The sequence below is a fragment of the Mobula hypostoma genome, chromosome 10, assembly GCF_963921235.1.
Source record: "Mobula hypostoma chromosome 10, sMobHyp1.1, whole genome shotgun sequence".
NCBI classification, from domain to species: Eukaryota; Metazoa; Chordata; class Chondrichthyes; order Myliobatiformes; family Myliobatidae; genus Mobula; species Mobula hypostoma.
In genome coordinates, this window is record NC_086106.1 from 83,058,845 (window position 1) to 83,130,933 (window position 72,089).

General features: G+C 41.4%; 1 protein-coding gene across 1 annotated transcript; it reads left to right on the forward strand.

The window, feature by feature from the left end:
- Nucleotides 1-1,056: 1,056 nt before the first annotated feature.
- Nucleotides 1,057-38,439, forward strand: glod5 (glyoxalase domain containing 5). Its single transcript, XM_063061390.1, has 6 exons — nt 1,057-1,162; nt 15,461-15,604; nt 26,762-26,917; nt 27,403-29,770; nt 30,662-30,725; nt 37,935-38,439. Exons 1-4 carry the CDS (start codon nt 1,103-1,105, stop codon nt 27,529-27,531), a joined length of 489 nt encoding a protein of 162 aa, XP_062917460.1. The 5' UTR covers nt 1,057-1,102; the 3' UTR covers nt 27,532-29,770; nt 30,662-30,725; nt 37,935-38,439.
- Nucleotides 38,440-72,089: the final 33,650 nt, after the last annotated feature.

Genomic DNA, 72,089 nt, shown 5'->3' on the forward strand with positions numbered 1-72,089 from the left:
AAAGATAGATGGCTGGAGAAGAATGAATCTAATAGGAGAGGATAGTAGACCATAGGAGAAAGGGAAGGAGGAGGGTCCCAAGAGAGGTGATAGTTAGGTGAGATGTTGGAGGCCAAAGGTAATAGAAGAAGATGGGAGAGGGGAGAAATTTACCAGAAGGAGAAATCAATATTCATGCCATCAGGTTCGAGGCTACCCAGACAGAGGATAAGGCGTTGCTCCTCCACTTTGAGGATGGCTTCATTTTGGCACAAGAGGAGGCCATGGACCAACATGATGGAACGGGAAAGAGATTGGGAATTAAAATGTTTGGCTGCTGGGAAGTTCTGCTTTTGGTGTATGGAGCTGAGGAGCTTGACAAAGTGGTCGCCCAACTTATTTTGGGTCTCACCAAAGTTGAGGAGGGAGCAACAGGCACAATAGACAGCCCCAGCAGATTCACATTGCCTCACTTGGATGGACTGTTTGGGGCCCTGAATGGAAGTGAGAGAGGTGGTGAATGGACAGGTATAACAATTAGGCTACTTGCAGGGTTAAGGACCAGGAAGGAGATTAGTGGGGGAGGACTAATGGACAAAGGAATCACAGGAAGAACAATCCCTACAGAAAGCAGAGAGAGGGGGCAGGTAAAGATATGTTCAGCATCCCTCCAAAGATGCCGCACGACCTGCTGTGTTCCTCCAGCATTTTGCCTCGAATTGTTTATTAGCTGTTTTTCTAGAATATACTTTCTTTGTTTAAATTATTTTCTTGTTTATATTAATAATATAATATATAACAAATAAATAAATAAATAATTTAAATGCCTTAAGCGCGAAGTCGTGAATATTAATTACTGATTAATAAAAGTGCTTGTTATGAAAGATCAACTGTTTCCCTATACGACTGACGAAACAAAGAGTTTTTTGTAAGTGTAATCAAAATACTACAGAGACTTTATTGCTAATGCTATTTAACCTGGAGCTTATTGAAATTTGGGGCAAAAGTATACCCCCAGACACGGGCCCCACTGCACTCTTTCGGGTTGTTATAGTACAGAGAATACGGTGGTACAAATCCAATCCAGGAAGTAGCGGCGATCTCCAGTTCTTCAGCAATCAACATGGCGCTTTTAAAAGGGCTGCTTCCTACAGCTTTGCGTTATTGTGGCGTTTATCCCCAGGTAATCTTATTTAAACATTATATGGAAAAGTATTCAAGCTGTGAAAGTCGTGAATCGAGTGGTTTCACGGAACTTTTCGTGGAGGTGCGGCGCAGCGAGGCTCCGAACACGGTGAGAGTGGTTCGGTTTGAAACCATTCTCAGTTCTGAGCCTGAGTACGGGACTGCTCTGCGCGGAGAGCGGTCTCATTCCCGGTGTGTATCGTTCTGTCGTCTCATTCGTGAAGTTCAAGGCTCTACTGAGTACCTTGGGCGATTCCAGACCACGCTCTCCAGAATCATGCTATGAAAAGCACTTGAATGGGGTTGTGCTGGTTATAACTCGGGAAAGAACTCGTCATTCCATATCCTTCTACATACAGTAGCTCACAGCCTTGAACCTTTTAACCTTGGTACCCATTGAAAAAAAAATGGAGGCCCATCGAGAATGCGTCGGCTCCCGTTCCCTGTTACTGATTCCCTCTGGCATGCCCATCACATCCACTGCCCATTTTCTTCTCACCTGTCCTCACGATGGGGTGATTAAAGCAGCACATCCGTAGGATGTGAAAGAAATACGGAGCACCGGGGGGAACCGGCGTGGTAGTAAGGAGATCATGTAAGTTGTGCGCACAGCAGCAAAGTAAGATCAAACGGGGCCTTTGAAACAGTGAGGCAGCTGCACTACCCACTGCACTCCTTCCCCATACCAAACTAAGTATATCTTCAACTTCATAGGTAGGGCAATCCTGTCCTCAACAGCACAGAGAGAAGTAAACACATACATTATGACCACGATTTTAATAACGTCTGGTGTTTGAGGCAAATAGCATTTCTCTTTTTATTTTCTCAACACCTCTAATTATTTTGGACACATCTATTGTCAACTTACATCAAAGTTGCTGGTGAACGCAGCAGGTCAAGCAGCATCTATAGGAAGAGGCGCAGTCGACGTTTCAGGCCGAGACCCTTGTGCAGGAATTCCTAATGTATGCATTAGATGCATCTCCCCCTCCCCCTCCAGCTTTCAAATCCCTTACTCACTCTTCCTTCAGTTAGTCCTGACGAAGGGTCTCGGCCTGAAACGTCGACTGTACCTCTTCCTAGAGATGCTGCCTGGCCTGCTGCGTTCACCAGCAACTTTGATGTATGTTGCTTGAATTTCCAGCATCTGCAGAATTCCTGTTGTTTTCTATTGTCAACTCTTGGTTTTCTCTATTTGTAACTAATCTACCCTGACTTTCTGTCCCCTTTTTAAGTCAATTTTTGTGTATCAAGAATGATAAGTTAGGCATGAGATGGGGATCAATTGTGAAATTCCTGATGCTCTTGCTTCAATTCTCCATAACTAAATTGAGCAAACCAGGATCAAAGGGCAGGATGCCTTATTTCTGCTTTCAATTTTCATGTATAGAGTTCTTTTTAACTACCTAATCAGCTTAAGACCCTAAGACATAGGAGTAGAATTAGGCCCTTTTATCATGTCTGATTTATTGCCCCTCTCCCCATAACCTTTGACACCCTGACTGATCAAGAAGCTATCACCCTCCACTTTAAATATACTCAATGACTTGGCCTCTACAGCCGTGTGTAGCAATAAATCCAACAGATTCATTAGCATCTGGCTAAAGAAATTCCTCCCCACCTCTGTTCTAAATGGACGTACCTCTATCCTAATGCTGTGTCTACTGGCCCTAGACACACTCAATAGGGAACATCCTCTCCATATCCACTCTATCTAGGCCATTCAATTTTGATAGCTTTCAATGATCCCCCACCTTCCCCCATTCTTTTAAACTCCAGCGAGCGCAGGGCCAGAGCCATCAAATGCTCCTCTCACATTAACCCTTTCATTCTCTGAATTATTCCTGTGAACCTCCTCCAATGCCAGCACATCTTTTCATACATAACAGGACCATGGCTGCCCACAATTCTCCAAGTGCGCTCTGACCAATACCTTATAAAGCCTCAGCATTACAACCTTGCTCTTGTATTCTGGTCCTTGCAAAATGAATGCTATTATTTCATTTGCTTTCTTTACCACCAGTTCAACCTGCATGTTAAACATTAGGAATTCCTGCACAAGGACTCTCAAGTCCCTTTGCACCAATGATTTTTGAGTTTTCTTCCCATTTAAAAAATAGTCTACACCTTTATTCCTTCTAGCAAAGTGCATGACCATACTACACTACATTCCATCCGCCACTTCTTTACCTACTCTCCCAATCTAAGTTCTGCAGTCTCTCTGCTTCTTCAACACTCTGCGCCCCTCCACCTATCTTCGTGTCGTCCACAAACTTGACCTCAAAGCCATCAATTCTGTCATCGAAACCATTCACCTAAAACGTGAAAAGAATCAGTCCCATCACCAACCCCTGCAGAACACCACTAGTCATGATAGCCAACCGGAAAAGTCCCCTTTTATTCTCACTCTTTGCCTCCTGCCAACCAGCTAGTGCTCGCTCCGTGCTAGTATCTTTCCTGTAATATCCTGGGCGCTTATCTTGTTAGGCAGCCACATGTATGGCACCTTGTCAAAGCCCTTTTGAAAATCCAGGTAAAAAATATCTACTGGCTCTCCTTTGTCTATCCTGCCTCAAAGAATTTCATCAGATTTGTTGGGCAAGATTTCCCCATAAGGAAACCATGCTGACTTTGGCCTATGTTATCATGTGCCTCCAAGTACTGAAACTTCATCCTCATTAATGTACTCCAATTTCTTCCCAGTCACTGAAATGAGGTTAACTGGCCCATAAGTTCCTTTTGGATGACTTGGTTGATGGCTAACCTCTTTTGCCACTGTGAAGATCTTCAGATGAGCGGACCTACGTGCGGAGTAAACTCAGGATTTGATAGTAGAAATTAACGGTGAGGATTAATTGGGGGAATACTACAAGGAGTCATCAAACTAGGAGCTTACTTACTCGGGATTTGAGCGCACAGAACACTAGGTCACACAGAACCTGAATCCAGGACTCAGCAATGAGCACAGGTCCAGAATAACCTCAAACAGAACACAAAACCCAGGAAACCCGTGCGGGTCAAAATCAAAAACTGATCACTTAAGAAGGAAAAGCTTAAGGAAACTGTATTCACATAATGAAAAACACGGTGACAGCTTAATGATAAAAGTGGTCATTAAGCAACTGTAATAAACTAAAAATATGACATTCAGTTGCATCAAGATGCCCCTCATTGGTCTGAATGGTTCATGACAGCCTTCCTCCCTTCGTGAAGAGTGGAGTGACATTTGCAATTTTCCAGTCTTCTGGAACCATTCCAGAATCAAGTGATTGTTGAATGACCACTACTAATGCCTCCACAATCTCCTCAGCTACATCCTTTAGAACCCTGGTGTGTAATCCATCTGGACCAGGTGACTTATCTACCTTCAGACCTTTTAATTTCCCACCAAGCACCTTCCTCTTAGTAATAGCAATGACACTCACTTTTTCTCTTGACACTCTTGAATTTCTGGCATACTGCTGGTGTCTTCCACAGTGAAGACTGTTGCAAAATACTTATTAAGTTCATCTACCATTTCTTTGTCTCCCCTTTACTTTCTCTCCAACATCATTTTCCAGCAGTCCTCTACCTACTCTTGGCTCTCTTTATTTATCTGAAAAAATGTTTGGTATCTTCCTTTATATCATTTATCTAGCTTCCATTTAGATTTCATCTATTCTTTCCTTATGCTTTTTAGTTGCCTTCTGTTGGTTTTTAAAAGCTTCCTAATCCTTACTTTCCCACCAATTGTTGCTATAATGTCTGCCAGAAAATGAAGGATCTTCCATTGGCTACCCATTTTAATACCACTTCCGATTCCCATTCCAATACAGCTATCCATGGCCTTCTCCACTGTCATGATGAGGCCACACTTAGGCTGGAGGACCAACACCTTATATTCTGTCTGGGTAGCCTCCAACCTGATGACACGGACATCGATTTCTCAAACTTATGGTAATCCCCTTTTTCCCCTCTCGCCTTATCTCTTTGCCTGCCCATCGCTTCCCTCCGGTGCTCCTCCCCACCTTTGCTTTTTCCCATGGCCTTCTGTCCTCTTCTATCAGACTCCCCCTTCTCCAGCCATGTATCACTTTCACCAATCAACTTCCCAGCTTTTTACTTCATCCCTCCCCCTTCAGGTTTCACCTATCATCTTGTGTTTCTCTCTCCCCTCACCCCCACCTTTTAAATCTACACCTCAGCTTTTCTTTCTGCAGTGCTGCTGAAGAATCTCAGCTCGAAGTGTCGACTGGTCTTTTTTCAGCAGGCGCTGGCTGGCCTGCTGAATCCTTCAGCATTTTATGTGTGTTAATTTTCCCCTAGTGGGTTCAACAATAAGCTACTCCGAAAAGCTATCACATAGGCATTCTACAAATTCCCTCTCCTGGGATCCAGCACCAACCTCATTTTCCCAATCTACCTGCAAATTGAAATCCCCCATGACTATCAATACATTGCCTTTTTGCATGCCTTTTCTATCTCCCATTGTAATTTGTAGCCCACATTCTGGCTACTGTATATAGCTCCCAGTAGGTATTTTACCCTTGTACCCATATCTGCATCTATATTCTACATCTTCCAATCCTACGTCACTTCTTTCAAAGGATTTGATTTCATTTTTTACCAGCAGAACCACAGTACCCGCTCTGCCTACCTGCCTGTCCTTTCAATACAATGTGTATCCTTGGATGTTAAGCTCCCAACTATGATCTGCTTTCAGCCATGACTTAGTGATGACCACAACATCATACCTGACAATTTCTAGCTGCACTACATGATCATCTACTTTATTCCATATTCTGTGTGCTTAAAAATATTAACAATGTTCAGTCTAATTTTTGTCACCCTATTTGATTTCTCCCCCATTTTGCACTTAAACTCACCCCACTGACTGCAATTTTGCCCTATCATCTGCCTGTCCTTCCTCACAATCTGACTACACATGCATGCATCTACTTGTAAACCAACTGCCCATTCACTCTGGTTCCCATTCCCCTGGCAAATTAGTTTAAACCATCTCCAGCAGCTCCAGCAATCCTGCCCACAAGGATATTGTTAATCTTGCATTCAGATGTAACCATCCTCTTTCTGCAAGCTTCAAAACATTAAATTAATTCAAAGGAACCCGCATGAGTACAAAGTGCAGGTCTAGCTTCATCTTTACTCCCAGCAAGGCACGTATGTATCCTGTGGTAGAGGGATGATGCATATTTTTAGATATAACTCGTAATGAATTATGTAAATGAACAAGAATGATTCATCAAACAATATATATGCAATATTACTCACGTATTATTTAAATATTAAATACACAACAATATCTTCCGCAGGAGAGATCCCAGTGATCCATAAATGTAATACCCCTCCCTCCGCACGTATTTCTCAGATATGCATTCATTTGCCAAATTATCCTTCTCTTACTTTCACTGGCATGTGCACAGGCAGCAATCCAGGGGTTACTACCTTGGAAGTTCTGTTTTTCAGTTTTCCACCTCATTTTCTAAATTCTCTTTTTAGGACCTCCTCTCGTTCTTACCTATATTGTGGGTAGCAATATGTACCATGCCTTCGAGCTGCTCACTCTCCCCTTTAGAGTGCCGTTGACCTGATCCAAGACATCCCTGACCCTGGCACCTGCGAGGCAAAATACCAACCAGGTGTCTCTTTCACATCCACAGAATCTCCTGTCTGCACCTCTAACTATGGAATCCCCTATCATTACTGCGCTCGTCTTCTCCCCTCTTCCCTTCTGAGCCGTAGAGCCAGACTCAGTGCTGGAGACCCTGTTGCTGCAACTTCTTCCGGTAAATTGCCCCCTCCAACATTATCCAAAGTGGTATACTTATTATTGAGGGGAACTTCCACAGTGGTACCTTCACTGGCTGCCTAATCACTTTCTCTCTTCTGTAAGTCACTCAGATACCTGCTTCCTGTAACTTAAGGGTGACTGCTTCCCTGTAGCCCCTATCTATAACCGCTTCATTTTCCTAATGAGCTGAAGGACATCGACCTGCAGCTCCAGTTCCTTAACATGGTCTCTAAGAGCTGCAGCTGGGCTGCATTTTGTGCAGGTGTAGTTATTGGAGACTGGAGGTCTCCCAGGGTACCCACAGCTCACACAAAGAACATACCACTAAATCTGACCCATTTCAAGTGCACTAGCTATGTACTAATACAGTGGTCCCGGGAACCGGTACTGGGCCACAAAGCATGTGCTACCGGGCTGCGAGAAAACGATATGATTTGGCGATATGAAACGATATGAGTCAGCTGCACCTTTCCTCATTCCCTGTCATGCCCACTGTTGAACTTTAATGCACATGAGGTCATTACGCACGCGAGGTCAACAGTGACCCAAGACGCAAATGACCCGAGACGTGCAAAAGAATGGGTCCGTGACCCATTTGTGAATGTTTCCGGTGATCATCCATGTCAGCGTGGGAAAAAGATCAACTCCTCGAGCTTGCAAATGACGGTGGGCTGAAAAGTATGTTTGACATAACATCTCTGCCGGCATTCTGGATCACAGTCAAGGCTGAATATCTGAGATAGCCACAAAAGCACTGAAAACGTTGCTTCCATTTCCAACATCATATAGCTGCGAAGCGGAGTTTTCTGCAATGAATGCAACGAAAACTAAATTGTGGAATAGACTGGACATAAGGAACCCCCTTCGAGTATCGCTGTCTCCCATCACCCCTTGATGGGACCGTCTTGTTGCAGGGAAACAAGCCCAGGGCTCCCACTGATTCAGCAATATTGGTGTGTTGCAATGATTTTATATGTGCATACGAGGAAAATACGCACTGTGTGTTTAATATCCAAACGTTACTTAAAATGTTATGATGCTATTGACTTATAATTCAGTGGTCCCCAACCTCCGGGCCGCGAAGAATGCAGCGATACAGCAGTGGCCGGAACGCACCCAGCACATCTTTAAGAAAAAAGCTGATATAAACAAGCTGATTGATCAGGTGCTGCCCGGCACATAAATGTTGGCCCAGATCAGAGGCGGCGCAATCGGCAATCGCCTCTGATCTGGGCCGACATTTACGTGCCGGGCAGCACCTAATTAATTAGCTTGTTTATTTCGGCTTTTTTCTTAAAGATGTGCTGGGTGCATTCTGGCCACCGCTGCACCACTGCATTCTTCGCGGCAATGTATCAGCCGGTGGCCCGGAGGTTTGGGACCACTGTTATAATTGACTTATCACTATATTCATGCTAGGAAAATATGCGCTGTGTGTTTAATATTAAATTTGTCAGATAAACTCCTTTAGCAACGAAATTGAGTGTATTAGACACTTATAAGTGACTTATAATTGACTTATCAGCTATATTCTGGTTGTGATTAACAGCCCCAATGGGTCGGCTGATCTGCAAGAATATTGTCAATATTAAACCGGTCCGCGGTGCAAAAAAGGTTAGGGACCCCTGTACTAATAGACACAAAAAAGAGAAAAAAAATTACTAGAAACTTACTTAGAAACTCAGCCCGTGCTTGCTCATTCCCATTTAAGCCCGTTGAGCCATAGGCTCCCACTTTAATCCTGGCCCACTCCAAAAGTGGCTATTCCAATAATGACGATAATACATAGGAGCAGAATTAGGCCATTTCGCCCATCAAGTCTGCCCTGCCATTAAATCATGGCTGATTTATTATCCCTCTCAACCCCATTCTTCTGTCTTCATCTTGGAACCTCAGAACCTATCAACCTCCACTTTAAATATACCACCCAATAACTTGACCTCCATTGCACCCTGTGGTAAAGAATTCCACAGATTCACCACCCTCTGACTAAAGCAATTCCTGCTACAGCTTGCATCTGTAGCTCTCAGACTGAATAATTATCTACTGCTTTCTGAATATGAGAAAGAGAAGAATGATAGGCCATTCACCCTCCGGGTGAAGACATTTATTTTCTCATCTCTACCCTGGATGTCCACTCCCATTTTTCCTTTGGTTCAAGAAATCCTTGTCATGGGAATCTTCATCCCCACATCTACACAGTTAGATTTTGTACATTACTGTGCAAAAGTCTCAGGTGTGTGTATATATAAAGGGTAGAATACCACAGGAGGGGTGTGAGACTCGCGGCAGCGAAGGAGTGCCAGGGCAGGGCGGGGTGTTGGTGCAGGAACACTCAGTCCTGAGACACCAGGCAAGATCATTTGATTCCAAAAATTGGTTTATTGATCATTACAGAATGATTCTTTTGTGCTTTCCGCTCCTTCCCCTCTCCCTTCCCCCTTTCCTAACCATGTGCCTAAGACTTTTGCACAGTACTGTATGTGCTAATTCCTCATTATTCACAAAGGCCGGGGGCTTCCTGTCATTAGCAGAGAAGTATAGATAACATAATGGGTATTGGCAATAGCACTAAGGGTGCATTGACATGGAGCAGTCAAGCCCGTTGTGGATATAAGGAGACACAAGAAACTGTTGATCTCCATTTAAGGTAGGAATGGAAAGAACAGAAGGGAATCCATGTACACAGGAGCCAGCCCTTGTGAGTTCATTGTCTCCTCATGGGAAAAAGAGGCACAATCCATCTCTTAAGCAGAGGTCACACTTCCTGCCATGTGTGTTCAATGGCAATGTTTTGATGTGACTACATGAATGCACAGGAGACAGCAAAAACCTGGATGCAGCAAACAATCTGCTGGAAGAACTCAGTGGGTCGAACAGCATCTGTAGGGGGTTGAGTGGGAGAAAAGGAATTGACTGCGTTGTGAGTCAAAAGTCCCAGGGTTTCAACCAGAAACACAGACAATTTCCTTCCCCCAGCCACTCCCCACAGATGCTGCTCAACACACTGAGTTCTTTCAGCAGGTTGTTTTTGTAACTCCTATTTAAGTTGCAGCAAACTAGGTTCTGGCTTCAGTCACAGATCTCCTGCATTGCTGACTTCTTCGTGCCCCCTACCCCAGCTCCAGCTCCAGAGACACTTGCTTCAGACTTCAGCTGTTCTGACTCACCTGTGGCCATGCTCCTAACACCCTGAGCTTCCCCCAGTACCAGCTCCAGCCCTGTTTGATATTTCACTATCTGCCAGCACAAAGCACCTTATAGGAGAGACACCACAGCAGAGGGTTCTGGAGGAACAACCTGTGTTTTCCATCACTTCCAGTAATACAAGGCTGGTCTTGTCAATATGCAGATCTATGACTGGTCTGTCTGTTACTAGCAAGGACCTAATTATATTTCACTAACAAAGCCTTTTGCTCGGAGAGTAAAAGCCTAGTTTGCTCAATATCTCGTCATAGTACCACCAGCTCCCCCATTCCAGGATTCAAACTGGTGAATGTTTGTTTTCTTCCTTCCCAAGTGTACCTTCCTTTGGTGGGATGACTAGACCTGTACACAACATTCCAATTGCATAAGGTGTTTCTACTCCTGTGTTCAAACCCTCTTCAAATAAAGGCCAACGTGCTGTTTACTTTCCTAAATGCTTGAATGTTATGTTTCAGTGACCCAAGAATGAGGACATCCAATTCCCTCTGAATGTCAACACTTTAAATCTCTCATCTTTAAATAAAAATCTTCACCTTTCTCCTTTCTATTCTACCAAATTTGACAGACTCATGTTTTTCCACTAAACATTCCATCTGCCACATCCTCACGTTCACTTACCCTGACCCAATGGCCCAACAGTAGTTCTGATTTCTCCTCTAAATTCACACAATCAACCAGCTTTGTATCATCAACACATGGGCATGTGACATCTGAATCACTATAAATTGTGAACAGCTATCAATTCCTTCAGTAGCCACTCATTCCCATTTATTCTTACTTCTGTATTCCTTGATCCGTGCCAGTTTGCAATATCCAAGCCTTGTGTTCTACTTTTGTTTAATAATTTCATGTGTAACACTGTATCAAATGCTTTCTGAAAATCAAAATACACTAAATCCATTGATTTGCTTTTTTTTATTCTGCTGGCTACACTCTCAAAAACACAATGTTTTAGTAGAATATTATTTTCCATACATAGTTCCAACCTTTAGTAATTTTTTAATGCCAGATACCCATTTCATCAATGATGAATTTGCGCAAGTTCACTACTTCGAATCTCAGGTTCTCTGGACTAGTTTCTTGTTTTCTTTTTCTTGCCACTCTTAGATCATGGCCTTATATTTACTACCTACTAATCTATGGGCCCATTCTGGTCATAATCATATTTATTATCATATGCACAAGTACATGTATGCACAGTGCAGTGAAAAGCTTACTTACAGCAGCATCACAGTCACATTGTATCATATAAGCAGCATTCACAAGGAACACATAAATTAGACATCAATTACAGTGTACACAATTTTTACAATTAACCATAATTAGGGCAAAAAACAACCATTCTAGTGCAAGATCATCAAAGGTGGTCATAGTGTTGCTAAACTATAATGATTAAGGTTTTTCTGGTTGGTTTAAGAACCAAATAGTTGAAAGGAAGTAGCTATTCCTTAAACTGAGGCTGTGGGATTTCAAGCTTTTGTACCTCCTCCCATATGGAAATACTGTAGAAACCTCTTTCTACATTCTAGGTTATAAATTAGAAAGGCTAACATTACTTTCATCTTTATCATTATATTTTGTGCCAGGCCTGGCAAGTACATTCTGGTGATGTTTATTATACCTGGACACTTACAGGTTTCCCCCGCCATCCGAAGGTAGAGCATTCCTATGAAACGGTTCGTAAGCCAAAATGTCGTAAAGCGAAGAAGCAATTACCATTTATTTATATGAGAAAATTTTGTGAGCGTTCGCAGACCCAAAAATAACCTACCAAATCATGCCAAATAACACATAAAACCTAAAATAACAGTAACATAGTAAAAGCAGGAATGATATGATAAATACACAGCCTATATAAAGTAGAAATACTTTTCCACAATCATTACTGAACTGTTCTCTGGAGCGAAAATCTCACATGAGCGCTGTTAGCAAAAACACGCGCAAGCGCTCTTCAGTAACCTTTAAGCTATGAAGCTGCCAAATCATACCAAATAACACGTAAAAATACACAGCCGATATAAAGTAGAAATAATGTATGTACAGTGTAGTATCACTTACGGGAATCGGGACAGCGCCGAGCACACTGATGATGGTGTGTTAGACTGAGTCGTCATAGTTTGGGTGGTGCAGTGGCCCCCCACCCTCCAGGCCGCTGAGCGATACATTGCCGCGAAGAAGGCAGGGGTCCAGCGGTAGCTGGGAGGTACACAGCACATCTTTAAGAAAAAAGCCGAAACAAACATGCTAAGTAATTAGGTGCCGCCCGTAATTGTCGGCCCAGATCAGTGCCGATTTCCCATTGCGTCGTCTCTGATCTGGGCCGACAATTATGTGTCGGCAGCACCTAATTAGCATGTTTATTCCGGCTTTTTTCTTAAAGATGTGCTGTGTGCCTCCTGGCTACTGCTGCATTCTCCGCGAATCAGTATCTGTCCGTGGCCTGGGGGTTGGGGTGGTGGGACACTGGGGTGCCATCTCGTCGCCTGTTTCCATTAGAGCAGGCAGCTCATCTTCTTCTATGTCTGCCCGCCTCGATGTCGAAGGTCGAGGTTTGTCGTTTGCTGTGGCTGATGTGGAAGGCTTGCTTGACTGCTGAGCCTCGCGTATTTTTCTATCACATAGTTCTTTAATAAGGACTCAAACCATCCTGAAAATATCCCCTAAACCGACGTACCCTTTCAAAATTAAAGTCATACTTTATCATTACTCATTCGATTTCGATTGTTATCCTTTTTTCTTCCAATTGCATCAGCTCTTCATCTGTCAGTTCTTGTTGATGGGATGCCAAAACCTCTTCAACATCATCTTCGTCAACTTCCACAAGCCAAACTCACGTTGTCCTTACTTCGTTCACCACGATCAAAACGCTTAATTATGTCTAGTTTTACCGTAAGTGTAGCACCCTTACGAGCTCTTTCAGGCTTTTCCGATGCCATAGAACTCATCTTGCAAATGGCTGCTCACAGGCTCGTGTTTAAGCAATGCCGGCGAGAATCCGGGGGAGAGCGGCTGCTTGGGGCGCGCTGCCTTTAATCGCGCGCTGATTTTTTATCACGTGCTGAATTTTTTTCCGTAACAGTGAAAACACCTTCTGAAAGCGAAAATAGGGTACTAATGTAGGTCTTTCGTAAAAGTGAGGTTTCGTAAAGCGAAGGTTCGAAAAGCGGGGGACACCTGTATGTCTCTTTGGATTTCCACTTAACCTACTGTCATTTCTTTCTAATTTTTTTTCTCCCATGTTCTTTGCCTATTTTACTAGCAGCATTGTGTCAATATCAACTTAGACTTACAGATCTGGTTTGTACTCATTGTTGAATATGATTGTGTATACTGTACTTTGTCTGTTGTTGACTAACAATTCTACCAACCAGGTTAGCAATTTGTGTCCAATTCCATGAAGGTTCATTTTAGCTAATAAGCTGAATTGCTCTCTCATGGGACATCCAAAGCCATCTCAAACTTGAGAAGCAATGTGGATCCCATTGACTTGCCAGCCTGTGCTACGTTTCAGTTCCATGAAGTAGCTGTGGTGCTATCAGAAGGCCTTGTCCATTCTTTCTAACTGCCCCTGATTTTTGCAGATGTTTAGAAATAGATGAAACAAAAATTCATTCCTCCAGAAACATGTGAGTTGATTAAAATCACTAATATCAATTAATGAAGATTATTGATAAAAACGCCTAGATTCTATTAACTTTTAATTGGAGATTATTAGCTCACTCAAATGAATGTGATTACACTAGATGTGCCAACTATGTTCAGAGGGCCAAATATGGTATACCAACACCTTGGCTCGGGTTAGTTTGGAGCTGCCACTGGATAAAACAACAACTTTTAAAAGCTATTTGGATAGGTACGTACATGGATTGGAAAGGTTATGGGCCAAACATTGGCATATAGGACAAGCTTGGATTTGAGTATCTTGGTCAGAATAGACCAGTAGGGCCAAAGGAACTGTTTCTATACTGTGTAACTCTATGACCATGGAATAAGATTGCTGTGCACCTTTGTCCTGCAGCACAGACAACTAAAGTGTGAGACGCCAAGTCTTTGTTCTCTGAGGAACCTACAACTAGCCATTAACCCGATCCAGCTCATAGGTTTTTAAAACAGTTTTGGATGGATCAATTCTTTACAAATTCACACTGGCACATTAATCAGCTCAAATCCATCTACATGCTCATGTACACCATTGGTGTGGTGTTTAAAGACTTGGTGTTTTCCATAAACACAAATAAATAAAACTTAAAGCTCTCTCATTTTTAAACAATTTCTTTAAGTATGATAAGTTATTTTTTTATTGTGGTTGGAAATCCCTAAATGTGTTTGGACAACTTATTTTTTGACAAGGTAAGTGTATCCTTGACAAAGATCAGAGTTGTAGTAAATGAAAGTATGGTGATGGTTATAAAGTTCTGGAGGTTGTAGAGATATGATTCAGAGCAGTCCAGTATCAGAGTCAAAGATCCGCCACGTCCATGTAATCTCTTTGGCCCTCTGCCCACATTAGGTCCCGTTCCAGTAGCCCATCTTCATTCCTGATCTCTAGTGCTGACCATGTGGAGTTTGTACATTTTCCCTGTGATTATGTGCTCTGGTTTTCTCCCACTTCCAAAAGATAAGCTTGTTGATAGATTTGTTGGCCAATTGTAAATTTCCCCTAGTGTATGAGCATCTGGGAGAATCTGGGAGGAGTTGATGTGAATGTGGGGAGGAGAGGTTACAGGAAGTGGTTGGTTCTGTGAACCAACATAGACATGGTGAGCCAAAATAACCTCCTTCTACCTCATAAGGAAACATGGCGATATAGAGCAGTACTGAGCAAATTGGTAAGTTGGTTTATTATTTGTCACATGTACCGAAATACAGTGGGAAAGTTTGCTTTGCATGCTATCCATACAGATAATTTCATCACATCAGTGCATTAAGATCATACAAGGGAAAATAATAACAAAAGAAAGTGTTACAGTTACAGAGAAAGTGTAGTGCAGGCAATAAGGTGCAAGGGTATAACAAGGTAGATTTTGAGGTCACGAGTCCATCTTATTGTACTAGAGGACTATTCATTCGTCTTATGACAAAGGGATAGAAGCTGTCTTTAAGCTTGGTGGTAGGTAACTGCATTTTCAGGCTTTTAAATCTACTGCCTCATGGAAGTGGGGAGAATACAAAATGTCCACGGAGCTTGGGGTCTTTGATTATGTTGGCTACTTTACCAAGACAGCACGAAATGTAGACAGATGTACCAAGTTAGTAAATTTTGTTTTATATTACCTGTATGTATATTTTATACTGCAGATGTTAATCCAGCTAAGTCAGAGAAACATTACTTCGCCAGTCCAGATCAAAAGAATGGATCACCTTGTTTTGACAGTAAAGAGCATTGAAAATACTGTCACCTTCTACTCTCAAACACTGGGAATGCAAGTTGTCACTTTCAAGGTAAATTTTCTTTTTTATCAGTTTTTCTTGATTGCCATTTGTGCACTTCTTGATTTCATCGACACTATTTGTCCCTCTACATTTAAATACATTCATAACCAAAAAAGTCTTTCCAAATTTGGAAAAAATGTTCCAACAGTTTTCTGTCATATTCTTATAAATTTATCAAATAGTTCACAGTCTTACTTAAAATTTCAGGTAAAGCCTGTTTTTTTCCCTCTTAAACATGCATATTTCCTCCCTTTTGCAATCTGTCTTCCTTATCAATCAGATCAGGGTTTCTTTTATTACTCTAGAAGGTCATAGTGAGCTGTTTTCTTAGAATGCAGCATTATAACTATAACTTTGAATTTTGACTCAGTAATGATGATGGACCAATGATTTGTTTTCAACTTCAGTGCCAGTTTACAATAATTCTAAGTGTCATGATAGAACATAGAACATAGAATAGTACAGCACAGTACAGGCCCTTTGGCCCACAATGTTGTGCCGACCCTTAAACCCTGCCTCCCATATAACCCCCCACCTTAAGTTCCTCCATATACCTGTCCAGTAGTCTCTTAAATTTCACTAGTGTATCTGCCTCCACCACTGACTCAGGCAGTGCATTCCACACACCAAAAAACCTTCCTCTAATACCCCCTTGATCTTCCCACCCCTTACCTTAAAGCCATGTCCTCTCGTATTGAGCAGTGGTGCCCTGGGGAAGAGGCGCTGGCTGTCCACTCTTATCTATTCCTCTTAATATCATGTATACCTCTATCATGTCTCCTCTCATCCTTCTTCTCTCCAGAGAGTAAAGCCCTAGCTGCCTTAGTCTCTGATCATAATGTATACTCTCTAAACCAGGCAGCATCCTGGTAAATCTCCTCTGTACCTTTTCCAATGCTTCCACATCCTTCCTATAGTGAGGTAACCAGAACTGGACACAGTACTCCAAGTGTGGCCTAACCAGAGTTTTATAGAGCTGCACATTACATTGCGACTCTTAAACTCTAGCCCTCGACTTATGAAAGCTAACACTCCATAAGCTTTCTTAACTACCCTATCTACCTCTGAGGCAACTTTCAGGGATCTGTGGACATGTACCCCCAGATCCCTCTGCTCCTCCACACTTCCAAGTATCCTGCCATTTACTTTGTACTCTGACTTGGAGTTTGCCCTTCCAAAGTGTACCACCTCACACTTCTCCAGGTTGAACTCCATCTGCCAATTCTCAGCCCACTTCTGCATCTTATCAATGTCTCTCTGCAATCTTCGACAATCCTCTACACTATCCACAACACCACCAACCTTTGTGTCATCTGTAAACTTTCCAACCCACCCTTCTATGCCCACACCTAGGTCGTTAATAAAAATCACGAAAAGTAGATGTCACAGAACCGAACCTTGTGGGACACCACTAATCACAACTGTCCAATCTGAATGTACTCCCTCCACCACGACCATCTGCTTTCTGCAGGCAAGCCAATTCTGAATCCATCTGGACAAACTTCCCTGGATCCCATGCCTTTTGACTTTCTGAATAAGCCTACCGTGTGGAACCTTGTCAAATGCCTTACTAAAATCCATGTAGATCACATCCTCTGCACTACCCTCATCTATATGCCTGGTCACCTCCTCAAAGAACTCTGTCAGGCTTGTTAGACACGATCTGCCCTTCACAAAGCCATGCTGACTGTCCCTGATCAGACCATGATTCTCTAAATGCCCATAGATCCTATCTCTAAGAATCTTTTCTTAGAGATTTCCCACCACAGACGTAAGGCTCATAAATCTATAATTACCCGGACCATCCCTACTACCTTTTTTGAACAAAGGGACAACATTTGCCTCCCTCCAATCCTCTGGTACCATTCCCATGGACAATGAGGGCATAAAGATCCTAGCGAGAGGCTCAGCAATCTCTTCCCTCGCCTCGTGGAGCAGCCTGGGGAATATTCCGTCAGTCCCTGGGGATTTATCCGTCCTAATGTATTTTCACAACTCCAACACCTCCTCTCCCTTAATATCAACATGCTCCAGAACATCAACATCACTCATATTGTCCTCACCATCATAAAGTTCCCTCTCATTGGTGAATACCGAAGAGAAATATTCATTGAGGGTCTCGATCACCTCCACAGCCTCCAGGCACATCTTCCCATCTTTATCTCTAATGGGTCCTATCTTCACTCCTGTCATCCTTTAGTTCTTCACATAATTGAAGAATGCCTTGGGATTTTCCTTTACCCTACTCACCAAGGCCTTCTCATGCCACCTTCTTGCTCTCCTCAGCCCCTTCTTAAGCTTTCTTGCTACCCTATATTCCTTAATAGACCCATCTGATCCTTGCTTCCCAAACCTCATGTATGCTGCCTTCTTCCAGCTGACAAGATTCTCCACCTCACTTGTCACCCATGGTTCCTTCACCCTACCATTCTTTATCTTCCTCACTGGGACAAATTTTTCCCTAACATCCTGCAAGAGATCCCTAAACATCGACCACATGTCCATAGTACATTTCCCTGCAAAAACATCATCCCAATTCACACCCGCAAGTTCTAGCCTTATAGTCTCATAATTTGCCCTTCCTCAATTAAAAATTTTCCTATCCTGTCTGATTCTATCCTTTACCATGATAATGGTAAAGGCCAGGGAGCAGTGGTCACTGTCCCCCAGATGCTCACCCACTGAGAGATCTGTGACCTGACCCGGTTCATTACCTAATACTAGATCTAGCATGGCATTCCCCCTAGTCGGCCTGTCAACATACTGTGACAGGAGTCCGTCCTGGCACACTTAACAAATTCTGCCCTGTCTGAACCATTGGAACTAATCAGGTGCCAATCAATATTAGGGAAGTTAAAGTCACCCAAGATAACAATCCTGTTATTTTTGCACCTTTCCATAATCTGCTCCTTGGTATCTCTGCTGCTAGCAGGGGGCCTATAGAATACTCCCAATAGAGTAACTGCTCCATTCCTGTTCCTGACTTCCACCCATACTGACTCAAAAGAGGATCCTGCTACATTACCCACCCTTTCTGTAGCTGTAATAGTATCACTGACCATGATGATATTTCAAATATTTATCTATCCCTACCTTAATTTTTTTTTTAATGATCAAGCATCCACCACCCTTGGAGGCGGAAAATTCATGATTCACTACGGTCTGAGAGAAGAATTTTCATATACAGTAGTTGAGTTTGAGATGACCAGCCCCTGATTTTGCAGCTATGTGCCCTTGTTTGTGGCTCTCCTTCTTGGTGAAAACAGCTCAACATCGACCCTGTTAGGCTCCTTTTAAGATTTTGTACTTGCGAATTATCATTATTCATTATTCTAATCCCCAAAAAGTACAAATCCAAACTGTCTGGCTCTTCTTCCATGACACAATCCTCTCAACCTAGATATTAGCTTGGTGAAGCTCCTTAAGGCTATTTCCAATATTACTCTATCTGTTTCTTGTTAAGGGAACCATAACTGTGCACAGATTTCCAGATGTGGCCTCACCAATACCGTAAAAAAACCTCTCTATTCTTAAACTCAAACCTTTTTGCAGTAGAGGCTAACCACCATTTGTCTGTCAGGCCTGCACAGGCAGGCACATTCCAGTCTCCATTCAACCAACAGGAGTTACCTGCCACTCATTTCCCACGCATCACCTGCAGCCTATTTAAACCCAGCACTCATTCACAGTCTTTGTTCACCCATTGAACCAACCGGCCTTAACCAATTGCTCCCAGACTTCATTTACCTTTTTGCCCATGATGTTTCATATCTGTTCTCTCTTGCTTTATGGCCCCTCGTGGCTTGTTATTTTTAGAGTCTATTATTAAAGTAATAGCTCATCCCTGAATCATCTGTGCTGCACTGCTTTTGGGCCAAGCCTTCTCTACATTTCCTGACAGGATGGGTGAACAAGCGATTGACCCAGCAGAGTTTGCTCACCTAAATGAAGATTAAATTGACATGAGCACATGATCCAGAAGCATCAGGAAACCATTGAACATCTGCTCTTCTCTCTCTTCCAACTCTCCATCTTGATACAGTGACCTCACCCCAGATGGTGGTTCCCTCTGAGCCCTGGATTCCAGCGCCCGAATGCTTCAATGGATCCCCAACCCAATGCCGCAATTTCCTGTCCCAGTGCGCCTTGCACTTCGAGTTCCACCCATATCTGCATTCTACAGACAGAACCAAGATTGCCTTCGTCATCTCTCTCTTGACTGGGTGAGCTCTGACCTGGGCCGCCGCTATTGAGACAATAAGACCACCATTTGCAATAAATATGAGGAAATCAGCGCTGAGGTGTGCTGATTTTCAACCATCCAGAATGTGGAAGGGAGGCAGCAGATTTGGATACTTCCTCTGTGTCAAGTCCCATGCTCAGTGCTGGATTACATCGTGAAATTTAGGACCATCGCGGCAAAGTGTGACTAGAATGCAAACGTTCTGCCGGTCCATTACCACCACAGCTTGTCAGAGTCCTTGAAAGGTGAGCCATCTACCTGGGAGATGCCCACCGACATCAAAAGCCTCATCACTCTGGCCCTCCAAATTGACAAGTTGACATTCAGATCACCAGTTCCAATGCCAGAACCATTTCAAGCTGCAGGACCTTCGTCAGCAATGCTTTCAAATCCCATGCAATTAGGGAGAGCTCCCCTAACCACCCCCCCCCCACTCCCACCTTGGGTGAACATTGGTGGAGAAACAACTTTGTGCTTACTGCAGAGCAGCCAATCACCCATGTATCAGATGCCTACTGCATCAGGGAAGCAGCTCCACCAGGTAGAGGCAGAGGGCTTTCAATCTGCTAAATTTACCACACACCGACTTCTCTCGTTTTGTGGCCCCTTGTGTCTTTCTGTTACTCTGCTTTTGGTTCAAGCCTTCTCTGTATTTCCTGACATTGTCTTCTTAGCTACCTGTTGGACCTGCCGGTCAGCATTTTTTATGATACACTTGCTTGAACAGCTCGATCCCTCACTCGCAGCCCCTCTCCATTTGCATAATAATCCGATTTTTGATTTCTCTTACCTTATATTTGTCCTTGCTGAACTCTGCCAGTTTTTGCCCAAATACTCAATAATTTATTATTCATTATTTATATAACTAATTAGGTGACGAATGCACAAGGCTTGGTCAGTTGGTTTGCAGATGACACAAAATTCAATCTTCAAATATTACTGGGATAACTCGGGGATTAAAGTCCCATAAATTATCACTCTATGCTGATGATTTACTTTTATATATTTCTAATCCTGAGAGATCCATTCCTGCTGTTTTAGAGTTATTAGCACAATTTGGTCTTTTCTCAGGTTATAAATTTAATCTTAGTAAGAGTGAACTTTTTCCGATTAATAAACATCTTCCCTTATATTATAAATTTCCATTTAAATTGATTAATAATTACTTTTCATATCTTGGGATTAAAATTACTTGTAAACATAAAGATTTATTTAAGACTAACTTTTTACCATTAATAGACCATATTACTCAACTTTCATCTAAATGGTTTCCCTTATATTTAACTTTGATTGGTCGTATTAATGCAGTTAAGATGTTTTTTTTGCCAAAATTTTTATATGTGTTTCAGGCATTACCAATCTTCGTTCCTAAATCTTTTTTTGATAAAGTTGACTCTAAAATTTCTTCATTTATTTGGCAGAATAAGAATCCGAGACTGGGTAAAATACATTTACAGAAAGCTAAGAGAGATGGAGGTTTAGCATTACCTAACTTTAGATTTTATTATTGGGCTATTAATATTCGACATATGAAATTTTGGTTACTTGACCGGGACATACTATCTATTCCTAAATGGGTAGCATTGGAATTACAATCTGTTCAGGGTTATACACTTGGTTCTATTTTAGGTTCCTCTCTTCCTTTTGATTCGAAACGTCTTAAGCAGGTCTCTAACCCGATAGTTAAATATGCTTTGCGCATTTGGTTTCAATTCAGAAAATTTTTTGATCTTAATCAATTCGGGTTAGCGATTCCTATTTTAGGTAACATATTTTTTCCTCCCTCTTTTACGGATCGCGCTTTTCAAACTTGGAAGACTAAGGGTATTTTACGGTTTTTGGATTTATTTTTAGATGGTTCCCTTATGTCTTTTGAACAATTATCTAATAAATATAACTTATCAAGAATACATTTTTTTAGATATTTACAAGTTAGAAATTTCCTAAGTACTATACTTTCTTCCTTTCCAATGCTTCCTCCTATATATATTTTAGATTCGATAATTAACCTTAATCCATGTCAGAAAGGTGCATCGGCTATGATTTATAATATTATTATGAAACTTAGGAAAGCTCCATTTGATAAGATTAGGGTAGATTGGGAACAGGAATTGGGGCTTACCATTTCTGTGGATGATTGGGGGCAGATTTTACAATTAGTTTATACTTCCTCTATTTGTGCTAAACATTCCCTAATTCAATTTAAAGTGGTTCATAGAGCACATATGTCCAAAGATAAGTTAGCGCGTTTTTACTCGCATATTAATCCTTTCTGTGATAGATGTTCGGGGCAGATAGCCTCTTTAACTCATATGTTTTGGTCTTGCCCTACTTTGGAAACTTTTTGGAGAGATATTTTCAATATTATTTCTAAGGTATTAAATATAGATATCTCTCCTCACCCTATTACTGCTATCTTTGGACTACCTAAAATTTCTAGTAATCTTTCCCCTTCAGCCCGTAGAATGATTGCATTTCTTACTTTAATGGCGAAAAGATGTATTTTACAACATTGGAAAGAGCTTAATGCTCCAACTACCTTTTTTTGGTTTTCTCAGACGATTTTATGTTTGAATTTGGAGAAAATTAGAAGTAACCTTTATGATTCTTCATTTAAATTTGAACAGATTTGGGGACCTTTTATTCGATATTTTCATTTAAAGTAATATTTACCCTTCTTGTTTTTTTTTCACTGTTTTTAATGGAGGTCGGGATTGAGGACGTGATTTTAAGTTTAACTCTGTTTGGTTTCAAGTTAGCCCATTGCTTGCCTTGCTTTTAGTTAGCTGCACGGTGGGTTTTTTTTGGGGGTTTTTTTTTTCTTTTTTTTCCATTAATATATGTAAAATTTAGTATACTATTATGTTATCTTGGTTTCTTATGCTTAAATTACATTGTTTGTAGTATTTTCTTTTTGGTATTGTTATCTTTTGGAATTTTATTATACTTTAACATTGTATTAATGTTTATATGGCTTACCTTTTTTGTATACTTACTCAATAAAAAGATTTAAAAAGAAAGATGACACAAAATTAGGATGTTTTAGTAATTGGGAACTTAGATTACATAGGGATCTTGATCTACTGGGGAGGTGGGCCAAGGAGTGGCAAATGCAGATAAGTGTGAGGAGAAACAATTTGGAAAATTGAGCTATCGAAGTGGCTCGGTCTTTGTCCCTTGGAAGAAAGGAGCAACCTCAGAGAAATCCTCATTGAGGGTGGAGAGAGTGAGAAATTTCAAGTTCCTTGGAGTCAATATCTCCGGGGATCTAACCTGGTCCCAGTGTATTGTTGCAGCTATAAAGAAGGCAAGACAGCTGCTGTATTTCATCAGGCGTTTGAGATTTGGTTTGTTACCTAAAGCACTTGAAAACTTGTACAGATGTACCTTGGAGATCATTCTGACTGACTGCATTACTGTCTGGTGGTGGGGTGGGGTAAGGGGACTGCACAAGATCGAAGTAAGATGCTGAGAGTTATACAATTAGACAGCTCCTCTATAATATCCAGACATCTTCAAAGAGCGGTGCCTCAGAAAAGGGGCTTCCATCATCAAGAATTCACACCTACCAGGACATGTCCTCTCCTCATTGTTACCATCAGGAAGGAGGTACAGAAGCCTGAAGGCACATGTTCAGCTATTCGGGAACAACCGCTTCCCCTCTGCCAACTAATTACTAAATGGACATTGAACTACTGTTTTTTAAATTTCTGATTTTGTACTATTTATTTTAATTTGACTATTTAATATATACATCTATACTTACTGTAATTTGTTTTTTTCTATATTTATCATGTATTGCATTGTACTGCTGCCACAAATTTAGCAAATTTCACGCTATATGCTGGTGATATTAAACCAGTTTCTAATTCTGAAAATTATGAGAGGCCTGCATAAGGTGGACAGTAATAGTCATTTTCCCCAGAGTAGGGAGCCTAACACTAGTGGGCACAGATTTAGGATGAGAGGGGAAAGGTTAAAGAGGACCCAGGGAGCAAACTTTTTCACACAGATTCCATGCACAAGGAAAGTGCCCCTTTTTATAGCCTTTAAGATCACTTCACAACTCAAATTCTTACCCCAGTATTTTCTCATGATAAAGTACCTGCACCTGCACAACAACCTCATCTCCCTTAGGCAAACATGTATTCATCATTACCTACTCTCAAGGCTGCAGCTGTGCACTCCTTTAAACTTCTTAACACAAACTCACTTCCAGACTAACACCATTTTGCCTCACTGACTTCCACTTTTATTTGAGCATTTACCAAAGGGGAATCGCATTTAACTCATTCCTTACACCCTGAAATCTTTTAAAAGCTAAAGGGGGTTAATGGCAAGATTTACAGTATCACAGTATCCCATTTCTTGAGCTGGAGCAGGTATAGACCTGTTCCATCAGTCAGTAACACCATGGCTAGCTCTGCACTTTGTCTGGTTTCTTCTCCAGATCCCCATGTGATCTTGGCTTTGAGTAACCTCATAGACCATCCACAGCACTCTGGGATAAGCTATTCCAAAGAACTACAACATAAGAAATATTACTTCATGATTACCTGCCATTCCCTCTCTGTTCATATTTGCTTTTAATAAGACAATGCCATTTTAAAAAATGTGGGGACTCCACCCAGTAATCAATCAGTGAGGCAATGCTGAAACATTCAATTAATTCAATTCAATTCTTCCCTGCTCAATGTATTCTTCTAAGAAATGCCCTATTCAGTTGCAGCATTAGATGAACTAATGAAATGCCTGATAAAATCCAGTTATTTTTCAATATCTTTTACTATTAATATGGAATGTGGTTACTATTCAGCAAGCCCAACCAGTTCAATTGACAATTTGGCCCTCTCCATACTTGCATAGTGTCAGCAGCTTGTTTAGAAACAGAGCCTGTTTTTCTTTATCACAATCTAGAGAAAATCTGCAGATTCTGGAAATCCGAGCAACACACACAAAATGCTGGAGGAACTCAGCAGGTCAGGCAGCATCTATGGAAAAGAGTACAGTCAACGTTTCAGACCGAGACGGTTTTGCAGGACTGAAGAAAAAAAGATGAGGAGTTAGCTTTAGAAGGTGGGAGGAGGGGAGGAAGAAACACAAGGTGATAGGTGAAACTGGGTGGGGTGAAGTAAGGAGCTGGGAAGTTGATTGGAGAGAGAGATACAGGGCTGGAGAAGTGGGAATCTAATAAGAGCGGACAGAAGGCCATGTAAGAAGGACAAAGGGGAATGAGCACCAGAGGGAGGTGATGGACAGGCAAGGAGATAAGATGACAGAGGCATTAATGGGAGTTTGAGATACTGATGTTTATGCCATAAGGTTGGAGGCTACCCAAACGGAATATAAGTTGTTGCTCCTCCAACCTGAGTGTGGCCTCATAATGACAGTAGAGAAGGCTATGGATGGACACGTTGGAATGGGAATAGGAAGTGGAATTAAAATGGGTGGCAGGTGCTTGGCGAAGCAGTCTCCCAATCTAAGCCGGGTCTCACCGATGTATAAGAAACCACACGGGGAACTCCATATACAATTGATTACCACAACAGACTCACTGGCAAGCTATCACCTCACCTAGAAGGTCTGTTTGGGGCCCTGAATGATAGCGAGGGAGGAGATGTAGGGGCAGGTGTAGCACTTGTTCCGCTTACAAGGATAAGTGCCAGGAGGGAGGTCAGTTCGGAGGGATGAATGGACGAAGGAGTCACACAGAGAGCGATCCCCGTGAAACGCCAAAAGTGGGTGGGGGAGGGAAAGATGTGCTTGGTGGTGGGATCCCGGTGGAAGGATATTGCCTGTATTGGGAATCTTGCCGTATGAGAATAGGTTGAGTGAACTTGGCCTTTTCTCCTTGGAGCGACGGAGGATGAGAGGCGACCTGATAGAGGTGTACAAGATGATGAGAGGCATTGATCGTGTGGATAGTCAGAGGCTTTTTCCCAGGGCTGAAATGGCTAACATGAGAGGGCACAGTTTTAAGGTGCTTGGAAGTAGGTACAGAGGAGATGTCAAGGGTAGGTTTTTTACACAGAGAGTGGTGAGTGTGTGGAATAGGCTGCCGGTGACTGTGGTGGAGGCGGATACAATGGGGTCTTTTAAGAGACTCCTCGATAGGTACATGGAGCTTAGAAAAATAGAGGGCTATGGGTAACCTCAGGTAATTTCTAAGGTAAGGACATGTTCAGCACAGTTTTGTGGGTTGAAGGGCCTGTATCGTGCTGTAGGTTTTCTATGTTTCTATGGAACTTACAGGTTAAATGCTTTAAATACATAACCATCATGGTCATGCACAATTTGTATGCAGTAAGGTCTCATGAATAGTAAAGGAATACAGGGTTTTAGCAGGTTACAAATGCTCAATGTATGTGTGGTCTGTACATATGAACAAGCATTTGGGAGACCAGTGGGATGTATTTTCTGGCTACTGAGTGTCTGCAGGGTCTTTTGCCATGGAAACTCAATTTCATGCAGTATCAATATTCATTTAACTACATGTTGCTGTTGGTTTCCTTATGTTTTTATTTAAATATATCAACTGGCAGCCCCATTTCCAACTTGCAAACTGTTGGACTTCACCTGTACGTCCCTGGGAAAGACGTGTAATAACTAGGCGATCTATTTAAAAATTTGAAAGCAGGCTGAATATTAGTCAAGACAGAGAATAATTTCCTTCATCTTCAAATCTTTAATGTCCACCTTTGCGGATGAACATAACATTAATTATGTCCAAAACGTGGGACCTCTAACAGTATAAATCTTCCTGACTGTTCCATTGACAATTCCAACCTACGTTTCCAAAAGATAATGAAATTAATTTATATTTTTTACTGAATGGTGGCTAGCAAGATATTGAGAACTGATACTTTGAAAATGCTTTTTCCAAGAATGCTGGTAATGTATTTTGTTTCGTGTACTTTCAACAGGGCAATCGCAAAGCACTTTCCTTTGGAAATCAGAAATTCAACTTGCATGAAATTGGAAAGGAATTTGAGCCAAAAGCCCACAAGCCCACAGCAGGATCTATTGATCTTTGTTTAATCACAGACACACCAATAAGCAAAGTGATTGAACATCTTAAGGTTGGGCAAATGCTTTTTAATCTATGCTTCAAAGGAAACCACTTCTATGAATAGAGAATCTAATGAAATGCCCGGGATGTAGTTTAAAAGTTTAACTAGTTACAGGAACAGTTGTTTAAAAGTGTTTACCGTTAGACCTCAAGTTGGAGCTGCAGTTCGAGATGGAGCTGTTCACTCCCATGGAATGGTTATGAAATGTTTGACTCTACCAATGAAATTTGAAAATTTGCCTAATATTCCTTATATGAAATCTTGCTTTGAGAAGCCTGATTTAAACTAAATATGCTATTTTATACATAAGTGCAATGTTCCAATAGACACTGGACAGTGTCTGCCGTCCATTACTTTCAGTTTGGATGTTGCATAAAATTGCAAGAAGAGTTATTTGGTGACCAGCTTTCATAATAAACATTATTCATTGTTTGCTATGATCTACCTGTAGCATTTCTGAAAATAACAATGGCTTCTTCATATTTTTGATATAGGTTTGTGGAGTTAACATTGAGGAAGGACCTGTTGAGCGAACTGGAGCAGTGGGTCCAATTACTTCAATCTACTTCAGAGATCCAGACAATAATTTAGTTGAAGTTTCCAATTACCATTCTGACCAATAGTAATCACAACAGCAAATATTGTTCAAATCTGCCCAAGAAAGAAACCAACAAGATCTATTACTGTATATATATATAACTACAGGGACACAACTCCATAATCAATGTGCAATGCGGTAGCTGAATCAAGGAAGTTCAATTTTGAGACAATATGCATTTTGATCTACCAATAAGGTGACAGAATATCAATCTTTGACAGATCAATCTTTTTAAGTGTTTTTATACTTACTGGACTACAAATATTTTCTGATCATTCCACGTGAAAAATGATCGGAAAAGATTAATTTGTGAAACGTCAACACTCTGAAGATTCATAAATGTTTACTATTAATTTCCAGTCTGTATTTAAATAATTCTCTGTACTGTCAATATTATTTGAATAAACACTTCTGACCAGCACAAAAGGTATTCTGGTCTACCAATAAGGTGATAGAAGGAGGATAATATCAATCTTTGGCTGATTAATCTTTTAAAATGTTTTTTAAACTTAATGGATAACAAATATTTTGTGATTATTGTAAATGAAAAATGACCGGAAAAGAGTAATATACAAAACATCACACCCTGAAGATTCATAAATGATTACTATTAATTTTAATTTAAGAATTCAATGAACTATCAATAATAAATCAATAAATACTCCTAAGCAGCACAAAAGTTAATGCACAAGCTCCTTATTTCTAATATATAACACAGTTCAGGTTGATAAGAAGGAAATATTCCCTCAGGATGATTGCTTTGGCAAATTGAGATGATCACAGGATTGTTAAACAGGGTAATCTCTGTATGGAAAGCCATTTAGTTCACTGGGTCTTATACAGAAGAAGAGCAACCAGTAAGCTCATGGACCTAAAGGTTTGTCAGCTGAGGAAAAGAAAATCAAATACTTTTGTAACTGAATCCAAAAGCAAACAAATCGAATTCTCATTCAGTAGACTGTGGGACGATGTTTCTTCTGGTTAGAAACATAGAAACCCTACACATGTCCCTACCTTAGCAATTACTAGGCCTACCCATAGCCCTCTATTTTTCTAAGCTCCATGTACCTATCAAAAAGTCTCTTAAAAGACCCTATTGTATCTACCTCCACCACCGTTGCCGGCAGCCCATTCCACACACTCACCAATCTCTACGTAAAAAAACTTACCCTTGACATCTCCTCTGTACCTACTCCCCAGCACCTTAAACCTGTGTCCTCTTGTGGCAACCATTTCAGCCCTGGGAAAAAGCCTCTGACTATCCACACGATCAATGCCTCTCATCATCTTAGACACCTCTATCAGGTTGCTTCTCATCCTCCGTCGCTCCAAGGAGAAAAGGCCGAGTTCACTCAAACTGTTTTCATAAGATATGCTCCTCAATCCAGACAGCATCCTTGTAAATCTCCTCTGCACCCTTTCTATGGCTTCCACATCCTTCCTGTAGTGAGGCGACCAGAACTGAGCACAGTATTCCAAGTGGGGTCTGACCAGGGTCCTATATAGCTGTAACATTACCTCGCGGCTCCTAAATTCAATTGAACGATTAATGAAGGCCAATACACGGTATGCCTTCTTAACCACAGAGTCAACCTGCACAGCTGCTTTGAGCGTCCTATGGACTCAGACCCCAAGATCCCTCTATCCTCCACACTGCCAAGAGTCTTACCATTAATACTATAGTCTGCCATCATATTTGACCTACCAAAATGAACGACTTCACCCTTACCTGGGTTGAACTCCATCTGCCACTTCTCAGCCCAGTTTTGCATCCTATCAATGTCTCTCTGCAATCTTTGACAATCCTCTACACTATCTACAACGCTACCAACCTTTGTGTCATCAGCAAATTTACTAACCCATCCCTCCACTTCCTCATCCAGGTCACTTATAAAAATCATGAAGAGTAAGGGTCCCAGAATAGATCCCTGAGGCACACCACTGGTCACAGACCTCCATGCAGAATATGACCCATCTACAACCACTCTTTGCCTTCTGCGGGCAAGCCAGTTCTAGATCCACAAAGCAATGTCCCCTTGGATCCCATGCCTCCTTACCTTCTCAATAAGCCTTGCATGGGGTACCTTATCAAATGCCTTGCCGAAATCCATATACGCTACATCTACTGCTCTTCCTTCATCAATGTGTTCTCTAGCTAGAGAGTTTCATTGGCCAATCGGGCTGTAATGGATCTGGGAAGGCTCTACACTCTTTGGATGAACTGTTCAGATTCAGCATCAGCCTCACTTGGACTAGGGGAACAGGTAAGAGACTAGAAATGCTTTAATTTGAACAAAGTTAAGATTGTGACTGTATGTTACTGATATATCAGCTTGCTCTCTTATATATGTTTGCTATCTTTTATGCGCTTGATGTGCCTTGTACAGTGTATGAGTGTTAGTACTGTGTTCTGCACTTAGGCTCTGGAGTAATGTGTTTCATTTAGCTGTATTCATGGGTATTCCGCAGGAGTTTCCACTGGACCCATCTGGATTGTCCTGGGCCACTGGGTGCCAGCTGTAGTGGGGTGGGGGGTGGGGTTCCTGTCAGACCTATACAGGCAGACTCCCTCCAGTCTCCGTCCAGCTAACAGGAGTCACCTACCACTCATGTTCAACTCACTGCCTGCAGCCTATTTAAACTCAGCTCGCTTCCACAGTCATTGTTCACCCATCAAACCAGCCAGACTCAATTGGTTGCTCTTAGCCTTCATTTTCCTTGTTCCTGTAGTGTTTAATATGTTTTCTCTCTCATTTTACGGCCTCTTGTGCCTTGTTATTTTTGCATTTTATTATTAACAGTATCATTCATCATTGATTCGTCTCCGTGGCTCTGCTTTTGGGTCAAGCCTCATCCCTGACATTGCCTTGTTAACTACCTGTTAGACCTGCCTATTAGTTTTTTTTTATGATTTGTTCACTTGAACACCTAGATCCCTCAATCGCAATCCCTCTTCATTTAGATAATCATCCAATTTTGATTTCTCCAACCTCACACTTGTCCTCGCTAAACTCTGCCAGTTCTTGCCAAAATGATCAATACTTTATCATTCATTGTTTGTATAATTGACTTGTTTGCAAACACATGAGGCTTGGCCAGGAAGTTTGCAGATGATATCAAATTAGGATGTGTTGTTAATTTGGAATTTATTATAGATTACAGGGGAATCTTAATCAATTGGGCAAGTGGCCAAGGAGTGGCAAACGGATTTCAATGCAGGTAAGTGTCAGGTGATGCAATTTGGAAACTCAAAACTATCGCACAACCTATACTATTATTAGTATAAGTCCAAGGGAGTGTCATGGAACAGAGGAACATAGGAGTGCAAGTACAACACCATTGAAAGCATCATCACAAGTAGACAGGATGGTGAAAAAGGTGGTTAGCACACTGGCCTTCATCAGTCAGGGTTCTGAGCAAAGGAACTCGAACTTTATGTTCCAATTGGTGTGGCTGCACCTGAACTGCTGTCTACAGTTTTGGTCACCTTGTTAGAAAGATTTAGTTCAATTGGAAAGAATGTAGAAAATATTTACAACAACATTGCAAGGACTAGGGAGGCTGAGTTATAGGGAGAGGCTGGTTTGATCTTTGTTCCTTGGAACATGAGGAGCAATCTTATAGAAACATCTACAAGAGGCCTAGATAAGTTGAATAGTAATAATCATTTTCTCCAGGGTAGGGGAATCCAGAACTAGGAATCACAGATTTAGGGTGAGAGGGAAAAGATTTAAAAGAGACCTGGGGGTCAAATTTTTCACATTGATCCCTCAGCCTGAAAAGATGTTTCCCTTACATAAAATGAAGAGCCCCTTCTTATACTCTTCAAGGTCTCTTCAAAACTCAAATATAATCCTTATCCCAGTGCTTTCTCATGGTAAAGCAACATTTGGTACCTGCACCTACCAAATGACCTCACCTTCCTTAGATAAGCATGTATTCTACATTATCTATTCTCAAGGCTGTAGATTTGCACTCCTTTAACTTTCTTAAAGCAACCTCACTTCCAGATTAGCACAATTTTGTCTTTATGACTTACATTTCATTTTAGCATATATCAAAGACAAATCTTGTTCAACTCATTCCTTACACCCTGAAATCTTTTAAAAGCTAAAGGTGGATAACTGCAAGATTTGGTTCCATATCCCATTTCTTTGGCTGGAGCAGATATAGACCACACTGCAACCTGTTCCATCAGTCAGTGACATCGTGTCTGGCTCTGCACTTTCTCTGGTTTCTTCTCCAGTCTCCTATACAGAAATCCCCAAAGTGTGCAAATGATCTTGGCTTTAATATACTCACGGACCATCCACAGCACTCTGGGATAAACTATTCCAAAGAACTACAACTTAAGAAATATTACTTCATAATTTACCTGCTATTCCCTCTCTATTCATATTTGCTTTTAATAAGATAATGCCATTTTAAAAAATGTGGGGACCCTGGCCCTGTTACTCCCCATCATGTAATCACTTCCACCCAGTAATCAATCCAGTGAGGCAATGTTCGAAAACATTCAATTCAATCAATTCAATTCTTCCCTGCTCAATGCATTCTTCTAAGGAATGCCCATATTCAGTTGCAACATTAGATGAATTAATGAAATGCCTGATAAAATCCAGTTATTTTTCAACACTTTTTACTATTAATATGGAATGTACAGTTACTATTCAGCAAGCCCAACTATTTTCCCTTAAACAAGTTGGCACTTGCCATCCTTGTACAGTATCCATTGCTTGTTTTAAAATACATCCAATTTTTCTTTATTCTCATATTCTGGGAGTTTCGAATAACCTGTCCATCACAGAAGACATGACACATTGATTTTAATTCATTACCTACAACTTACTTATGGTAAAGGAATACAGGTTCTACCAGGTTTCAAATGCTCAATATATGTCTGGTCTGTACATATGAACAAGCATTTGTGAGACCTCTGGGATGGATTACTGGCTTCTGAGTGTCTGCAGGGTCTTTTGCCATGGAAACTTAGTTTCATGCAGTATCAATACTTATTTAACTACATGTTGCTCTTGATTTTCTTATGTTTTTATTTAAATATATTATCTGGCAGCCACATTTCCACTTGCAAGCTGTTGGATTTAACCTGTATATCCCTGGGAAGGACCTGTAATGACTAGATCATCAAAAAAGGAAAGCGGCCTTTTTTGCGGCTAGAGCATGAGTGGGCCAGTGAAGGAGTGGAGCTTTGAGGCTTTGACTCGAGAGATTCTGGCAGTTTTGGCAGTTGGTCTGTGCAATCAAGTCAATCAAGATTTGAATAGATCAGCAGAACGCCGTTGATTAGACAATCAAGATTTGAATAGCTCAGACTCAGCAGAAAGCAGCTGATTGGGCAGTCGAGGTCAGGTGACCAAACATTTTGAAAAGCTCAAACAGATAAATAGAGGGATAGCTCAAGCGAAGCGGCCAGTGCGTGAGTGGGCCAGTGAAGGAGTGGAGCTTTGAGGCTTTGACTCAAGAGGCTTCGACAAGAAGAGGCAGAGGACAAGCTAGCTTGCAGTTAGTTTTTACAATGTCTCCTGAGACGGTGATGTGCCTCTCATGTGAGATGTGGTTGTCTTGGGGGAACTCCCCTCTCCCGCAGAGTCACATCTGCCAGAAGTGCATACGGCTGGGCGATCTGGAAGACCGTGTAAGGAATCTGGAGCAGCAGCTGGATGACCTTTGACTCATAAGGGAGAATGGGGCAGTCATAGATGAGAGTTACAGGGAGGTAGTCACACCTAGGCTGTCGGAAGCAGGTCGTTGGGTGACAGTCAGAGGGGGGAAAACGAAGGTGAGCAGACGGGTAGTGCAGAGCACCCCTGTAGCCATTTCCCTGAATAATAAGTTAACCATCCTGGATACTGTTGGCGGGGATGACCAACCAGGTGTGAGCCACGGTGGCAGGGCCTCGGGCACTGAGTCTGACCCTGTGGTGCAGAAGGATGGGATGGAGAAGAGGAGAGCTGTTGTCATTGGAGACTCTATAGTCAGGGGAGCAGACAGGAGATTTTATGGACGTGAGAAGGACACCCGCATGGTTTGTTGCCTCCCGGGTGCCAGGGTCCGGGATGTCTCTGACCGGGTGCACGACATCCTGGTGCGAGAGGGAAAGCAACCAGAAGTCGTGATACATGTTGGGACCAACGACATAGGCAGGAAGAGGGATGAGGTCCTGAAGTGTGAGTTTCGTGAATTAGGCAGAAGGCTGAAGAACAGGACCTCAAGGGTGACGTTCTCAGGATTGCAGCCAGTGCTACGTGACAGAGATGGTAAGAATTGAAGGAGATGGCAGTTGAATGCGTGGCTGAGAAGTTGGTGCAGGGAGCAGGGTTTTAGATTTTTAGATCATTGGAATCTCTTCTGGGGAAGGTGGGACCTGTACAGATTGGATGGGTTGCACCTGAAATCGAGGGGGAGCAATATCCTTGCAGGTAGGTTTGCTAGCATGGTTCAGGAGGGTTTAAACTAATTTGCGAGGGGGATGGGACCCAGAGCGATAGAGCAGTGAAAGAAGTGCATGGAGTAAAGCCAGATCTAACATACAGAGAGGCTTTGAGGAAAGAGAAGCAAAATAAACGGTGTAAAGACAGTAAGGTAGAAGGGCTGAAATGTGTGTACCTCAATCATACATGGAATTATGATGTAGTGGCCATTACAGAGACTTGGCTGGCACCAGGGCTGGAATGGATTCTCAATATTCCTGGATTTCAGTGCTTTAAAAGGGATAGAGAGGGCGGAAAAAGGGGAGGAGGGGTGACATTACTGGTCAGGGATACTATTACAGCTACAGAAAGGGTGGGTAATGTAGCAGGATCCTCTTTTGAGTCAATATGGGTGGAAGTCAGGAACAGGAAGGGAGCAGTTACTCTACTGGGGGTATTCTATAGGCCCCCTGGTAGCAGCAGAGATACAGAGGAGCAGATTGGGAGGCAGATTTTGGAAAGGTGCAAAAATAACAGGTTTGTTATCATGGGTGACTTTAACTTCCCTAATATTGATTGGCACCTGATTAGTTCCAAGAGTTTAGATGGGGCAGAGTTTGTTAAGTGTGTCCAGGATGGATTCCTGTCACAGTATGTGGACAGGCCGACCAGGGGGAATGCCATACTAGATCTAGTACTAGGTAATGAACCGGGTCAGGTCACAGATCTCTCAGTGGGTGAGCATCTGGGGGACAGTAACTACCGCTCCCTGGCCTTTATAATTATCATGGAAAAGGATAGAATCAGAGGACAGGAAAATTTTTAATTGGGGAAAGGCAAATTATGAGGCTATAAGGCTAGAACTTGCGGGTGTGAATTGGGATGATGTTTTTGCAGGAAAATGTACTATGGACATGTGGTCGATGTTTAGAGATCTCTTGCAGGATGTAAGGGATAAATTTGTCCCAGTGAGGAAGATAAAGAATGGTAGGGTGAAGGAACCTTGGGTGACAAGTGAGGTGGAAGATCTAGTCAGGTGGAAGAAGGCAGCATACATAAGGTTTAGGAAGCAAGGATCAGATGGGTCTATTGAGGAATATAGGGAAGCAAGAAAGGAGCTTAAGAAGGGGCTGAGAAGAGCAAGAAGGGGGCATGAGAAGGCCTTGGCGAGTAGGGTAAAGGAAACCCCAAAGCATTCTTCAATTATGTGAAGCAAAAAAGGATGACAGCAGTGAAGGTAGGACCGATCAGAGATAAAGGTGGGAAGAAGTGCCTGGAGGCTGTGGAAGTGAGCGAGCTCCTCAATGAATACTTCTCTTCAGTATTCACCAATGAGAGGGAACTTGATGACGGTGAGGACAATATGAGGGAGGTTGATGTTCTGGAGCATGTTGATATCAAGGGAGAGGAGGTGTTGGAGTTGTTAAAATACATTAGGACAGATAAGTCCCCGGGGCCTGACGGAATATTCCCCAGGCTGCTCCATGAGGCAAGAGGAGAGATTGCTGAGCCTCTGGCTCAGATCTTTATGTCCTCGTTGTCTACGGAAATGGTACCGGAGGATTGGAGGGAGGCGAATGTTGTTCCCTTGTTCATAAAAGGTAGTAGGCATAGTCCAGGTAATTATAGACCAGTGAGCCTTACGTCTGTGGTGGGAAAGCTGTTGGAAAAGATTCTTAGAGATAGGATCTATAGGCATTTAGAGAATCATGGTCTGATCAGGGACAGTCAGCATGGCTTTGTGAAGGGCAGATCGTGTCTAACAAGCCTGATAGAGTTCTTTGAGGAAGTGACCAGGCATATAGATGAGGGTAGTGCAGTGGATGTGATCTATATGGATTTTAGTAAGGCATTTGACAAGGTTCCACGTGGTAGGCTTATTCAGAAAGTTAGAAGGCATAGGATCCAGGGAAGTTTGGCCAGGTGGATTCAGAATTGGCTTGCCTGCAGAAGGCAGAGGGTGGTGGTGGAGGGAGTACATTCAGATTGGAGGATTGTGACGAGTGGTGTCCCACAAAGATCTGTTCTGGGACCTCTACTTTTCGTGATTTTTATTAACAACCTTGATGTGGGGGTAGAAAAGTGGGTTGGCAAGTTTGCAGACAACACAAAGGTTGGTGGTGTTGTAGATAGTGTAGAGGATTGTCAAAGATTGCAGAGAGACATCGATAGGATGCAGAATTTGGCTGAGAAGTGGCAGATGGAGTTCAACCCGGAGAAGTGTGAGGTGGTACACTTTGGAAGGACAAACTCCAAGGCAGAGTACAAAGTAAATGGCAGGATACTTGGTAGTGTGGAGGAGCAGAGGGATCTTGGGGTACATGTCCACAGATCCCTGAAAGTTGCCTCACAGGTGGATAGGGTAGTTAAGAAAGCTTATGGGGTGTTAGCTTTCATAAGTCGAGGGATAGAGTTTAAGAGTCGCGATGTAATGATGCAGCTCTATAAAACTCTGGTTAGGCCACACTTGGAGTACTGTGTCCAGTTCTGGTCACCTCACTATAGGAAGGATGTGGAAGCATTGGAAAGGGTACAGAGGAGATTTACCAGGATGCTGCCTGGTTTAGAAAGTATGCATTATGATCAGAGATTAAGGGAGCTAGGGCTTTACTCTTTGGAGAGAAGGAGGATGAGAGGAGACATGATAGAGGTGTACAAGATAATAAGAGGAATATATAGAGTGGATAGCCAGCGCCTCTTCCCCAGGGCACCACTGCTCAATACAAGAGGACATGGCTTTAAGGTAAGGGGTGGGAAGTTCAAGGGGGATATTAGAGGAAGGATTTTTACTCAGAGTGGTTGGTGCGTGGAATGCACTGCCTGAGTCAGTGGTGGAGGCAGAGACTACTAGACAGGTATATGGAGGAATCTAAGGTGGGGGCTTATATGGGAGGCAGGGTTTGAGGGTCGGCACAACATTGTGGGCCGAAGGGCCTGTACTGTGCTGTACTCTTCTATGTTAAAGTTTGAAAGCAGGCTGAATATTAGGCAAGACAGAAAATAATTTCCTTCACCTTCAAATCTTTAATGTCCACCTGGGCAGATGAACAGAGCATTAATTATGTCCAAAATATGGGACCTCTAACAGTAAAAATCCTCTTGACTGCTCCATTGACAATTCCACTCTACATTGCCAAAAGATTATAAAATTCATTCATGTTAACTGAATGGTGACTAGCAAGGTATTGAGAACTGATATTTTGAAAATGCTTTTTCCAAGAATGCTGGTAATACATTTTGTTCGGCGTACTTCCAACACGGTAATCGCAAAGCACTTTCCTTTGGAAATCAGAAATTCAATTTGCATGAAATTGGGAAGGAATTTGAGCCAAAGGCAAACAAGCTCACAGTGGGATACATTGATCTTTGTTCAATCACAGACATACCAATAAGCAAAGTGACTGAACGTCTTAAGTTTAGTAAAATGCGTTTTAATCTATGCGTTAAAGGAAACCACTTCTATGGATGGAGAACCTGATAAAATGCCTGGAATGTGGTTTTGAAGTTTAACTAGTTGCAGGAATAGTTGTTTGAAAGTATTTTCCCTTAGACCTCAAGTTTGGGCTGCAGTTCAAGATGGAACTTTTTGAGTGGAGATTTTGAAAATAGATTATTCAAATGAGATGTTTTCTTGATTTCCATTTATGTTTACTGGTGAAGATGGTGGCATGTTGCAAAGCTGTTTTCTCGTATCAAATGGTTATGAAATATTTGACTATGCCAATGAAATTTGGAAATTTGCCTAATATTCCTCGTATGAAATATTGCTTTGAGAAACCTGGTATAGACTTAATATGCTATGTTGTACAGAAGTGCAATGTTACGAGAGACACTGGACAATGTTACTCTTCCAATACTTTCAGTTTGGCGTATTGCATAAAATTGCAAAAAGAGTTACTCAGTGACCAGCTTTCTTAATAAACATTATTCATTGTTTGCTATGATCTATTTGTAGCATTTCTGAAAATAACAATGGTTTCTTCATGTTTTTATATAGGCTTGTGGAGTTAACATTGAGGAAAGACCAGTTAACCAAAGAGAATTGGGTTCGATTACTTCAATCTACTTCAGAGATCCAGACAAGAGTTTAAATTCCAATTGCCATTCTGACCAACAGTAATCACAACAGCAAATATTGTTTGAATCTGCACAAGAAAGAAACCAACCAGATCTATTATTCCTCATATAATTATAGGAACACAATTCCATAATCAATGTGCAATGCGGTAGCTGAATCAAGGAAGTTCAATTTTGAGACAATATGCATTTTGATCTACCAATAAGGTGACAGAATATCAATCTTTGACAGATCAATCTTGTTAAGTGTTTTTATACTTACTGGACTACAAATATTTTGTGATTATTCCACATGAAAAATGACAGGAAAAGAGTAATTTGCGAAACGTCACACTCTGAAGATTCATAAATGATTATTATTAATTTCCAGTCTGTATTTAAACAATTCTCTGTACTATCAATAATATATCAATAAACACTTCTGACCAGCACAAAAGGTATTACACAAGCTCCTTATTTCTAATATATGAACACAGTTCAGGTTGATATGAAGGAAATGTTCCCTCAGGATGATTGTTTTGGCAAATTGAGATGATCACAGGGTTGTTAAACGGGGTAGTCTCTGTATGGAAAGCCATTTTGTTCCCTGGGTCTTATACAAAAGTACAGCAACCAGTAAGCTCATGGACCTGAAGGTTTGTCAGCTGAGGAAAAGAAAATTAACACTTTTGTAACTGAATCCAAAAGCAAACAAATCGAATTCTCATTCAGTAGACTTTGGGATGCAAATTGACTGTAGTGGATCTGAGAAGGCTCTACACTATTTGGATGGACTGTTCAGATTCAGTATCAGCCTGACTTGACTAGCGGAACAGGTGAAAGATTAGAAGTGCTTTAATTTGAACAATTGTGTGCCTTCTATCAAGTTTGTTTGTGACTCCTTGTTACTGATATCTTATATCAGCTTGCTATCATACATATGTTTGCTATTTTTTATGTGCTTTATGTGCCTTGTACTGTGTTCTGCATTTACATTCCAGAATAATGCTGTTTCATTTAGCTGTATTCATGGGTATTCCTCAAGGATTTCCACTGGATTATCCTGGGCCACTGGGTGCCATCTGTAGTGGATGGGGGGGGGGGATTCCTGTCAGACCTACACAGGCAGACCCCCTGCAGTTTCCGTCCTGCTAACAGGAGTCACCTACCACTCATGTTCAACTCATCGCCTGCAGCCTATTTAAACTCAGCTCGCTTCCACAGTTGTTGTTCACCCATCAAACCAGCCAGACTCAACAAATTGCTCTTAGCCTTCATTTTCCTTGTTCCTGTGGTGTCTAATACATTTTCTTTCTTATTTTTCAGCCCCTCCTGCCTTGTTATTTTTGCAGTCTACTGTTAATGCTGTTGTCCATCACTAAATCTTCTCCACGGCTCAGCTTTTGGGTCAAGCCTAGTCTACATTCCTTGACATTGCCTTGTTAACTACCTGTTAGACCTGCCTGTTAGTTTTTTTATGATACGTTCACTTGAACACCTAGATTCCTCAATCACAGCCCCTCTTCATTTAGATAATCACCCAATTTTGATTTCTGTTACCGCACACTTGCCCACGCTAAACCTTGCCAGTTTTTGCCCAAATGCTCAATAATTTATTATTCATTGTTCTTATAATTGACTTGTTTGCAAACGCATGAGGCTTGGCCAAAAAGTTTGCAGATGACATCAAATTAGGATATGTTGCTAATTTGGAATTTATTATAGATTTCAGGGGAATCTTAATCAATTGGTCAAGTGGGCCAAGCAGTGGCAAATGGATTTCAATGCAGATAAATGTGAGATGGAAAGCCAAACTATTGCACAACCTATACTATTATTATTATATGTCGGAGGGAGTGTCATGGAACAGAGGAACATAGAAGTGCAAGTACAACACCATTGAAAGCATCACCACAAGTAGACAGGATGGTGAAAAAGGTGGTTAGCACACTGGCCTTCATCAGTCAGGGTTCTGAGCAAAGGATCTGGGACATTACGTTCCAATTGCTGCAGCCGCACCTGAACTACAGTGTACAGTTTTGGTCGCCCTGTTAGGGGAAAGATTTAGTTCGGTTGGAAAGGATGTAGAAAATATTTACCATGATGTTGCAAGGTCTAGAGAGCCCGAGTTATAGATAGAGCCTGGCTTGGTCTTTGTTCCTTGGAACATAGGAGATTCAGGAGCAATCTTATAGATGAGAGGTCTAGATAAGTTGAATAGTGATAATCATTTTCTCCTGGGTAGGCGAGTCTAAAGCTGGGGCTCACAAATTTAGAGTGAAAGAGAAAAGGTTTAAAAGGAACCTGGGGATCAAAATTTTCACATATATTCCCAAGGTGTGAAAGAGGATTCCCCTGTACAAATAGAGTGCCCTTTTTCACACCCTTCAGGATACATTTAAAATTCAAATATAATTCTTGCCCCAGTGTTTTCTCATGATAAAGCAATATTTGGTACCTCCACCTGCAACGTGACCTCATCTTCCTTAGACAAGCATGTGGTCATCATTATCTACTCTCAAGGATGTAGACTTGGACTCCTTTAACTTTCTCAAAACAAACCCACAATTTTGCCTTTATGACTTACATTTCATTTTAGCATATATCAAAGACAAATCTTGTTCAACTCATTCCTTACACCCTGAAATCTTTTAAAAGCTAAAGGTGGATAACTGCAAGATTTGGTTCCATATCCCATTTCTTTGGCTGGAGCAGATATAGACCACACTGCAACCTGTTCCATCAGTCAGTGACATCGTGTCTGGCTCTGCACTTTCTCTGGTTTCTTCTCCAGTCTCCTATACAGAAATCCCCAAAGTGTGCAAATGATCTTGGCTTTAATATACTCACGGACCATCCACAGCACTCTGGGATAAACTATTCCAAAGAACTACAACTTAAGAAATATTACTTCATAATTTACCTGCTATTCCCTCTCTATTCATATTTGCTTTTAATAAGATAATGCCATTTTAAAAAATGTGGGGACCCTGGCCCTGTTACTCCCCATCATGTAATCACTTCCACCCAGTAATCAATCCAGTGAGGCAATGTTCGAAAACATTCAATTCAATCAATTCAATTCTTCCCTGCTCAATGCATTCTTCTAAGGAATGCCCATATTCAGTTGCAGCATTAGATGAACTAATGAAATGCCTGATAAAATCCAGTTATTTTTCAACACTTTTTACTATTAATATGGAATGTACAGTTACTATTCAGCAAGCCCAACTATTTTCCCTTAAACAAGTTGGCACTTGCCATCCTTGTACAGTATCCATTGCTTGTTTTAAAATACATCCAATTTTTCTTTATTCTCATATTCTGGGAGTTTCGAATAACCTGTCCATCACAGAAGACATGACACATTGATTTTAATTCATTACCTACAACTTACTTATGGTAATGGAATACAGGTTCTACCAGGTTTCAAATGCTCAATATATGTCTGGTCTGTACATATGAACAAGCATTTGTGAGACCTCTGGGATGGATTACTGGCTTCTGAGTGTCTGCAGGGTCTTTTGCCATGGAAACTTAGTTTCATGCAGTATCAATACTTATTTAACTACATGTTGCTCTTGATTTTCTTATGTTTTTATTTAAATATATTATCTGGCAGCCACATTTCCACTTGCAAGCTGTTGGATTTAACCTGTATATCCCTGGGAAGGACCTGTAATGACTAGATCATCAAAAAAGGAAAGCGGCCTTTTTTGCGGCTAGAGCATGAGTGGGCCAGTGAAGGAGTGGAGCTTTGAGGCTTTGACTCGAGAGATTCTGGCAGTTTTGGCAGTTGGTCTGTGCAATCAAGTCAATCAAGATTTGAATAGATCAGCAGAACGCCGTTGATTAGACAATCAAGATTTGAATAGCTCAGACTCAGCAGAAAGCAGCTGATTGGGCAGTCGAGGTCAGGTGACCAAACATTTTGAAAAGCTCAAACAGATAAATAGAGGGATAGCTCAAGCGAAGCGGCTAGAGCGTGAGTGGGCCAGTGAAGGAGTGGAGCTTTGAGGCTTTGACTCAAGAGGCTTCGACAAGAAGAGGCAGAGGACAAGCTAGCTTGCAGTTAGTTTTTACAATGTCTCCTGAGACAGTGATGTGCCTCTCATGTGAGATGTGGCAGTCTTGAAGGAACTCCCCTCTCTCGCAGAGTCACATCTGCCAGAAGTGCATACGGCTGGGCGATCTGGAAGACCGTGTAAGGAATCTGGAGCAGCAGCTGGATGACCTTTGACTCATAAGGGAGAATGAAGCAGTCATAGATGAGAGTTACAGGGAGGTAGTCACACCTAGGCTGTCGGAAGCAGGTCGTTGGGTGACAGTCAGAGGGGGGAAAACGAAGGTGAGCAGACGGGTAGTGCAGAGCACCCCTGTAGCCATTCCCCTGAATAATAAGTTAACCATCCTGGATACTGTTGGCGGGGACGACCAACCAGGTGTGAGCCATGGTGGCAGGGCCTCGGGCACTGAGTCTGACCCCGTGGTGCAGAAGGATGGGATGGAGAAGAGGAGAGCTGTTGTCATTGGAGACTCTATAGTCAGGGGAGCAGACAGGAGATTTTGTGGACGTGAGAAGGACACCCGCATGGTTTGTTGCCTCCCGGGTGCCAGGGTCCGGGATGTCTCTGACCGGGTGCACGACATCCTGGTGCGAGAGGGAAAGCAACCAGAAGTCGTGATACATGTTGGGATCAATGACATAGGCAGGAAGAGGGATGAGGTCCTGAAGTGTGAGTTTCGTGAATTATGCAGAAGGCTGAAGAACAGGACCTCAAGGGTGACGTTCTCAGGATTGCAGCCAGTGCTACGTGACAGAGATGGTAAGAATTGAAGGAGATGGCAGTTGAATGCGTGGCTGAGAAGTTGGTGCAGGGAGCAGGGTTTTAGATTTTTAGATCATTGGAATCTCTTCTGGGGACGGTGGGACCTGTACAGATTGGATGGGTTGCACCTGAAATCGAGGGGGAGCAATATCCTTGCAGGTAGGTTTGCTAGCATGGTTCAGGAGGGTTTAAACTAATTTGCGAGGGGGATGGGACCCAGAGCGATAGAGCAGTGAAAGAAGGGCATGGAGTAAAGCCAGATCTAACATACAGAAAGGCTTTGAGGAAAGAGAAGCAGAATAAACGGTGTAAAGACAGTAAGGTAGAAGGGCTGAAATGTGTGTACCTCAATCATACATGGAATTATGATGTAGTGGCCATTACAGAGACTTGGCTGGCACCAGGGCTGGAATGGATTCTCAATATTCCTGGATTTCAGTGCTTTAAAAGGGATAGAGCGGGCAGAAAAAGGGGAGGGGGGGTGGCATTACTGGTCAGGGATACTATTACAGCTACAGAAAGGGTGGGTAATGTAGCAGGATCCTCTTTTGAGTCAATATGGGTGGAAGTCAGGAACAGGAAGGGAGCAGTTACTCGGGGTATTCTATAGGCCCCCTGGTAGCAGCAGAGATACAGAGGAGCAGATTGGGAGGCAGATTTTGGAAAGGTGCAAAAATAACAGGTTTGTTATCATGGGTGACTTTAACTTCCCTAATATTGATTGGCACCTGATTAGTTCCAAGAGTTTAGATGGGGCAGAGTTTGTTAAGTGTGTCCAGGATGGATTCCTGTCACAGTATGTGGACAGGCCGACCAGGGGGAATGCCATACTAGATCTAGTACTAGGTAATGAACCGGGTCAGGCCACAGATCTCTCAGTGGGTGAGCATCTGGGGGACAGTAACCACCGCTCCCTGGCCTTTATAATTATCATGGAAAAGGACAGAATCAGAGGACAGGAAAATTTTTAATTGGGGAAAGGCAAATTATGAGGCTATAAGGCTAGAACTTGCGGGTGTGAATTGGGATGATGTTTTTGCAGGGAAATGTACTATGGACATGTGGTCGATGTTTAGAGATCTCTTGCAGGATGTAAGGGATAAATTTGTCCCAGTGAGGAAGATAAAGAATGGTAGGGTGAAGGAACCATGGGTGACAAGTGAGGTGGAAGATCTAGTCAGGTGGAAGAAGGCAGCATACATGAGGTTTAGGAAGCAAGGATCAGATGGGTCTATTGAGAAATATAGGGAAGCAAGAAAGGAGCTTAAGAAGGGGCTGAGAAGAGCAAGAAAGGGGCATGAGAAGGCCTTGGCGAGTAGGGTAAAGGAAAACCCCAAGGCATTCTTCAATCATGTGAGGAAAAAAGGATGACAGGAGTGAAGGTAGGACCGATTAGAGATAAAGGTGGGAAGAAGTGCCTGGAGGCTGTGGAAGTGAGCGAGCTCCTCAATGAATACTTCTCTTCAGTATTCACCAATGAGAGGGAACTTGATGATGGTGAGGACAATATGAGTGAGGTTGATGTTCTGGAGCATGTTGATATCAAGGGAGAGGAGGTGTTGGAGTTGTTAAAATACATTAGGACAGATAAGTCCCCGGGGCCTGACGGAATATTCCCCAGGCTGCTCCACGAGGCGAGAGAAGAGATTGCTGAGCCTCTGGCTCGGATCTTTATGTCCTCGTTGTCCACGGGAATGGTACCGGAAGATTGGAGGGAGGCGAATGTTGTTTCCTTGTTCAAAAAAGGTAGTAGGCATAGTCCAGGTAATTATAGATCAGTGAGCCTTACGTCTGTGGTGGGAAAGCTGTTGGAAAAGATTCTTAGAGATAGGATCTATAGGCATTTAGAGAATCATGGTCTGATCAGGGACAGTCAGCATGGCTTTGTGAAGGGCAGATCGTGTCTAACAAGCCTGATAGAGTTCTTTGATTTAGTGACCAGGCATATAGATGAGGGTAGTGCAGTGGATGTGATCTATATGGATTTTAGTAAGGCATTTGACAAGGTTCCACGCGGTAGGCTTATTCAGAAAGTTAGAAGGCATAAGATCCAGGGAAGTTTGGCCGGGTGGATTCAGAATTGGCTTGCCTGCAGAAGGCAGAGGGTGGTGGTGGAGGGAGTACATTCAGATTGGAGGATTGTGACTAGTGGTGTCCCACAAGGATCTGTTCTGGGACCTCTACTTTTTGTGATTTTTATTAACAACCTGGATGTTGGGGTAGAAAGGTGGGTTGGCAAGTTTGCAGACGACACAAAGGTTGGTGGTGTTGTAGATAGTGTAGAGGATTGTCAAAGATTGCAGAGAGACATCGATAGGATGCAGAATTGGGCTGAGAAGTGGCAGATGGCGTTCAACCCAGAGAAGTGTGAGGTGGTACACTTTGGAAGGACAAACTCCAAGGCTGAGTACAAAGTAAATGGCAGGATACTTGGTAGTGTGGAGGAGCAGAGGGATCTTGGGGTACATGTCCACAGATCCCTGAAAGTTGCCTCACAGGTGGATAGGGTAGTTAAGAAAGCTTATGGGGTGTTAGCTTTCAGTACTTGCCAAAATGATCAATACTTTATCATTCATTGTTTGTATAATTGACTTGTTTGCAAACACATGAGGCTTGGCCAGGAAGTTTGCAGATGATATCAAATTAGGATGTGTTGTTAATTTGGAATTTATTATAGAGTACAGGGGAATCTTAAGCAATTGGGCAAGTGGCCAAGGAGTGGCAAACGGATTTCAATGCAGGTAAGTGTCAGGTGATGCAATTTAGAAAGTCAATACTATCGCACAACCTATACTATTATTAGTATAAGTCCAAGGGAGTGTCATGGAACAGAGGAACATAAGAGTGCAAGTACAACACCATTGAAAGCATCACCACAAGTAGACAGGATGGTGAAAAAGGTGGTTAGCACACTGGCCTTCATCAGTCAGGGTTCTGAGCAAAGAAACTCGAACTTTATGTTCCAATTGGTGCGGCTGCACCTGAACTGCCGTCTACAGTTTTGGTCACCTTGTTAGAAAGATTTAGTTCAATTGGAAAGAGTGTAGAAAATATTTACAACAACATTGCAAGGACTAGGGAGGCTGAGTTATAGGGAGAGGCTGGTTTGATCTTTGTTCCTTGGAGCATGAGGAGCAATCTTATAGAAACATCTACAAGAGGCCTAGATAAGTTGAATAGTAATAATCATTTTCTACAGGGTAGGGGAATCCAGAACTAGGAATCACAGATTTAGGGTGAGAGGGAAAAGATTTAAAAGAGACCTGGGGGTCAAATTTTTCACATTGATCCCTCAGCCTGAAAAGATGTTTCCCTTACATAAAATGAAGAGCCCCTTCTTATACTCTTCAAGGTCTCTTCAAAACTCAAATATAATCCTTATCCCAGTGCTTTCTCATGGTAAAGCAACATTTGGTACCTGCACCTACAAAATGACCTCACCTTCCTTAGATAAGCATGTATTCTACATTATCTATTCTCAAGGCTGTGGAGGCCAAGTCATTGGGGATATTCAAAGCCAGAGTTTGATAGGCTCTTGATTAGTCAGGGCATCAAAGGTTATGGCAAGAAGGCAGGAGAATGTGGTTGAGGTTATAAATCAGCCATGATAGAATAGAAGGACGTCCCTTTAGAACGAAGATGAGGAGGACTTTCTTTAGCCAGAGGGTAGTGAATCTGTGGAACTCACCGGCACAGATGGCCGCAGAGGCCAAGTCATTGGGCATACTCAAAATGAAGGTTAAGAGGCTCCCAACCAGTAAGGGCGTCAGAGGCCACGGAGAGAAGGCAGAAGATTGGGGATGAGACGAACAATAAATTAGCCATGAAGGAATGGTGGAGCAGACCCAGAGGGCCAAGTGGCCCAACTCTGTTCTAACTCTGATTTATGGTCTATCTACGAATACGTTATGAGGTCAGCACAACATTGTGGGCTGAATGGCCCGCAACATTCTGTGTTCTAAACCTTTCATCTATATCTATGTTTTCTTCAGAATACCCAGTCAGAGATCTTCGAAGAGCTTGACTAGAAGAGCACAGTTGTTGAGGAGGAAACCAAACCAGCGGACGCGTGCATGTTACAGAAAATTTCAGATTTTAAGTTATTACCTTATGCCAAGCATTTGAAGTGTGGATGGGAGACGGAGACAGAGACAGGGCATAATCACAGATGCCGGAGGGCTAGAGTGGAAGATTGTGGAGTTCAGGGCATTAGAGGGATTATAAGGTCAGTCCAATTCACTTTCCACTGATTTCAAGAAACAAACAGCCAGTATATTTGATTCGAAGAAGGAGTCTGAGAGTCTGAGTGGGAGTGCCAAGAAAGAGATTTTTGAAATTTTCGTTATTTTTTTTCTCCAACGGCTTTCTGAGAGGCGGGACTGCGCAGGCGTGTGACGTCGGGCAGTGCAGCGCGGCAGATTTAAAAGGAACAACGCCTCATAGAGCGGGCAGCGTAGTTTGCGGGCTGCGGAGTGAGCCGGGAGCAGAGTGAAGACTTAAGGGCTTCGGCTCAACGGGCTTAGGCGGAAACGGGCGAGGCGAGGAAGGTTTGGCATTCATTTTCTGTTGCTATTTGAGGAGAGGGGCATTATGACTGTGAGGGCAGTTTGCTGTTCTCGGTGTCGGATGTGGGAGGCCCTGGAGTCTCCAAGCCTCCCGGACGTCTACATCTGCGCCAAGTGCATCGAGATGCAGCTCCTAAGGGACCGCGTTACGGAACTGGAGCTGCAGCTCGATGACCTTCGTCTGGTCAGTGAGAGCGAGGAGGTGATAGAGAGGAGTGGAAGGCAGGTGGTCACGCCGGGGCCACGGGAGGGAGACAAGTGGGTCACGGTTAGGAGGGGGAAGGGGAAAAGGCAGGTGATGGGGAGTACCCCGGTGGCTGTGCCCCTTAACAACAGGTACTCCTGTTTGAGTACTGTTGGGGGGGACAGCTTACCCGGGGGAAGCGACAGTGGCCGTGCCTCCGGCACAGAGTCCGGCCCTGTAGCTCAGAAGGGTAGGGCAAGGAAGAGGAGGGCAGTTGTGATAGGGGACTCGATAGTAAGGGGGTCAGATAGGCGATTCTGTGGATGCAGTCCAGAGACCCGGATGGTAGTTTGCCTCCCTGGTGCCAGGGTCCGGGATATTTCTGATCGTGTCCAAGATATCCTGAAGTGGGAGGGTGAGGAGCCAGAGGTCGTGGTACATATAGGTACCAATGACATAGGTAGGAAAAGGGATGAGGTCCTGAAAGGAGAATATAGGGAGCTAGGAAGGGAGTTGAAAAAAAGGACCGCAAAGGTAGTAATCTCGGGACTACTGCCTGTGCCACGCGACAGTGAGAGTAGGAATGCGATGAGGTGGAGGATAAATGCGTGGCTGAGGGATTGGAGCAGGGGGCAGGGATTCAAGTTTCTGGATCATTGGGACCTCTTTTGGCGCAGGCGTGACCTGTACAAAAAGGACAGGTTACACTTGAATCCTAGGGGGACCAATATCCTGGCGGGGAGATTAGCGGGGGCTACTGAAGTGACTTTAAACTAGAATGGTTGGGGGGTGGGAATCAAATTAAAGAGGCTAGGCGTGAGGAGGTTAGTTCACAACAGAGGGATGGGAACCAGTGCAGAGAGACAGAGGAGTGTAAAGTGAGCGTAGAAGCAAAAAGTACAAAGGAGAAAAGTAAAAGTGGCAGGCCGACAAATCCAGGGCAAGCATTAAAAAGGGCCACTTTTCAACATAATTGTACAAGGGCTAAGAGAGTTGTAAAAGAGCGCCTGAAGGCTTTATGTGTCAATGCAAGAAGCATTCATAATAAGGTGGATGAATTGAAAGTGCAGATTGTTATTAATGATTATGATATAGTTGGGATCACAGAGACATGGCTCCAGGGTGACCAGGGATGGGAGCTCAACGTTCAGGGATATTCAATATTTAGGAGGGATAGACATGAAGAAAGGGGAGGTGGGGTGGCGTTGCTGGTTAAAGAAGAGATTAACGCAATAGAAAGGAAGGACATAAGCCGGGAAGATGTGGAATCGATATGGGTAGAGCTGCGTAACACTAAGAGGCAGAAGACGCTGGTGGGAGTTGTGTACAGGCCACCTAACAGTAGTAGTGAGGTCGGAGATGGTATTAAACAGGAAATTAGAAATGTGTGCAATAAAGGAACAGCAGTTATAATGGGTGACTTCAATCTACATGTAGACTGGGTGAACCAAATTGGTAAAGGTGCTGAGGAAGAGGATTTCTTGGAATGTATGCGGGATGGTTTTTTGAACCAACATGTCGAGGAACCAACTAGAGAGCAGGCTATTCTGGACTGGGTTTTGAGCAATGAGGAAGGGTTAATTAGCAATCTTGTCGTGGGAGGCCCCTTGGGTAAGAGTGACCATAATATGGTGGAATTCTTCATTAATATGGAGAGTGACATAGTTAATTCAGAAACAAAGGTTCTGAACTTAAAGAGGGGTAACTTTGAAGGTATGAGTCGTGAATTAGCTAAGATAGACTGGCAAATGACACTTAAAGGATTGACGGTGGATATGCAATGGCAAGCATTTAAAGGTTGCATGGATGAACTACAACAATTGTTCATCCCAGTTTGGCAAAAGAATAAATCAAGGAAGGTAGTGCACCCGTGGCTGACAAGAGAAATTAGGGATAGTATCAATTCCAAAGAAGTAGCATACAAATTAGCCAGAGAAAGTGGCTCACCTGAGGACTGGGAGAAATTCAGAGTTCAGCAGAGGAGGACAAAGGGCTTAATTAGGAAGGGGAAAAAAGATTATGAGAGAAAACTGGCAGAGAACATAAAAACGGACTGTAAAAGCTTTTATAGATATGTAAAAAGGAAAAGACTGGTAAAGACAAATGTAGGTCCCCTGCAGACAGAAACAGCTGAATTGATTATGGGGAGCAAGGACATGGCAGACCAATTGAATAATTACTTTGGTTCTGTCTTCACTAAGGAGGACATAAATAATCTTCCAGAAATAGTAAGGGACAGAGGGTCCAGTGAGATGGAGGAACTGAGTGAAATACATGTTAGTAGGGAAGTGGTGTTAGGTAAATTGAAGGGATTGAAGGCAGATAAATCCCCAGGGCCAGATGGTCTGCATCCTAGAGTGCTTAAGGAAGTAGCCCAAGAAATAGTGGATGCATTAGTGATAATTTTTCAAAACTCGTTAGATTCTGGACTAGTTCCTGAGGATTGGAGGGTGGCTAATATAACCCCACTTTTTAAAAAAGGAGGGAGAGAGAAACCGGGGAATTATAGACCGGTTAGCCTAACGTCGGTGGTGGGGAAACTGCTGGAGTCAGTTATCAAGGATGTGATAACAGCACATTTGGAAAGCGGAGAAATGATCGGACAAAGTCAGCATGGATTTGTGAAAGGAAAATCATGTCTGACGAATCTCATAGAATTTTTTGAGGATGTAACTAGTAGAGTGGATAGGGGAGAACCAGTGGATGTGGTATATTTGGATTTTCAAAAGGCTTTTGACAAGGTCCCACACAGGAGATTAGTGTGCAAACTTAAAGCACACTGTATTAGGGGTAAGGTATTGGTGTGGGTGGAGAATTGGTTGGCAGACAGGAAGCAAAGAGTGGGAATAAACGGGACCTTTTCAGAATGGCAGGCGGTGACTAGTGGGGTACCGCAAGGCTCAGTGCTGGGACCCCAGTTGTTTACAATATATATTAATGACTTGGATGAGGGAATTAAATGCAGCATCTCCAAGTTTGCGGATGCCACGAAGCTGGGCGGCAGTGTTAGCTGTGAGGAGGAGTTATTAAATCCTCTCTTCAAAGGAAGTTCAGTGAGACCTCTCTGATTTCTGCTGCTCTCGGACTCTTCAGCCACATACTCAACCAGACTCACTACCTCAGACACGTTTCCTTTCCAAAGAACTTGTCCCTGCCACCATCTTGTTCTACATTATTTCCAGCTCCACTTTCAGACATTCCAGTTTGGACCCCCGGAGAATCACAGGTATCTGCATTTAATTGACTGCTTCTTCTACCACTTCTCCCTCTGTGCCATTCTCTCCAGCATGTGAGAGGGCCCTCTCTCAGTCTCTGTACAAGACTGGGCCTCACTCTCCACTGCCTGCGATGGACCTATCCGACATTTCATCCTCCACTGGATGCATGCCTTTAAACATTGATTTTTCTCCTTCCTCATGTCCAGTAAGGATTGGAAAAATGCCCATCTCCAACTCCGTTTCTGCCGCCTCCCACTTGGACCTTGAGTCGATCAAACGACTCTAGACCACGGATCCCAACATCGCCTGCTCTGGTTCCAATGATCCCAGGCACCTTCAAACCAAAGATTACATAGCTTACAGCTCCAGCCTCAATGATAGCCACCTCAACTTCCAGACCCAGATGTTTCTTAAAGCCGCTGGATCCCTGGGCTACCCTTCTCCACTGCTACTCCCTACCAACCCTGGGTCTCCAGCTTGGAGGAGCAGCACCTCATGTTCTGTCTCCAACCTGATGGCATCAACATTGATTTCTCTAACTTCTGTAATTATTTCCACTTCCCCTTTCCCTCCTCTTCCATTTTCCACTCTGGCTCCCTTCTTACCTCTTCTCTTCACTGCACCTACCTATTATCTCCCTCTTCTCTCCTATCAGATTCCTCCATTTTAGACATTTACCTTTTCCACCTATCTCTTCCCAGTTTCTCAGTTCATCCCCTGTCCTCAAAGCAACTGGCTTCGCATTATTACTTTCTAGCTTGTACTCCTTCCCCTCCCCCACTCTCTCATTCTGGCTTCTTCCCCCTTACTTTCTAGTCCTGATGAAGGAGCAGAAATTCAATTAGGTAAAAAAAAATTGCAAGTGGATATAGAGAGGTAGCTGTATAAGTTGCTGTAGAAAACAAACAGCTCTGACTTTGGGAGAAATAGCTTGTAGATTGATCTCATGAGTGGAATACTTACACAACCGGGTAATTTCCAATATTACCTCAGCATCGGGCATTCGAACTGTTTAGTAATCTCTTGAGTGACCTTATCAAAGGCCTTCTGAAAGGCAAACATTGTCCAACACTATAATTATTTTCGAAGATTCCCTTGTCACTTCCTTATTCTGGACACAAATAGTTTTCCAGTCAATCTGTAGTTTCCAGTTTTCCTTTCTGCATTTCTCATTTTTGCCAACCTGAAAACTAAGGAACCAGTTCCGGAATTTATGGAAGTTTGGAAAACGGCAATCAGTGTATCCACTATAGGGGAATAAATGTCAATTTTAATTAGATTGGATAGCAGCCATCTATACAAAGGAGGTTCTTGAAAGAGAAACAAAATGTTCACAAACACTAATCAATTTTGAAATTAAAAGCATAGCTGCATGAATCAACTCCACCGGCGCAAGACAACTGGCTAATGGCTCACCGAATGATCCCAAGAATGAAAGAGTTAACTTTTGAGAAGCGTTTGATGGCTCTGGGCCTGTAATCACTGGAGGTTAGAAAAATGAGGGGGGATTTCATTGAAACCTATGGAATATTGAATGGCCTAGATAGAGTGCATGTGGAGAGGATGTTTCCTATAGCAGCAACGTCTGGATCCAGAGGGCACAGCCTCAGAATAGAGGGCCATCCCTTTGGAACAGAGATGGGAAGTAATTCGTTAGCCAGGGGGTGTTGAATCTGTAATTAGAAAGGGCGCCAAAGTTTACAGGGAGAAGGCAGGAGAATGAAGCTTAGAGGTATGATAAAGCGACCATGATGGAATGGATAGTAGACCCAATGGACTGAATGGCCTAATTCTGCTCTAGAGATATGGCTTGTAAATTGATATTAATCATGAAGTAATCTCACATGCATTGGTCAAGCGTAAGACAATCGGCCAACATCCAAGTTGGACATCTTTAGCTGAGTTACTTTCACTATTTTGGCAGAGATCAAGGGACATTCTAGACCAGGCTGATTATTTTGTCACATAGCACATCAAACATGCCCAGGTGCATATTTAGAACTGGGGTATTCTTGTAACTAGAGTAGTCAGCCATCCCAACACTGATTTTGAGTGCCCAGAGCTGCTATGTTCAAAAGCTTTAAACAAATAATGTCTGATGGTTTTATCAGTAGAGTGTATCCAATTGTAAATATCTAATTCAGCAGAGCAGTTGATCTGCAGCCAGCGTTGACATAAAAGAGGTGTAACTGTATCCATTCACCTGCCTAAAGATAAAAATAAATGCACCTACTTTGAGTTCAGGGAAATTCTTCCAAGATTCTTTCACAATGCCTACCCGATAGCCCTCTGTTTTTCTAAGTTCCATGTACCTACCTAAGAGGCTCTTAAAAGACCCTATAGTATCTGTTTCCACCACCACTGCCAGCAGTGCATTCCATGCACCCACCACTCTCTGTGTGAAAAACTTACCCCTGACATGTCCTCGGTACCTATTTCAATGCACCTTGAAATTATGCCCCCTTGTGTCAGCCATTTCAGCTCTGGTAAAAGCCTCTGACTAACCAGAAGATCAATGCCCCTCATCATCTTGCACACCTACAGTTTTGGTCACTGAGTGGCTCATTCAAAATAACATCTGCTAACTACAGAGCCAACTTCTTTGAATCCTCATGATGAATATCAAATTGTGAGGATTCATTTCCTATCAATATCATTAATTTCTGTAATACCATTTATTAACAAATTATAATTTCTTTGAGCTGCTCAGTCACACTAGACTTGGAGCTTCTTGCAATATTTCAGAGAGGTTTCCAGTGTCACATTCAGTGAAGACATACAGGAAATATTTGTTTAATTTCTCTAGCACTTCCTCACCAATAAGGAGGATGGGGATCAGGTGCATGGAAAAACTAGCACTTACGGGTTCCCCTTCAAGTCACAAAACATCCTGATTTGGAAATACATCTCCAGTCCTTCACAAGCAAGAGAAAATCTGCAGATGCTGGAAATTCAAGCAACACACACACACGCGCGCGCACACACACACACACACACACACACACACACACACACACACCACCACCAAGCAGATCTTTCCCTCCCCCCCCCCCCACTTTCTGTTTTCCTCAGGGATTGCTCCCTGTGCAACTTGTTCATTCGTCCCTCCCAACTGATTTCCCTCCTGGCATTTATCCTTGCAACTGGAACAAGTGCTACACCTGCCCCTACACTTCCTTCCTCACTACCATTCAGGGCTCCAAATAGTCCTTCCAGGTGTGGTGACACTTCACCTGAGAGGCTGATGGGGCCATATACTGTATCTGGTGCTCCTGGTGTGGCCTTCTGTAGATCGGAGAGACCGGAGATAGATTGGAAGACTACTTCACCAATCACCTAATCTCTGGCTGGCAGAGAAAGTGGGATCCACCAGAGGCCATCCACTTTAATTGCACCCCATTCCGATTTCAGCCTGTCAGTCCATTGCATCCTCCACTGTTGCACTGAGGCCACAGACAGGTTGGAGGAATAACACCTTACCTTCTGTCTGGGTAACCTCCAACCTGATGGCATGAACATCGATTTCTCGAACTTCCACTAATGGCCCTCCTCCCTTCACCCTTCCCCATTCCCGTTTCCCTCTCTCACCTTATCTCCTTACCTGTCCATCACCTCCCTCTGGTGCGCCTCCCCCCTTTTTTTTCTTCCATGGCTTTTTGTCTTCTCCTATCAGATTCCCTCTTCTCCAGCCCAGTATCTCTTTCACCAATCAACTTCCCAGCTCTTACCTTCATCCCTCCCCCTCCCGGTTTCACCTATCACCTTATGTTTCTTCCTCCCCTCTCCTCACCTTCTAACTCTGACTCCTCATCTTTTTTTCTCCAGTCCTGCTGAAGGGTCTCGGCCCGAAATGTCAACTGTGCTCTTTTCCATAGATGCTGCCTGGCCTGCTGAGTTCCTCCAGCATTTTGTGTGCATTCCAGTTCTTCATTGTTGATGCATGTAAATCTCGACTCATTCACACTGTGGGAGACAGATTGTGGCAATTCTGGAAGGCAGCTCACCAACACCTTTTCAAATGCAAAGAGCAATGGGAAATAAATACTGGTACCAGGATGTTTGCACCATATGAATTAGTAACAAGCAGCCAGAAAAGACATTGCAATTCACAAGTTATTAAGAGGCATAAAGCAAACTTTAAGTCTTCTGGTAGGTTAGTTTACTTTATCTAATTGACATGTTCATTTCCACTGCTGATTAGTTGTATGCTAATATTAAGAACAATTATTTGTTTCTCCTTGTCAATGGTTTAAGTCAAACCACTGAGAGTTTAGTCCTGACGAAGGGTCTCGGCCCGAAACGTCGACCGTACCTCTTCCTAGAGATGCTGCCTGGCCTGCTGCGTTCACCAGCAACTTTGATGTGTGTTGCTTGAATTTCCAGCATCTGCAGAATTCCTCGTGTTTGCATTGAGAGATACTGAGTGGTTTGGTTAAGAAAGGGAGAGTATTTCTTGAAGTTGATATTAGTCTCGATTGGATGGTCTCACTTATGTGCTGAGGTGCAAGAGTAATGGCAATTACATTAACCATTACCTGCTGAGCTGATATAAACATAATTCATGTTAATCAACTCATAGAGTTACAAGTATCATCTTAATATTGGTTATTTCACACAACAACCTCTCACCCAATGTCAACAAGACCAAGGAGCTGATTATTGACTACAGGAGGTCTGTGAACCAGTTCTCACTGGGGGAATCAGAAATGGAGAGGGCTAGCAACTTTAAATTCCTCAGTGTTATCATTTCAGAGGCTCTTTCCTGGGCCCAGTGCACAAGTGCCATTACAAAGAAAGCACAGCAGAGCCTTGAATTTCTTAGATGTTTGTGGAGATTCAGTACATCAGCTAAAGTTTTGACAAACTTCTACAGATGTGTGGTGGAGAGGTTACATCACAGCCTGGTATGGAAGCACCAATGCCCTTGAACAGAAAAGCCTATAAAAAGTAGTGAATACCGCCCAGTGCATCGTGGGCAAAGCCTTCCCCACCATTGAGCGCATCTACATGGAATGGTATTGGAGAAAAACAGCATCCATCTTCAGGAACACCCACCATCTAGGCCATGCTGTCTTCACAAAGCTGCTGTCAGGAAGAAGGCACAGAAGCCTCAGTTATTACCCATTAACCATCAGGCTCTTGAACGAGAGGTGATAATTTCACTCATCTTCACACAATCTATGGTCCCACTTTCAAAGACTCTTCATCTCATGTTCTTGGTATTCATTTCTAATTTATTTATTATTATTCATATTTTGTTTGGTTTTTGTTTCTTTGTATTTACTGTGAATGCACTCAAGAAAATGAATCTCAGGGTTGTATATGGTGACATATACAGTATGTACTTTGATAATACACGTTTGTAAATTTACTTTGAACTTTGATCTTTATTTCCCTCCTACATTGTAAACAATCTTAACTCTTTCTTATTTCCATTTTATCAACCGTATTAGGCATGTTGCAGTTGAGTTGGAGCATTTTATAAGGTTTTATCCTGCTGTGGTTTACCTTTTGACATTCATTGTACAAACAACACGTTCATACACAGTCACTGAGCATTCCATTTTCTTTGATGGGATGTGGAATTCAGTAAAGTAGTAGGTTTGTTCTCACACCTAAAAAATTTCCCTCTAAATCAATTCAGTTGTTCCCTGTACAGAAACCAAAGCTCAATGCATTCTTCTGAGAAATGCCATAACATCCCGTAACCACTGAGCATGGTTAGGCGGAACAGCATCCTTCCATTTAAACAAAAGCGCCCTCCTAGCCATAAGAGAGATAAAAGCCAGAATGGGCAGATCAGATGTCTTCAAGATGATATGTTTCCTTCCAACAATACCAAATAGGGCAGTCAAAGGGTTAGGCTTAAAATTTACTTTAAAGAGTACAGAAAAAGTTTGGAATACTTCCTTCCAATATTTTCCAAGACTTGGACATGTCCAAAACATATGAATAAATGAAGCTTCTCCATTGTTACACCTAACACAGTAGAGAGATATGTCCATATAAAAATGAGATAACTTACCCTTGGTCATATAAGCCCTATGAACCACTTTAAATTGTAGGAGGGAATGACAAGCACATAACAATGAAGTATTAACCAATTTAAAAATTTCATTCCAAGTTTCTTCAGAAATTGAAGTCTGTAAATCTTGTTCCCAAAGATTTTTGATTTTGTCTGAAGAATCATTTATCATTCCCAACAACATATCGTAAATATTGGATATTGAACCATTATAAAATAATTTTATATTAAGAATTTCATCTAATACGTTCTTATCAGGACTATTAGAAAATGTATATAATTGAGATGCCAGAAGATCTCTAATTTGTAAGTACAGAAAAAAATGGGTTTTTGGTCAACTATATTTAGTTGACAATTGTTCGAACGAAGAAAGACTTCCTCCAACAAACAGATCCTGGAAACATGTAATGCCCAATCCTTCCCATTGTTTAAAAACTACATCAGCCATAGAAGGCTTAAAAAGGTAATTTTAAAAAATGGGACTAGGAAGGGAGAATCTCAATAAGCCAAAGTGTTTTCTAAATTGTATCCAAATCCTTAAAGTATGTTTGACTACCACATTTTCAGTTATCTTACTTAAGGATACAGGAAGTGAAGATCCCAAAAGCGAAATAATAGAAAATTCATTAACCGGGTTAGCTTCTAAAGAAATCCACCCGGGACAGTTCTCATGATTAATATAGTGCAACCAAAACGTAAGATTCCATATATTAGCTGCCCAGTAATAAAACCTAAAATTTGGTAAAGCTAAACCTCCATTCTTTTTAACTTTCAGGAGATGGACTTTATTGAATCGAGGACATTTATTTTTCCATATATAGGAGGATAAAATAGAGTCCAGAGAGTCAAAAAAGGATTTAGGAAGAAAAACGGGTAAAGCCCGAAAGAGGTATGTAAATTTAGATAAAACATTCATTTTAATAGAGTTAATTTGACCAATCAATGATAATGAAAGGGTGACCAATTTGATAATGTTCTTTTTATATAATTTAATAAAGTAAGAAAATTTTCTTTAAATAGGTATTTATAATTCTTAGTAATTGTTACACCCAGATTAGTGAATTTGTTTCTTACAATTTTAAAAGGAAGGTTAATATCAGTTGGTACCAAATTATTCAAAGGAACAAGTTCACCCTGTGTAGGTTCAATTTATATCCAGAAAATGGACTAAAACAAGAGAGTAAAGAAAGCACAGAAGGTAACGAAGCTTCGACATTAGAAATGTAAAGCAATAAGTCATCCGCATAAAGTGAAACTTTATATACCCTTCCGTAAAATACCAGTGATATCACTAGATTCTCGAAAAGCAATAGCTAAGGGTTTTAAGGCCAGGTCAAAGAGCAAGGGACTCGAAGGGCAATCTTGTCTGGTTCCACATTGAAGTTTAAATGGTTTAGAATTCTGAGAATTAGCAAGAACCCGAGCAAAAGGAGATAAGTACAGTAATTTAATCCATTGAATAAAGTTGGACCCAAAATTAAATTTTTCTAAAATTTTAAATAAATAATGCCATTCAACCTGACCAAAAACCTTCTCAGCATCTAAGGATATCACACACACCGATATCTCCTTAGGAGGAGAATAGATAACATTTAATAACCAACAAATATTAAAATGAGAATATCGATTTTTAATAAAACCAGTCTGATCGTCAGAAATGATAGATGGTAAGATATTTTCCATCCTATGGGCCAGAACTTTAGATAGGATTTTAGCATCAACATTAAGTAAGGAAATTGGTCTACAGTTTGTATGTGAAGAACATTCAGTAGGGTTCTTATTTTTTTTAAGGATAAGTGAAATAGAAGTTTCGTAAAAAGATTGCTGCAACCTACCTAACTTAAAAGAATCTGAAACAACTGAACATAAATGAGGTATAAGCAAAGAAGAAAAAGCCTTATAAAATTCTTCAGAAAATCCATCAGGACCTGGAGCTTTCCCTGAATGCAGTGAGCGTACAGCCTTGGCTATTTCTTTGTGAGAAATACATTGATCCAACTGTTTTCGGTTATCAACAGAAAGCGTAGGGATATTTAATTGGTCTTAACATTATCCATTACAGTATTATCTTTAAGAGGATCAGAACTATAAAGTTTAGAATAAAATTCTCTGAAAGTATCATTTATTTCTAAATGATCAGTTGTCCTAATACCATTAGCTTTTTAAATTTCTTTAATCTGTTGTTTAGCACTAGAAGTTTTAATTTGGTTAGCCAATAATTTACTTGTTTTATCTCCATGAATATAAAATTGACTTTTATCCTTTAGGAGTTGAGTTTCAATAGGATATGTTAATAAAAAAATCATATTTAGTTTTAATTTCAACCCATCTTTTATATAAATCAAGATCTGAAGTCAAAGCGTATTCTTCATCTAATTGTTTCAGCTGATTAGCTAAATTAATTCTCTCTTTATTAGCTTTTTTCTTAACACTTGCAGTATAAGAAATTATTTGTCCTCTAATATATGCTTTAAAGGCATATAACAAGGCTAGAAGTCTCCTCCACCGTATTCTCTTCAAAAAAGAAAGTAATCTGCCTCTCCAAGAACTTTAAGAAATCCTTGTCAGATAACAAAGTTAAATTAAAATGCCAGAATCTGTTTGCTGAGGAAACCCGGGAAGATTTATAGATAACAGCACAGGAACTTGGTCAGAAATAACAAACTCTTTATATTCACAAGATCGAACTAACGGAATCATTTGGTTATCAATAAAAAAAATAGTCAATTCTGGAATACGTATGATGAACATGAGAGAAAAACAGGTATTCTCTATCTGCTGGGTATAAGAACTGCCATATATCAACAATACCACATTTCATTAGAATTGTGAGTTATCAGAATTGCGAGTTATCAGAATTGCATACGTGGGTTTCTTGTAAAAAAAATAATTGGGACCTTAAATTTTTTAATAAAGGCAAAAATCTTATTTCGTTTCAAAGAGTGATTTAATCCTTTCACGTTAAGACTAAGTAAATTAATATTATAATCCATTTTATTATCATTTAAAAGAAAAGTTAAAAGGATAATCCTTAAGAAAATTAATAAAACTAAACAATGACCTATGAGATAAGAAAATCAAACAACAGGTTTGGCTAAAAATCCCAAACAGCTTCCAAGGAAAAAAAACAAACATCCTTCCCCCCTCCCAAAGAGAGAAAGTCAACCAAAGAAAATTGTTTAATTTCTGAATCTAACCAAGATTTTCAAAATTTGTAGGGACCATTTTTAAATTATCTTCATAATCTTTGACTTCTCATTAAAGTACAGAAGTTAGTTAATAGCATATGTTATTATCTGATAAGGTTTTTTTCTTTTTTTTCCCCCAAACTGCTTCGACTTCGGTAGTGGGTATATATTTTTTTTTTATAAAACTGTTTATATTCTAATATACAAATTAATCTAATCTATATGAATATAGGGTAAGGAGTTTATTAATGTAATCCAATATACAGGTTTCCCCCGCCATCTGAAGGTAGAGCATTCCTTTGAAATGGTTCGGAAGCCGGAATGTCGTAAAGCGAAGAAGCAATTACCATTTATTTATATGGGAAAAATTCGTGAGCGTTTGCAGACCCAAAAAATAACCTACCGAATCATGCCAAATAACACATAAAACCTAAAATAACAGTAACATATAGTAAAAGCAGGATTGCTATGATAAATACATAGCCTATATAAAGTAGAAATACTTTTCTACAGTCATTGCCGAACTGTCCACCGTAGCGAAAATCTCACGCAAGAGCTCTCAGCAGAAACACTCTCTCCAGTAACCTTTAAGTTATGAAGCTGCCAAATCATACCAAATAACACATAAAAATACACAGCCTATATAAAGTAGAAATAATGTATGTGCAGTGTAGTATCACTTACCGGAATCGGGAAGACAGCTCTAAGCACACTGATGATGGCGTGTTAGGCTGAGTCATCGGAGGTTGGGTGGTGCAGTGGTCCCCAACCTCTAGGCCACTGGCCGATACTCATCCGCGAAGCATGCAGTGGTGCAGCGGTAGCCGGGACACACCCAGCACATCTTTAAGAAAAAAGCCGAAATAAACAAGCTAATTAATTAGGTGCCGTCCGACACGTAAATGTCGGCCCAGATCAGAGGCGACGCAATCGGCAATCGCCTCTGATCTGGGCTGACATTTACGTGCCGAGCGGCACCTAATTAATTAGCTTGTTTATTTCAGCTTTTTTCTTAAAGATGTGCTAGGTGCGTCCCAGCTACCGCTGCATTCTTCGCAGCCATGGCCCAGATGTTGGGGTGGTGGGACACTGGGGTGTCATCTCATCGTAGTCTGTTTCCATCAGGGCAGGCAGGTCATCTTCTTCTATGTTTGCCTGCCTCGATATCGAAACTCGAGGTTCGTCATCTGCTGTGGCTGATGTGGAAGGCTTGAAAAATGACAGTATGCTTGACTGCTTAGCCTCGCGCATTTCTCTGTCATACAGTTCTTTGTAAGCACTCAAACCATCCTGCAAATATGCCCTAAACCTACATACCCTTTCAAAATTAAAGTCATACTTTTCTGCAATCATTGCAGCGAAAATCTCACAGAGTTACTTCACATCCAGTTCCTGGACGACTTCACTTTCGGTCTGTTCGCTACTGCATTCGGTTTCGATTGCTATTCTTTCCTCTTCCAATTGCATCAACTCTTCATCTATCAGTTCTTGGTCATGGGATGCCAAAACCTTTTCAACATCATCTTCCTCAACTTCTACAAGCCGAACTCACTTTGACTTTACTTCGTTCACCACGATCAAAATGCTTAATTATGTCTAGTTTTACACTAAGTGTAACACCCTTACGAGCTCTTTTAGGCTTTTCTGATACCTTAGAACTCATCTTGCTAACGGATGCTCAAAATAAATTGACATAATGCACTGATGCTCACAGGCATGTGCTTGAGCAATGCCAGCTAGAATGTAGTTCCGGGGGAGGAGCTTGGCTGCTCGGGGCGTGCGCTGCCTTTTTTCACGCTCTACCTTTTATCGTGCGCTGCCTTTTTTCACGCTCTACCTTTTATCGTGCGCTGCCTTTTTTCGTAACAGTGAAAACACCTTCTATTAGCGAAAACAGGTAACTAATGTAGGTCTTTCGTAACTGCGAGGTTTCATAAAGTGAACGTTTGAAAAACGGGGGACACCTGTACTGTATCTGGTATTATTATATTTTTTCTCCTGTTTTATAATATGTACTGTATTCTTTTGGACTCTGTATTCTTTTATACAGAAAACAATAAAATTATTGAAAAAGAAAGAAAAGAAATGCCTGATTCTATTGCAGGATTAGATGAGCTATTGAAAGGCCTGATAAATTCCTACTGTTTTTCAATATCTTTACTATTAATATGGAATGTACAGTTACTATTCAGCAAGCCCAACTGTTTCCCCTTAAACAAGTTGGCACTCGCCATCCTCGCACAGAATCACTGCTTGTTTTGAAATACACCCAATTTCTCTTTATTCTCATATCCTGGGAGTTTCGAGTAACCTGTGAAGAGAAGATGAGATTTGTTGATTTTAATTCATTACCCACAGATTACTTATGGTAAAGGAATACAAGTTCTACCAGGTTTCAAATGCTCAATATATGTCTGTACATATGAACAAGCATTTGTGAGACCTGTGGGAAGGATTACTGGCTTCTGAGTGTCTGCAGGGTCTTTTGCCATGGGAAACTCAGTTTCATGCAGTGTCAATACTTATTTAACTACATGTTGCTCTTAGTTTTCTTATGTTTTTATTTAAATATATTATCTGGCAGCCACATTTCCAACTTGCAAGCTGTTGGACTTAACCTGTACGTCCCTGGGAAGGACTGTAATGACTAGATCATTAATTTAAATTTTGAAAGCAGGCTGAATATTAGGCAAGACAAAATAATTTCCTTCACCTTCAAATCTTTAATGTCCACCTGGGCAAATGAATAGAGCATTAATTATGTCCAAAATGTGGGACCTCTAATAGTAAAAATCCTCTTGACTGCTCCATTGACAATTCCACCCTACATTGCCAAAAGGTTATGAAATTAATTCATGTTGACTGAATGGTGGCTAGCACGGTATGGAGAACTGATATTTTGAAAATGCTTTTTCCAAGAATCCTGTAATACATTTTGTTCGGCGTACTTCCAAAAGGGTAATCGCAAAGCGCTTTCCATTGGAAATCAGAAATTCAATTTTCATGAAATTGGGAAGGAATTTGAGCCAAAGGCACACAAGCCCACAGTGGGATCTATTGATCTTTGTTTAATCACAGACACAACAATAAGCAAAGTGACTGAACATCTTAAGTTTGGTCAAATGCTTTTTAATCTATGCATTAAAGGAAACCACTTCTATGGATGGAGAACCTAATGAAATGCCTGGAATGTGGTTTAAATTTTAACTAGTTGCAGGAATAGTTGTTTGAAAGTATTTTCCCTTAGCCCTCAAGTTTGGGCTGCAGTTCAAGATGGAATTTTTTGAGTGGTGATTTTGAAAATAGATTATACAAATGAGTTGTTTTCTTGATTTCCATTTATGTTTACTGGTGAAGATGGTGGCATGTTGCAAAGCTGTTTTCTCATATCAAATGGTTATGAAATATTTCACTATGCCAATGAAATTTGGAAATTTGCATAATATTCCTCTAATGAAATCTTGCTTTGAGAAACCTGGTTTAAACTAATTTGCTATTTTATACATAAGTGCAATGTTACAATGGACACTGGACAATGTTACTCTTCCATTACTTTCAGTTCGGCATATTGCATAAAATTGCAAAAGGAGTTACTCAGTGACCAGTTTTCTTAATAAGCATTAGATTAGATTAGATTATGAGGACACGCAGTCCTCTTTTATTGTCATTTAGTAATGCATGCAGTAAGAAATGATACAATATTCCTCTGGTGTGATATCACAGAAACACAGGACAGACCAAGACTGAACAACTGACAAAAACCACATAATTATAACATATAGTTACAACAGTGCAAGCAATACCATAACTTGATGAAGAACAGGCCATGGGCGCAGTAGAAAAGAGTTCAAAGTCTCTGGAAAGTCCCACATCTCACACAGACGGGAGAAGGAAGAAAACTCTCCCTGCCATGCCCGACCACAGTCCGACTGTGAGTCGTTTGAACACTCGAACCTCCGACCAGCCCTCCGACACTGAGCACCGAGCACCATCTCTGCCGAGCGCTTCGACCCCAACCCCAGCAGCAGGCAAAGCCGAGGATTTTGGGGCCTTCCCTCCGGAGATTCTCGATCGCACAGTAGCAGCGGCAGCGAACTGGGCATTTCAGAAGTTTCTTCAGATGTTCCTCCATGGTTCTCACATCTGTCTCCATCAAATCAGAATTGTGCACGGCATCCTACTTACAAATACAATATCATTTCACCGGAGAGCTGTGCGCACTGCATCATGCAGCCATCTTCTCCTCCTGCCGCATTCATTGTTTGCTATGATCTATTTGTAGAATTTCTGAAAATGACAATGGCTTCTTCATATTTTGATATAGGTTTGTGGAGTTAACATTGAAGAAAGACCTGCTGAGCAAACGGGAGCAGTGGGTTCGATTACTTCAATCTACTTCAGAGATCCAGACAAAAGTTTAATTTCCAATTGCCATTCTGACCAACAGTAATCACAACAGCAAATATTGTTCAAATCTGCACAAGAAAGAAACCTGCAAGATCTATTACTCTACATAAATTATAGGGATACAATTCCATAATCAATGTGCAATGCGTTAGCTGAATCAAGGACGTTCAATTTTGTGAAAATATGCATTCTGATCTACCAATAAAATGATAAAAGGAGGATAACATCAATCTTTGGCTGATCAATCTTTTTAAGTGTTTTTAATGGACTACAAATATTTTGTGATAATTGTACATGAAAAATGAGTGGAAAAGGGTAATATGCAAAACGTCACACTCTGAAGATTCATAAATGATTACTATTAATTTTCAGTCTGTATTTAAACAATTCCATGTACTATCAATAATATATCAATAAATATTTCTGACCAGCACAAAGGTTAATGCACAAGCTCCTTATTTCTAATATATGAACACAGTGCAGTTTGATATGAAGGAAATGTTCCCTCAGGATGATTGCTTTGGCAAATTGAAATGATTACAGTGTTGTTAAACAGGGTAGTCTCCGTACGGAAAGCCATTTAGTTCACTGGGTCTTATACAAAAGAACAGCAAACAGTAAGCTCATGGCCCTAAAGGTTTGGAAGCTGAGGAAAAGAAAGTTAAATACTTTTGTAACTGAATCCAAAAGCAAATAAATCTAATTCGCATTCAATAGACTTTGGGATGCAAATTGACTGTAGTGGATCTGAGAAGGCTCTAAACTCTTTGGATGCATTGTTCAGATTCAGTATCAGCCTGACTTGACTAGTGGAACAGGTGAAAGATTAGAAGTGCTTTAATTTGAACATCTGTGTACCTTCTATCAAGTTTGTTTGTGATTCTGTGTTACTGATATCTTATATCAGCTTGCTATCATACATATGTTTGCTATCTTTTATGTGCTTTATGTGCCTTGTATTGTGTTCTGCACTTAAGTCCCGAAGTAATGGTGTTTCATTTAGCTGTATTCATGGGTATTCCGCAAGAGTTTCCACTGGACCCACCTGGATTGTCCTGGGCCACTGGGTGCCATCTGTAGCGGGTGGGGGGGTGGTTCCTGTCAGACCTACACAGGCAGACCCCCTGCAGTTTCCGTCCTGCTAACAGGAGTCACCTACCACTCATGTTCAACTCACTGCCTGCAGCCTATTTAAACTCAGCTCGCTTCCACAGTCGTTGTTCACCCATCAAACCAGCCAGACTCAACAAATTGCTCTTAGCCTTCATTTTCCTTGTTCCTGTGCTATCTAATGCATATTCTCTCTTATTTTTCAGCCCCTTCTGCCTTGTTATTTTTGCAGTCTACTGTTAATAATGTTGTCCATCACTAAATCTTCTCCACGGCTCAGCTTTTGGGTCAAGCCTAGTCTACATTCCCTGACATTGCCTTGTTAACTACCTGTTAGATCTGCCTGTTCGTTTTTTTATGATACGTTCACTTGAACACCTAGATTCCTCAATCACAGTCCCTCTTCATTTAGATAATCATCCAATTTTGATTTCTCTTACCTTACACTTGCCTATGCTAAACTCTGCCAATTTTTGCCCAAATGCTCAATAGTTTATTATTTATTGTTTGTATAACTGATTTGTTCGAAAATGCATTAGGCTTGGTTGGTAAGTTTGCAGATGACATCAAATTAGGATGTGTTGTTAATTCGGAATTTATTATAGATTTCAGGGGAATCTTAATCAATTAGGCAAGTGGGCCAAGGAGTGGCAAATGGATTTCAATGCAGATAAGTGTGAGATGATGCAATTTGGAAAGTCAAACTATCTCACAACCTATACTATTATTAGTATATGTCCGAGGGAGTGTCATGAAACAGAGGAAAATTGGGGTGCAAGTACAACATCATTGAAAGCATCACCACAAGTAGACAGGATGGTGAAAAAGGTGGTTAGCACACTGGCCTTCATCAGTCAGGGTTCTGAGCAAAGGATCTGGGACATTACGTTCCAATTGTTGCAGCTGCACCTGAACTACAGTGTACAGTTTTGGTCACCCTGTTAGGGGAAAGATTTAGTTCAATTGGAAACGATGTATAAAAATATTTACAATTATGTTGCATGGTCTAGAGAGCCTGAGTGATAAACAGAGCTTGGCTTGGTCTTTGTTCCTTGGAACACAGGAGAATGAGGAGCAATCTTATTGATGAGAGGCCGTGAATAGTTGAATAGAAGTAATTATTTTCTCCAGGTTAGGCGAGTCTAAAACTAGGGCTCACAAATTTAGGGTGGAAGGGAAAAGGTTTAAAATGGACCTGGGGATCAAATTTTTCATATAGATTCCCCACACGTAAAAAGAGGATTCCCCTGCACAAATAAAGTGCCCCTTTTTACACCCTTCAAGATACATTCAAAACTCAAATATAATTCTTACCCCAGTGTATTCTCATGATAAAGCACCATTTGGTACCTGCATCTGCACAATGACCTCACCTTCCTTAGACAAGCATATAGTCATCAGTATCTACTCTCAAGGATGTAGACTTGGACTCCTTGAACTTTCTCAAAACAAACCCACTTCCAGGTCAGCACAATTTTGCCGTTATGTCTTCCATTTCATTTTGGTATATATCAAAGAGGAATCTCATTTAACTCACTCCTTACACCCTGAAATTTTTTAAAAGTTATAGGGTGTTAATGCAAGATTTGTCACAGTATCCCATTCTTTGGCTGGGGCAGATATAGACCACACTGCAACCTGTTCCATCAGTCAGTAACATTGTGTCTGGCTCTGTACTTTGTCTCGTTTCCTCTCCAGACCCCTATACAGAAATCCCCAAAGTGTGTAAAATGATCTTGGCTTTAATATACTCATGGACCATCTACAGCACTCTAGGATAAACAATTCCAAAGAACTACAACATAAGAAATATTACTTCATGATTTACCTTCTATTCCCTCTCAGTTCATGTTTGCTTTTAATAAGATAATACCATTTTTAAAAATGTGGGGACCCTGGCCCTGACACTCCCCATCATATAATCACTTCCACCCAGTAATTAATCCAGTGATGGAATGCTCAAACCCATTCAATTCAATCAGTTCTTCCCTGTACAGAAACCAAAGCTCAATGCATTCTCCTGAGAAATGCCCCATTCAGTTGCAGCCTTAAATGAGCTAATGAAATGCCTGATAAAATCCCATTGCTTTTCAATACCTTTACTATTAATATGGAATGTACAATTACTATTTAGCAAGCCCAACTAATTTCCCGTAAACAAATTGGCACTCTCCATTCACGCATTGTATCTGCTGCTTGTTTTGAAATACACCCAATTTTCCTTTATTCTCATATTCTGTGAGTTTCTAATAATGTGTCATTTACAGACAAAGTGACTCACTGATTTTAATTCATTCATTACAGCTTCCTTATAATTACCTCTGTCTTTGTAACATCAATACTCATTTAACTACATGTTGCTCTTGGGTTTCTAATGCTTTTATTTAAATATAATAGCTGGCAACCACATTTCAAACTTGCAAGCTGTTGGACTTGACCTGTACATCACTGGGAAGGAATAGATCATCTATTTAAAATTTTGAAAGCAGGCTGAATATTAGGCAAGTCAGAAAATAATTTTCTTTACCTTCAAATCTTTAATGTCCACTTGGGGGGATGAACAAAGCATTAATTATATCCAAAACATAAGACCTTCAACAGTAAAAATCCTTCTGACTGCTCCATTGACAATTCCACCCTACGTTGCCAAAAGATTAATTCATGTTGAATGAATGATGGCTAGCAAGGTATTGAGAACTGATATTTTGAAAATATTTTTTCCAAGAATGCTGGTAATGCATTTTGTTTGGCATACTTCCAACAGGGCAATCACAAACTGCTTTCCTTTGGAAATCAGAAATTCAGTTTGCATGAAATTGGGAAGGAATTTGAGCCAAAGGCACACAGGCCCACAGTGGGATCCATTGATCTTTGTTTAGTCACAGACACACCAATAAACAAAGTGATTGAACATCTTAAGATTGGTCAAATGCTTTTAAATCTATGCAGTAAAGGAAACCACTTCTGTGGGTGGAGAAACTAATAAAATGCCTGGAATGTGGTTTAGAAGTTTAACTAGTTGCAGTAACGGTTCCTTAAAAGTATTTTCCCAAAGATCTCAAGTTGGAGCTGCAGTTCAAGATGGAGTTTTTGAGCAGAGATTTTGAAAATAGATTTCTCAAATGTGTTTTCCTGATTTATGTTTATGTTAACTCGTGAAGATGGGGGCATGTTGCAAAGCTGTTCACTCACACGGAATGGCTATGAAATGTTTGACTATACCAATGGAATTTGAAAATTTGCTAATATTCCTCGTATAAAATCTTGCTTTGAGAAACCTGGTTTAATCTTAATATGATGTGCTATACGTAAGTGCAATTTTACAATAGACATTGGACAGTGTCTGTCTTCCGTTACTTTCAGTTTGGCATATTGTATAAAATTGCGAAAAGTTACTCGTTGACCAGCTTTCTTAATAAACATGATTCATTGTTTGCTATGATCTATTTGTAGCATTTCTGAAAATAACAATGGCTTCTTCATATTTTCATATAGGTTTGTGGAGTTAACATTGAGGAAGGACCTGCTGAGCGAACTGGAACAGTGAGTCCAATTACTTTGATCTACTTCAGAGATCCAGACAATAATTTTATTGAAGTTTCCAGTTACCATTCTGACCAACAGCAGTCCAAATATCCGGACCTGCCTCTCGGTTTTTTTGCACTACCTTACTTTCCATTTTTCTATTTTCTATTTATGATTTATAATTTAAATTTTTAATATTTACTAATTTTTACCATGTTTAATATTTTTAATATTTAATATTTGTAATCAAGGGAGTGGGGAGCGCAGAATCAAATATCGCTGTAATGATTGTACGTTCTAATACCTATTGTTTGGCGACTATAAAGTATAAAGTAATCACAACAGCAAATATTGTTCGAATCTGCACAAGAAAGAAACCAACAAGATCTATTACTCTACATATAACTATAGGGACACAATTTCATAATCAATGTGCAATGCGTTAGCTGAATCAAGGAAGTTCAATTTTGTGAAAATATGCATTCTGGTCTACCAATAAGGTGATAGAAGGAGAATAGTATCAATCTTTGGCTGATTAATCTTTTTAAGTGTTTTTAAACTTAATGGACAACAAATATTTTGTGATTATTGTAAATGAAAAATGACTGGAAAAGAGTAATATACAAAACTCTGAAGATTCATAAATTATTACTATTAATTTTCATAGCATTTAAGAATTCAATGAACTATCAATAATAAATCAATAAATACTCCTAAGCAGCACAAACATTAATGCACAAGCTCCATATTTCTAATATATAACAGAGTTCAGGTTGATAAGGAAATATTCCCTCAGGATGATTGCTTTGGCAAATTGAGATGATCACAGGATTGATAAACAGGGTAGTCTCTGTATGGAAAGCCATTTAGTTCACTGGGTCTTATTCAGAGGAAGAGCAACCAGTAAGCTCATGGACCTAAAGGTTAGTCAGCTGAGGAAAAGAAAATTAAATACTTTTGTAACTGAATCCAAAAGCAAACAGATCTATTTCTTATTCAGTAGACTTTGGGATGATGGTTTTTCTGGTACTCTAGCCAAAGAGTTTCGTTGGCCAATCAGGTTGTAATGGATCTGGGAAGGCTCTACACTCTTTGGATGAACTGTTCAGATTCAGCATTAGCCTCACGTGGACTTGGGGAACAGGTAAAAGACTAGAAATGCTTTAATTTGAACAAAGTCAAGTTTGTTTATGACAGTGTGTTACTGATATCTTATATCAGCTTGCTATCTTATATATGTTTGCTATCTTTTATGCGCTTGATGTGCCTTGTACTGTGTATGAGTGTTAGTACTGTGTTCTGCACTTAGGCTCTGGAGTAATGTGTTTCATTTAGCTGTATTCATGGGTATTCCGCAAGAGTTTCCACTGGACCCATCTGGATTATCCTGGGCCACTGGGTGCCATCTGTAGCGGGTGGGGGGGTGGTTCCTGTCAGACCTACACAGGCAGACCCCCTGCAGTTTCCGTCCTGCTAACAGGAGTCACCTACCACTCATGTTCAACTCACTGCCTGCAGCCTATTTAAACTCAGCTCGCTTCCACAGTCATTGTTCACCCATCAAACCAGCCAGACTCAACAGGTTGCTCTTAGCCTTCATTTTCCTTGTTCCTGTGGTGTTTAGTACATTTTCTCTCTCATTTTATGGCCTCTTGTGCCTTGTTATTTTTGCATTCTAATAATACTATTCTTCATTGCTGAATCGTCACCACAGATCTGCTTTTGGTTCAAGCCTTGTCTACATTCCCTAACATTGCCTTGTAAACTACCTGTTGGTCCTGCTTGTTAGTTTTTTTATGATTCATTCACTTGAACACCTAGATTCCTCTATCACAGTCCCTCTTCATTTAGATAATCATCCAATTTTGATTTCTGTTACCGCACACTTGCCCACGCTAAACCTTGCCAGTTTTTGCCCAAATGCTCAATAATTTATTATTCATTGTTCATATAATTGGTTTGTTTGCAAATGTATGAGGCGTGGCCAGAAAGTTTGCAGATGACATCAAGTTAGGATAAGTTGTTAATTCAGAATTTATTATAGATTTCAGGGGAATCTTAATCAATTGGGCAAGTGAGCCAATGAGTGGCAAATGGACTTCAATGCAGATAAATGAGAGGTGATGAAATGTGGAAAGCCAAACTATCGCACGACCTATACTATTATTATTATATGTCGGAGGGAGTGTCATGGAACAGAGGAACATAGGAGTGCAAGTACAACACCATTGAAAGCATCACCACAAGTAGACAGGATGGTGAAAAAGGTGGTTAGCACACTGGCCTTCATCAGTCAGGGTTCTGAGCAAAGGATCTGGGACATTACGTTCCAATTGTTGCAGCCGCACCTGAACTACAGTGTACAGTTTTGGTCACCCTGTTAGGGGAAAGATTTAGTTCAATTGAAAAGGATGTAGAAAATATTTACCATGATGTTGCAAGGTCTAGAGAGCCTGAGTTATAGACAGAGCCTGGCTTGGTCTTTGTTCCTTGGAACATACGAGAATGAGGAGCAATCTTATAGATGAGAGGCCTAGATAAGTCGAACAGTAATAATTATTTTCCCAAGGGTAGGTGAGTCTAAAACTGGGGCTCTCAGATTTAAGGTGAGAGGGACAGGGTTTAAAAGGGAGCTGAGAATCAAATTTTTCACACAGATTCCCCAGAAGTAAAAGAAGATTCCCCTGCACAAATACATTTTTATACCCTTCACAATGACCTCACCTTCCTTAGACAAACATGTATTCATCAATATCTACTCTCAAGGCTGTAGACTTGCACTCCTTTAGCTTTCTCAAAACAAACCCACTTCTAGACTAACACTATTTTGCCTTTATGACTTCCATTTCATTTTGATATATATCAAAGAGGAATCTCGTTTAACTCATTCCTTACACCCTAAACCTTTTTAAAAGCTAAAGTTGATTCTGTGGACGCAGGAAAGAAACTCAGATGGTAGTTTGCCTCCCAGGTGCCAGGGTCCGGGATGTTTCAGATCGTGTCCACGATATCCTGCAGTGGGAGGGAGAACAGCCAGAGGTCATG

Coding starts and splice junctions, on each gene's coding strand:
- glod5 (XM_063061390.1), top strand. CDS start 1,103: ATGGCGCTTTTAAAAGGGCTGCTTCCTACAGCTTTGCGTTATTGTGGC. Junction 1,163..15,460: donor ATTGTGGCGTTTATCCCCAG/GTAATCTTATTT, acceptor TTTATACTGCAG/ATGTTAATCCAGCTAAGTCA. Junction 26,918..27,402: donor AAGTGATTGAACATCTTAAG/GTTGGGCAAATG, acceptor TTTTTGATATAG/GTTTGTGGAGTTAACATTGA.